The 72089-nt window shown below is 40.3% G+C and overlaps 2 protein-coding genes and 1 pseudogene across 2 annotated transcripts; all 3 read left to right on the top strand.

The window, feature by feature from the left end:
- Window positions 1-36772: 36772 nt before the first annotated feature.
- On the top strand, window positions 36773-37504 carry LOC147442223 (pentatricopeptide repeat-containing protein At4g18520, chloroplastic pseudogene; annotated as a pseudogene).
- Window positions 37505-37518: 14 nt separating this feature from the next.
- LOC147442221 (putative pentatricopeptide repeat-containing protein At3g28640) lies at window positions 37519-39389 on the top strand. Its single transcript, XM_086528467.1, has one exon. The coding sequence runs from the start codon at window positions 37519-37521 to the stop codon at window positions 37819-37821; it is 303 nt and encodes a 100-aa protein (XP_086384593.1). The 3' UTR covers window positions 37822-39389.
- LOC147442222 (pentatricopeptide repeat-containing protein At5g56310-like) lies at window positions 37841-38562 on the top strand. Its single transcript, XM_086529345.1, has 2 exons — window positions 37841-37943; window positions 38015-38562. Exons 1-2 carry the CDS (start codon window positions 37841-37843, stop codon window positions 38560-38562), a joined length of 651 nt encoding a protein of 216 aa, XP_086385471.1.
- Window positions 39390-72089: the final 32700 nt, after the last annotated feature.

The raw sequence follows: 72089 nt of genomic DNA, 5'->3' as shown, positions 1-72089 counted from the left end.
CAAAATGACTACATTGAGATGCTTTCTTGCATTGGTTGCCATATTAGAATTGGTGTTGCACCAAATGGATGTCAAGACAACGTTCTTGCATGGTGATTTAGATGTGGAAATTTACATGCAGCAGCCAGAAGGGTTTGTTGAGAAAGGCAAGGAAGATTGGGTATGCCAGTTGTTAAAGAGTCTTTATGGCTTAAAACAATCATCGAGGGCATGGTACCATAAATTCCACAAGTTTATGCTTTCTCAAGGCTACAAACGTAGTGAGTTCGATCACTATCTATATACAAAGAAGGCTAAGGATGGCAGTTGGCTCATCCTTATTTTGTATGTGGATGACATGTTGATTGCTGGCAAGCACTTGGAAGAAATTTCAGCTTTGAAGTCAAAGATGGCAAAATCGTTTGACATGAAAGACATGGGTGAGGCAAGTCATATACTTGGTATGCGCATTGAGAGAGACAGATCAAAGAAGTTGATTTGGTTATCTCAAACAGAGTATATTGACAAGGTTTTGCAACGTTTCAATATGGAGAAGGGAAAGGCACTGAGTGTTCCATTGCCACCATATGTGAAACTTAGCAAACAAGATTGTCCTGTGTCTGAGGAAGAACAGGCTGAAATGGATAAGATTCCATTATGCGTCTGCAGTGGGTAGTTTGATGTATACAATGATTGCTACTCGCCCAGACATTGCATTTGCAGTGGGAGTAGTAAGTTGATACATGTCAAACCCAGGCAAGAAACATTGGGAGGCAGTGAAAGGAATATTGAGATACCTGAAAGCTACAAAGAGTATGCGTATATGCTATGGGAGTCAGGAGCTAAGTGTAAAGGGTTTTACAGACTCAGATTATGCAGGTGACTTAGACAACCGAAGGTCTACGTCAGGGTATGTCTTTACATTGGCTGGTGGAGCAGTATCATGGCGTTCTAGATTACAAGATTGTGTTACTCAGTCTACTACAGAGGCTGAATATGTTGCAGCATCAGAGGCATGCAAAGAATCAATTTGGCTTAATCGACTAGTAACAGACTTGGGAATCAAAGAAGAGATGCCTGTGTTATATTGTGATAGTCAAAGTGCTATACAATTGGCTCGCAATCCAGCTTATCACTCAAAGACAAAGCATGTGGATGTGAAGTATCATTTCATCAGGGAAATGCTCGAGGATAAGCAACTTCAGCTTGTCAAAGTTCACACCACAGAAAATCCTGCTGATCTACTTACAAAAGGACTTCCCTCAAAGAGCTTTGCGCATTTTCGCAAGCAGTTAGGTGTAGGGTAGTACATCACTTCTCTACATCTCTTGTATATTAGCTTGTATAGTAGCTTCTCTCACACTTAAAGTACCACATTGGACTTTAAGTGGGAGGTTGTTGGGGTATAAAGCCCAATGTGGTCGCCCAGGTAAGTGGGCGGGCTGCCAGGTATGTACACATATTCTTTTGTTAAAACCTAATAAGAACTCACTATGCTCTACACATTACAGTAGAGCGAGTTCACCATATCGTCGTGCTCTTCTTCTTGCACTCTCTCTCGCGTCGCACTTCCGCTCGTACTCCTTCAAGGCTTGACCACCGCCAACTTGGCCCTGCACACTCTTATCATCAAGCTCCAAACTCCTAGCATCTCGGCCACAATCTGCCACTTTCTCAAGCAAACCCACCACAAGAAAAGGCTCTACCATCTCCTCAAGCTGCACTTGGCACTTGGTATCTGCCATCTTTTCCACACACAGGCTCTCCTCAACACATGGCTTGCCCTCAGTGGCAAGCGCATCCACCATTGGCACTAGCATCCTGCAAATAGGCACTTCCACACAAGCAAAACTGGCCATCGGCCTTACCTCCTCAGGTTGCACACTTCGTACCATTGGCACCATCCTTGACCTATCCAAAGAACATCCTGCTGCTGCCACAATCGGGACACACTCTACCGGCTTAAGCAAGCCAAGCTCCACTTTCCTTTTCACTTTGCGGCTCTTAACCCTGGCCACTTGAAGTGCTTCAGAATAGCACTTAAGCTCTTGGTCATCCACTTTTTCTCGAACCACCGGATGCAAACAAGCCAAAAACTTTTCCAGCTTGAAGCAATCGCCATTGATCACATTGGTGACAGCCACCAACTGTTTTCAGCAAGCTTGAAACTCTGCCACAAAAACCTCAAAATTGGCATTTACATCCTGGCGCAGGCCTTTGATTTGCGCATCCACTTCATCCACCGATAACACCTTACGAAACCACAGCAGAAACTGCTCTCAAAAACCTGTCCAAACCTGTTTGTCTGCTGCCTGCAGACCATCAAACCAAAGCTTTGCTTTTCCTCGTAGCACCAAGGGCACCGTACGCACCTTGTCTTCATCACCTGTCATCTGCAATGACAGCAAGAATAATCCATAATCTGCCAGCCAGTCATCCGCATCCTCGCTTCCACTGAAGATCGGGCCACTGCTTTGCCACATCTTTACTTCAAATCACATCACTGGGGAGCTATCAGCGCGCTCCTCCATGGGGGCACCAAAAGATGGAGAGGGAGAATGGGGGATACACCCAGCACGCTAACACGGTTGCCTCCTATAGCCCAAGGCACACACTACACCGCAATCCACTTGGCGAGCACCTTCAACTCGCACTTTTCACCAGACTCTACGCGCACACGCGCTCACACGGACGCACACTAACTCACACAACCTGCACACTCCAATGCACTAGCCTCTGCGCTCTCCCACACATGTAAAACACCACTCTCTCTCTCTCTCTCTCTCTCTCTCTACAACACTTCGTCGGGGCGGCACACCCTTGCCGACATGCCCGCACACACACACACGAGAGCAAAAGAGAAGGGGGGAAGGGGAGCGAGACGAAGCAAAAAATCCACTGTAATGGGGGCTTTCTCTTTCATAGGCACACCAAAAAAACTGTAGAATCTTCATCGCCGCAACCGACATGGACCAAAACACACGAAAGGGCGAGCTCCGCTCAAGCCCAGCATGAAGGTTTCCATGGCCACTGCTCTTCGTGAGCTCTCCATGACTCCAAACGAACAAGCAACTCTTCGCCTTTAAACGAGCAAACACCCAAAAAAAACCCCCCTCAAAAACTAACTCCCCTTCTTTCTTAAATCCCAAGGGGCAACGACGCCGCCGTCGTTGCTCCCTTTCCTTATTGCTTTTTTTCTTTGTTTCAAACTTGCCAAAAAGAGTGGCTTTTCAGCCAGCGCACTTTTTGTTTTGGGTGTGCACCTTATACCTTTGCCATTCCCTTCTTAGCCTTAAAGCTTAACCTTTGGCTTTTCCCTTCTTCCCCCAGGAACTCCCACCATTCAACTTTTGCATTTTCAGAAAACACTTCCCCAAGTACTCGCTGCGCATGTTGTCGGTGCTCGCACGTACACACTTTTCGTCAGCTTGTTGGACCATTCTAAATTGGAGTTCCGGCTTGCTCTTACCACACCCCATGAACTCCACTTCATTCAGATTGCCTCACGGCCTCAAACGGCGTGTCCCAAACATGGAAAAAAGCATCCGACCATCCACGTTCGCTACGAACTACCGACCTCGGCCAAACATACCTCCATGCTCCGGACTCCGACTCAAGTGTCGTCGACTCCGACTAGCTCTACATAGTGCACACTAACCCCAAGAACCTTGGCGAGGCCGAAAAACTGCCAAATGGTACATACTCCCTTGCGGGCAAGTGGGCTCACACCCGGCCCCCGAAAAATCTTCAACTGACCTTAACTTGCTAACCAGAGCTCCGATTCACAATCCAAGAAGACCGGCATGCCCCATAACTCAAGCTCTACACGTGTATGCACTTACACCGACCCGGGCCACTTGTCCCCATCTGCGATGCCCGTCGGGGATCTGCTACACACCCTTTCTTTAAACTGCAATATCTAGAACCCCGGGGCTCCGTTTGACGAGCTGTTTGGACCGACTTCTAGAGCACATTGAGCACTACCTTTCAGGACATTGTTTTGGCATTTCGGACATCTCGACCTGTCATCCCATCTAGACCACTCAGCTGCACCTTTGGCCTAAAAAGCTGCTTTAAGCATACATTTCCGCTATCCTCTCGCTGCTATGGCTTTAGACACCTGCCCCAGCACCACTACGTGCACCTGTATGCATCCATAGCCTTGCACGAGCCCATATGTGGCATCAACATGTTTTGGGTGCACCAACGCCATCTCCTTCTTTTTCTTTCCCTTCACACTCATCAAACCTTATTGGGTGGGCGACCACCCTTTTGCTTTGGGTTGGGTGGCCATTAAACCTATCCCCTTGGTTGGTCGGCTCCCCTTTGGGGTCATTTGATTTGCACTTGGGGCCCTTGGGCAACACATTTGGTCTACATATGGGGCATAGCAGTGCTTAGCATAACATCCAATATTTTCAATGAAAATATTATCTTGAATTTTATTGCTCATATCAACTTCTTAGTGCCATACGCCTTCAAAATGCAAGTATAGGTGATTGCATTCGCCGGAAGGCATCCCTTCGCACTGGGTGAAAATAGCCCAGAGCTCCTTGCCGCAGCCATGTTGGGCATTCCCCGCAATCATTGCATTCCAAGAGACGACATTTCGAACACGAAGCTCTTCAAAAACCTTATGTGCTTCTATACGGGCACCACATATAACATATTTAACTTCCAAAGCATGTGTGTCTCCATTAGCCATCTGGCATACAACTCAACTAAAGCACAACAACGTTTTCTGGCTTTCCCTACTTGAAGTTCAAATATTCCCAAATGGCACACCGATTGAGCCAACCAGACTGGTACGGAACTGGCCCCCGATGAAATTTAATCTAGAAATATCTTGGTAATCATAACTCCGATCACTAATCTAAAAAGATTGAGCACTTCAGGCCCATGCATTCAATTCATCTCAAACCTCTCAACTTCAGTTGCCCAATCTAGTACGTATTTGCCATCAAATTAAACTTCAAACTACCATAACTTCTTCACTCCCATCTGTAGTCACTTCAAGAATACTTCTTTTTAGCATCATCAAGGAATGTGTTGGCCCTTTAAAGTCGCATCTAGCATACATTAATTGTATAAATAGCTTGTTACGAGACCGTGAACACTAATCATTAATCAGGTAAGCTTCAATTAAGCTTGATGTGCATCTTCCTAGTATGTTTCTTAGCATGGTATTGGAGTTGCACGACACCGTGTAAGCGGCCCTATGCATGCATACTCGGTCAATGCATGAAGAAAAAAGTAATACGATGAGAGGGGCGGTTTGCTTCAAGTCATTTGATGGCGAGGTTCACTTGTTTGGTTGTTAATTAATGAGAGTTACTATGTATTAAAGGTCATAGCTCAATAGCTCATTGACATATTGTTTAGAAGTTATGTCCTATTGCTGGTTGGATTTGTTGTTGAGGTTTAGGCCGCCATATCATTGTAGTGGGTGTTGACTTGGAAGAGTATTGTGGTCGCTGCAAAACATCTCGGTGGATTGTGGCTCTCAACAACTCTTGTTGTTTTGGAATCCACTACTTTTTTGTCGATTGCGCTCATAACGTGGGCTTTGATATCCATGTTTTTGTGTATTTAACTGTTTGTGGCCTCGTAATTTGAGTAGACCGCCTGACACTCTAAGTTACAGTAGTTATGGAGAAGAAGTATTGTTGCTTTTTTGGAGATAATCCTTGAGTCAAACTTTGGGAATCCACATAATTTTCCCATGAATATGGGGGGTTCTTTTAGGTACCCAAATCTACTACATGTAAAGGGTGGTTTGGATTGTCATGGCTTGACTTGAGGGCTTTGATATCCACATTTGCTTTTTCTTTTTGTGTTAAAATGGTTGGGAAATTTTTGAGATTGATTTGGTATAGGTGGTTGTGCTTCCAAAAACAAGTGATGGGTCATCCATGACTTGTACTAAAGGGAACACACTATTGGTGGTAGTTGCAACTTCAAGGCTATCAATAGACCTTGTGACTAACTTTTTTGTAGTATCAATGGTACTTGTTGTTGTGTCTCTGTCATGGTGAAACTATTGGTCGATTCCTTGGTCTTATTGCTGGCATTCTCAAAAAGACATATGCTACATGATTATCAAACTGTAAAATATACTTGGTTGTTGGACCAATGTATATATGCTTGGTATTTGTGTTTCCATGGTATACCATGTATTAGCTTACTATCAGGGGAATGCAGTGGAAGTACAAAGAAATTATGGAGACATGTGTATCCATTGATATGTATCATGGGCTCCATGTACCCTGTAGCAGTAATAACAATCTCATTAAATCCTAAAACTTTTATTTTCAATGGTTGTAGGACCAGCTTTGGCATTTTTTTGTACAAATCCCAAATGATTGTATTTAAATGTGCATCAAAGACCGTTAGGGTCTAAATATGTAACATTTTGGCTCCTAATTTTGCAAAATTATGGGTTCACATTTTTTTCATCTTCCTCAATGCTTGTCATATGATGAATCCCACAATCTTATGTGTCTCTACATGTCCTTTTCTCTATTTTCTCTTTGTTGCACACACTTCTAGATTCTTGTTGTGATTGTTGAATCTTAAGATCTTTCTTCTCTTCTCTATTTCTAGTTGCATGTGCCCTTTGAAGTATCTCTTGAATCAATGGCAAGTGACATTTTTTTAGCTCGCACCCACTAATCCATTTTGGAATTTCCTATCCATCCAATGTAGAAAGCTTAATGACCCCACTTGATGATATAGAATGAATCATGAATGGTCACATTCTTCAGGTCGTCAATTTTTTTGTTTTCTTCTAATGTGAAGTATTTCAGAGATGGTATACGTCTATCAAAGATAAAGATGATGCAAAGTATTCTTTGCAGTATTTGAAGGGTTAATTAGATCATTTCATTGAGCCCTTTAAGCTATCATTGTGTGTAACAGGAGTGATGTAGCTCATTAGGAAGAGGATGAGGTCTAGGAGGGCCTCTTTATTTGCCATGAGATTATGGAGGTGATTAAAATTTTGACAAATAGGTGCATGCCATGTGTGCAAGAATGATCGGTGTGTAAGAGAGGTGTAAGAATGGTCATAGGATGCACTTTCCCTTCCCAAAAAAGGGTGGAGGGACAAATTTATGATTTTGACTAGATCTATAATCTACATGCTGAGCTCTTTCCGTAGATATGTTACTTGATATAGTTTTGCCCACTAGATTTTAAATTTCATTTTGGGGGGGGAAATTTGAATTCAAATAAGCTAGTCATTTTTCCAGTTTGAATTCAAAAGCTCTCCTTCGATTGCTTTCTTAATACTAGAGCTTTGACTTCCTTAAACTGCCAAATAAAGAGGCCCTCCTAGAGCCCATTCTCTTCCTAATGTCCTTATAAACCATTTTTGTAAATTGAACAATATATTAATATAACAATGGGTATATATAGGGCTATGGATTTCTCCCTTGAGTCCCGAAGGGTTTTTTCATCCACATTTAGGGACCCTTGTTTGAGCCGGATTGTTGAGCTAATATATGAAGCTACTCTAGATATAGCCATAGGTCCCCTCTATATATATACCATCATATGTGCGTATTCAATACACTTTTGGGGTTTCACTCCTTGCGTATCGTCTCTATATTCTTCTCTTTCTCTATCTCCTCAATAGTTCAGGCTCTTCTCTTGGCTTTGCTAGATCTATTCCTTTAGCATCCTCAAGTCCATCATAAGATTTTCTTGGTCCATCCTTCTCCCTATTTGTCTATTCAATAATGATTTTACGATACTGAATAATGTATTTCTTGCAATGAGATGATACACTTATTTCGTTCTTTTTGGACATTTTCCTATTTTTTCTTTCACTCTATAGTTTTGTTGTCCACACCTCTTTCAATGTCCATTCTAGTTCACTATATTTCTTATTTTTCTTAACCTTTGTTCATCGAGGCTTGATGGCAGCGTCCACTTTCTTTGATGCATCCTTGGGAGATTTTGGCGTTTTTTCTTTCTTTTGTTTCAATTTGTTTGGCTGAGAAGGTGTTGAGGGTTTTCCGGTTACCGTTTCTTTTATGCGATATTATGGGCTCCCACTAATATCAAGTAAGAGTGTTTTCCATCAATGTATGGAATTCAGTTATTTCTTATTTTCCTTTTTGTACGCTTGTTCTTGTAACATTGTTGACTCATGGGTTTTTGGTTTGGAAAATCAAAAAACTTTTCAACTTTCACTTTGGAATCACTTTTAGGACCTTCTGATTTTTCATCATGTGCAATAAGTTTTAAGTATTCTTGAGTGTCCAAGATATCATAGTAACATTCATTACTTGGTCCCTATTTTTCTTTGAAGCTCTAGAGGATGAAACAACACTCTCTTGATCATATGATTCCATGACTCTTGATGGATAAGGATCACTTGGATGATAGTGTCCTTGTTTTTCCTCTTTGTAATATGTATGCACTGGTACTAAAGAACTCTCTTCTTGGTACCAATCTGGATACATATACCTCACTGCTGTATGATCTTCTCTGGGTAGTGGTGGTGATTGATGTCCTAACATTGTTCTTGGCCTCTCTACTCCTAGTTGTGGGTTTACTAGTCCTAAGGTCTACCTCGATGGTGGTGGTCCAAGTCTATTTGGTTGATATTGAGGATCTACTGGCACAACTTGCTGGTACTGAGGGTTAGGTTTATAAATTTTTCTTGAGATTGTCCTCGTCGATTGTAACAACATTCCTTCAATGATATGGTTCTTCTACTTATTCTCAATAGTACACCATTTCTTCTTAGGATATTGCTGTGGCAACATAGTGCACTACTAGGTCGGATGGTCTTCTCCACAAGTTAAGCATCGCCTCAAAGGTGGCATTGTCTAGTTTTGAATTCCCAACTTCTATCCCATTTGCCTCACAAATTCCTCTACAAGTTTCTTAGTACCCATGGGTGTCTGGTTTTGTGGTGGAGTTTTTGTTATACTTGATCCATTACCTACATATAGATAATCTATTGAAATCACATTTGTATCTTACGATACTTCTTCATAAATTTGATAGATTTCCACTAAGTAGAGGATTCTTTTATGACCTCTTCTAGTGTCATACAAATTTTCAAGTGCAAATACTTCTTAAGGTGCTCATTCTTGTGCCCCTCTATGAACAACACTACTTGGTGATCCTCTTGAGGTTTCTCACATGGTGGACATCCCTCAATATATTTCTAGAATTGCAAGGAGGCTTCTCAAAAAAATTCACCATCTTTCTAGTTGAAGGAATGAATCTGAGACATAGTATTGTGTTTGATTCCTCTCATGGAAAACTCTTCTACAAAGTCTTGTAGAAATGCTTCAATATTTCCATAGTCTTCCTTTTTGAAGGTTGGGATTAAGTAAGGGTTGTACCTTCTAGTGTTAACACAAAGCCTTCAAATTGGATGCGGAAATTTTTGATGTATTCAGTTCTCAATACCTATTTGAATGATGATGAATGTGCGGGTATGACTTGATCCATTGTACTTTGAAGCCATACATTTTGTAACTTGGGATAGACGCATGGGCCTTGGCTCAACGATATATCTCACCGTTCCTGGCACTCCTACAAAAGCTTCCTCATATGGAGATACTGAAATTCTTGGTGTATCTCTCCATCCTTCTCTCATGGTCACATCTGGCCTTACCCGTTCAATATGGTGTGGCATGGATGACCCTTTAAAGGTCCTATAGACACCTCTACTAGGCTCTAGTTTTGACAAGTGTCTCCTTATTTTCCAAAGATCTAGAACTTTAGTTTTCCCGATCGTGTCCTATGAGTACTCTCTATATGGGGTGGAGTTTCAGTGACTCTACCTATAAATCTTACCTCTTTTTCAATCGGCATTTTGTGGGCCTGATATAAGTAGATGACAAAAAATTGTTCTCCCTAACACGAAAGATTTTCCATGTTTGCCATATATACATACTTATACTCATGCTCCTTGCTATCTACCAAAATAGGTCTTTTCTAGTTTCAAATTGGTAGACATACATGTACATCTGCTAGATGTCGCAGGTAACTTCTATCAGGCTCACGTCTTCCTTGATGTAATAGTTTTCTTCCTCTTTGGTCATTAACTTGTACAATCTCACCGTAGGATTATCTACAAGCACTCTTTCTAGATCTTTAATGGCTATGAATCTAGCTCTTTGGTCATTCTCCAGTGGAGGTCTCTCGATTCCTTCATAGAGTTTATCATGGGGTTTGGTCACATGGTATCTACAAGATCACAACTATCATTCCTAAGATAGGCAACACCTCTCTTGTCAATACATCAATCTCCATTGTCGACAGCCTTAGCTTGCTCTTGAAACTCAGGGTTTCCCAAGTCTTTGTGAACATAGCACTTATGATGTATGACTACATAGATTCTTGCTCCCTTACCATTAGCGTTATGGTAGTATAATTGTATGGTTGGTGGAATAATTGGTTCTCATGATGTTCTCACTCCATTTCCCTCGCTATGATAGATCATTTCCAATGATTTTTTTGCCATAAGGATAGTGAAGACTGGTTCAAAACAAGTGTCAGAGACGACCTCTTCTTCTTACATGGTTGATAAGTGGTTCTAGATGAACTTGATTGACACGTTCCTTATAGTAGACACTCCACTCACTTGATCTCTTGGAATTCTAAAACTCGACCATTACCAAGCTCTTACCCTCAAGAACATGAATAATTTAGGAGCTTCAAACCTGACGTGTTACCTAGAATTCTTTGGATCCCTTGGAATTCTTTCAGTACTTCAAATCTTCTTGTGCACCAATCTCCTTGCCTATACAAAACTCAATAAAACTTTGAGCATTGAAGAAGTTATGACAAGGTGGCAACTGATGTATACACAACTTTAGCCAATTACAAGACTTTATTAAGAATTTTAGTAATCGCAAGACCCACTAATGCTCTACAGATATTATTTTAGTGGGTCGAACTAAAGTTTTCCAAAAAACCTTGCTCCTTACACTCTGTGGGAGAAAATCATGATTTTCTCTTGCCTCATGATTTTCTCTGGCCTAGAGTCCTTTTGAGACATTTCTCACTTTTAACTCTCTCAAAGATATACCACACACTCCTAACAACCCAATCTTGTAACAATCCTAAGGTTTAGACTCTTTGGATGGTCCTAGGGGTAACCTAAACCCCCCTATTGGCCCCGGTGGGACTCACTCTATATATAAAACGAGACGCCACCTGCGCGAGCGGACAACTTTGATAAAAACCCCTATATATGACTCATACTAAGGAATATCACCCCCCTTATCTATGCTTATACGACAGGGTGAAAGCATGGTTTGGTGGTACAAAAAAAGGACCTATTTTACTTCTACCAATGAAAAAGTGGGGACTGATAAAATTTTTGTAGTTTAGGTCAAAACTTTTGGACCTTATGTTTTTAGATTCTTCTTTTGAATATCTATCCACTGATATATAGTCTAATAGGTAGTTTTTCATGTGACATGTAGAAATTGTAACTCAAAGATTTGTCAAAGGTGTTGTCAAGGACATTCCTTTTTGTACCACCAAAGCGTGCTTTTAGCTGACAATCAATGCATAAAATTATCATACCCCTATCTTACATATAAAATTTAGGTCTCAGATGATCTAACTGAGTAAAAGTAGTCAAAGAGCGTGTAGCATAGTGAATGGCAACGTACTGAGGAGCCACTTATGTTGATAATTATACCCTCAATGTGTCTTAGTTTGACTTTCAAACTATGTACCCACTCAGCTTGCACTCTAGCTACTCGTCCAATTCTGCCCCATCTAAATTACTCAAAAAACATGGTCTTAAAGTTGTGCTAGGTTCTTTGTGTAAATTTGCATCTATACAAACTCTTTATATCTTTCATCCCTAAACAAATGTACTATAATCACAAAACAATCAATTGATACAAAGCACGGTTAGTTCTTGCATAGATCTTTGTAGCTATTGACTCAAAAGTTCAAGGGTAGACTCTTTTGGGAAGCCATGATTTCGAAACACAAAAACTTCCTCTAATTTTTCCCTTTTCTCACTCCCCCCCCCCCAAAACAATAAATATGATACCCCCACCCTTATTTTTAAGATTGCGAGATAAATTATTGGGGTCCTGCCCCTAACTTATACGCTTATGTAACTTGTGAAAAAAAACCCTCCCATGCACTTACGTGGTGCGGTAAGTTTTCCATGGTGAATCCCCTGGGCTATTGGCCTACTCCGCAAATGAAAATTTGCTTAATTTATGCATATGGACTTAATTCCAGATTTGACTCTATGGGTGTGATCCTTACCTTGAGTGTTCCTCTTGTGCAAATGTTGACTCAAAATGATTGTTATAGCTAAAATTTAGGGAAAAATCAAAATTGCCTCATATTCTGACATTCATGTGCATTTTCATCACACTGAATGTGATTCTTACCCTTAGATAATGTCATTGTATAATACCTAGCCAAAAATTTCATGACTAGAAAAATTTGAAGAAACAATCACGATTTTTCCTTGCATCCCTACTGCTCACAGCACTTTTCCTTCCAAACTTTGGTTGATTCCAGAGTTTTCTACCCCTCCTCAAGTGTACATTTGTCAACTTTCACACTGATTGAACAATTGATATGACCACAAGCACAGCTTAAACAATTTTTCTGGTTTAAAGGACAATTTTTGGCTCTATACTCACTTTTGATACCCAAATTCACTTTGGACTTGATGGATGGCCTTCTTGAGTCAAAATGATGGCATGACCTCAGCCTTGTAGACTTCTAAGCTCTAGAACTGTAAAAAGAGAGAAAATCACAATTTCTTCTAGGAATTATCCCAGAATAGTGTTTTGTCTATATCTGTGGTCTTTGTAACCCTCTTGAGTTAAGGTGATGGCCTTATCTCAGCGTTGTAGACTTCTAAGCTCTGAAACTAGAAAAAGAGAACAAATTACAATTTTTTCTAGGAATTATCCTAGAATGCACATTTAGCCTTTTTTCAGAACTATGGTCTTTATAGTGATAGCCGTTTTTCGGCTCTCTGTAATTGCCATAGTGAGTTATCTCACCCTATCAAATCAGTCAAACACTGTGGTTACCCTCACCCTTTCACTGTATATAGGTGCGCGTGAGTTAGGGGACTTTTCCCATATCTCCTTACTGAAATAAAAAATCCTCAATTAGCTAGTCATTGGGCTAGTTGAGCCAAAAATATAAAAAATATAAGTATATTATGGCCCATGCGTATGTAAATATTTCTTTGTATATAGGGCCTAAATAAAGGATTTTTTCATAATTATTTTGGTATTTATTTAAATATTTCTACCTAGGCGTGTGTTATTTATGCTCTGTACATTGCCTCACCATTACCACAATTTTTCTTACCATTTTTCATACTCTTTATTCCATATAGAAATATTTTCATGTAAGCTTCTCTTATATTTGGTGTAACTCCACCCCAACAAAAATCCAAAAAAAGTAATTTTATTTATGTGTATATTTTTTCACTATTGTGATTTTTCCCTTCCTACATCTATTTTGTTTTTTTTCTAAAAAATTAGAACACCAAAAATATTTATCTTTTTATGGTAGCCTCATAATGAGAGAGATTTCTTTTGACCCCTTTATATTTTTTCCACTTATATTATTTATATTTGACATGTACATATTTTTTAGACCCCTCAATATTTGATTTTCTTAGTTGTACTATTCACTTATATCATGATCTCAACAATATCTTCAATTATAGACCTACCAAATAAGGTCAAGGGTAGGTGGCATGCATACATGCACTATGGAGGGCTCACTCTTGGAGGTATTCAAAAGAATCATCCAAAGAAGGACCCCACAAGGACCTTGTGTAGTGGAAAAAAACGGTCGGTTTTGCTAAATTTTTAAAATTCACTTGCTCTCCGAATTTGAAAAGGTGATACAAACAAAAGTTGTAGCTCGTGGGCTGAACTTTTGCCTCAAACTTTTTCATATTTTTTTGAGCTACGAGCTGTGAGATATGATTTTATTAGTGGAACCCAGTTTTCCCATGCTATGCAGCCACACTCTCTCTTCCACTTTATCATTTTCCTCTTTCACACACACTTCTCCACTCATCATCCCCACCTCTCTCACCACTCCTCTCTGCACCCTACTCACCTTCTCCTCAACCTTGAAAAATAAGAGAAACCATGGTGGACTCATACCTCCCACACACAATTCCATTCCAAAATTGACCACCTAGTCTCATTTTTCCTCCTCCAAATTACCCATATCTATAAAAAAACCACAAAATTTATCCTCTTCTCTTAAAAGACAGCATCATGGTGGTTGATTACTCAGCTTCAATTACCTTGTCTCTCAAGGAAGGTCAAGAGTGGAGAAAAAATGTACCGTCAAAGCTAGTGGACCGTCAACAAGCGTCAAAAATTGGCCCTACTCAAGACACTTGGAGCATCAACCTTGTAAGAAATCCACCTTTTGTTACCTCTTAAGAGTTTTTCTTCCTTATTTGTATCCTACATGGATACTCCCATTGTAAATATCCAATTCCATTTGTAAATTAATACTAACTCTACTAACACTAACCCACTATGAAAAGTCCTATCACCTCCATTTCTCTCCTCTCTCTTTCCCCACCAACTTCGTGATAATTCCAAGCAAAAGAAATTAGATAAATTGCTGAAAATCTAACCCAACCATGGTTAGAGGAGTAACCCTAGCCTTCAAAATTGCTATAAAAGGAGGGTGTAGCTAGCACAAAAAGGGGGAGCCATAAGCAAAGAGCACTATGCTATAGCTTGAGAAGCCAAGCTCAACCTCTCTAGAAGGAGCTCTTGAGTGGAAGCTCATTGTCTTATGCACGTGCATGTGTTGTAATAGGGGATTAGCAAGGGAACTCTATGCCATTGTAAGAGAGAGAGTGTTCATTCAATTGAGAGTAGGAAATCTATCATTTCTCCTACTAGTGTAAGCCCAACATTTGCTGAATCAAGGAGGGTGGATTTAGACTAAGCTTGGATATTTTGTCTCCCTTCCAACATGAAGTAATGGACAACAATGATGCGTAAGTGTTTTGGTGTTTTTTGTTAAGTTCTTGATAGCTTGTCTCTGGTGTGTCATCAATCTAGCCATAAATCCCACATACTGTAAGAGGGCGACAGGGTGGAGAGGACTCCCTTGGCCTTAAGACAGTGATTGGGGTGGCTTTTCTTGTGATGTGTTGTGGTGAAATTTACGCAAGCTATGTTGAACAAATACTAATCTCACTTTGATTTGTCATGACAGATTTGTAAGAAGGTATTAATGCAACAAGCACCCCCTCCCCCTTTCTCTCTCTTTCTTAAATATATAGTAGTGTTTGCTTGATCATTGCCTATACATTTCAAAGCAACCCGAGCACTATCTCTCTCTCTCTCCCTCTATCGTGTTTTAGTGTGTGAGAGTGTTCCATTGGTGTTAGGGTTAGTGTAAATTCCTTGCTTGTTTGTGGGTTGCTCTAACGATTCTCCTCTTTTGCGTCCTAGTTCGCTCTTAAACTAGGTGGTGCCCCTTGTGTAGTTGGGATTTGGCTGTGGGTTTGTTGTTTTGGTTTGTGTTGTGTTGTGCCCCAGCTCCATTGAGCAGAACGGGAGCCTTGAAGGGTGTCTAGAGGTTGCTCTTCTTGTCGCCCGCCTCGGACCGCCTCAATAGCTCTCTTTTAGTCACTACTACCATCCTATATCTTGCTTTATCTTTGTAGGTTGGAGTCAAAAAGTGGTTAGTGCAGTTGACACCCTCCTCACTGGCTTTTCTAGATTAACTTGCAACAAAACTTCATTCATGTGCTTAAGCAAGCAGCTTAAACACATTGGTCAAATGTCAAGCACAAATTTGTCTCCATTCCTCATCTATGGGAGAAAATTTCAATTTTCTCTCATAGATTCTAATGACTAACTTTTTGAGAATTTTGACAGTGGTTGTGCATTCATACTCTCTTGTACATACACCTAAATTACCTACTTTCATAGGTGCATCTTCCTCCCTTGAGCATTCACTACTTTAACAAAAGATATTTTTAGTGAAATGCAGATCCAGAATGACGGGAGAGCTTGTTAAACTTGTCTACCTACCCTACTCCTAAAACAAAAGAAATCAACTAAAAATAGGTTCAAAATGCTCTATAAACAATTCCCTAGATATACTTTTTTTTAAAATCCATTTTCTTACGTTTTTCTCACCTAGTGTAAGCTTTACCACTCTATCAATCAATGAAGTCTTGCACATTAAGCTCTAGTATCTAAAACACTTATCCTAACTGACCAACACTTTTGCAGTAAAAAACTCCCCACAATTACACACAAAAAAGACCACAAAAACCCTGATCTTCTTTTTTGACCTATCTTATTTATTAATCTAATTAAGGGAACTTTGTTGGACTCGATTGTGTTCACACTAGTCTACGTACTCATTCCATGACGACGACGCCAATGTCTTGGGATCATAATGGTCAACACCTATCACATCTCAAAAAAGAATAAAACTAGGACTAAAATGTCAATCATAGGAAGCAAGTGACTTTATTATGGCATGGAGTCATGCCAAGAGGTTTTTAATCTGCCATTTGAATAGATTACACTCTATTGTGATATTCAATGTGCGTTCTATCTACTAGAATCTTGGATTCTGTCCTCTAATACTTTCACACATCCACTAGAAAATCAACTTCTATTGACTCCAAAATTAATAGACAACTTCCTAAGATAGTATAGAATAGAACTGGTTATAAGATTTGTAATTTGACCTTCGAGGAAAAATGCATTTTTTTCCAATAAGCTAGATGCAGGTTATCATCTCATGTTTCAAACTTTCCTACTAGGCCGTCCTAAGTGTTGAGAATCTCGTATAATTGACAAAATCACAATACAAAACGCAAATAGTTAGATATTATTGAGGAGATAGAGAAAGAGAAGAATAGAGAGACGATATGTAGAGAGTGGAACCCCAAGTGTGTAGAATACACACACATGATGGTATATACATAGAGTAGCTTCACATATAATTTTAATAGACTCCCTCAAACAAGGTCCCTAAATGTGGATGAAAAAACCCTTGGGCCTCTAGGGAAAAACTCACATTCCTATATATATCCACCATCATATTAATACATTGCTCAATTTACAAAAAAGGTTTATAAAGCGCTACATCATTCTTGTTACATATAATGATAGCCTAAAAGGTTCAATGAAATGATTTGACTAGCTCTTCAAATACTTTAAATAATGCTTTGGATTGTCTTTAGCTTCGATAAATGTATACCATCTCTAAAATACTTCAATTTGTCTTCAAAGTATGCTTTGTATCATCTTAAGCTTTGATGAACGTATACCGTCTCTAAGAAACTGTTTTGAAATACTTCACTTTGCCTGTGAGTTGTGTATAATTTGTCAATATCACAAAATCAAAGAGCACAAGATAGAAATCATATCAGCGTTAGAGAAATACACGAACATAATTTCCTTAGAGATAATCAATAGCACCTCAAAATTGATTCACACAAAATATATTAAATCAAAATAAAACCCAATGCATGTATATATTAAACAATCTTCCTAATATGTAATACATGTAATATGTGCATATATATATACAAACACGGTACACAAATTTGACCATGTGGATCTTTTATTTGTATGAATTCTGTATAATGTAATATAAAATAGCAAATAATAAATCATCATGAAACAATAATCATACAAATCATGACGAATAATCATGGAACAGCACAATGGAATAATAGTCATTTTAGTCATACTAAATGATAACAAATCATCATGGAATAACATTACAGCATCATGGAGCACATCCACGAAAAAATAAATATCTCAAACAGGTTCACGACTTGGATCTTTATCCGGGTTGCCATGGTGCTTGGGAGGTTTTCCGTCCCACGCCGAGTTGTGTGAAAATATAAGCATGGTAGTGCTCGATTGAGATGGGAACGAGGCGGACGTGGAGCGAGGGATGGGTGAGGTGAGGTGACGAGTTCCCCACACCCCTCTTGTGAGGTTGGATGTAATACCCCCCTCAGGGAGTGCCAAGGCTGCCTTCCGCCGACGGGCTTGGCTACTTTCGGGCCGTTTTCGGGTCTCACGGGGCTCGTCGTGCTTGGGGTGGCCGACGGGGCTTGGTAGGCAATGAGTGATAGTGGACCATGTCCGGGGCCAGGGTATCGACAACGGTGAGCTCTTGTTTGGGCCACAATGTGATCAAGAAATGCGGCCAACGTTTTCCCTGTCGTGAGCTACGTGCAACTTGTATCGATACGGAAGGTCCCAAACCCGTGTGCATAAGTAAACCAAAAGCTATTTTTTTTAAAATCATTTTTTTTGTAATACAATGATATTTCAAATAAATAGAAATTTATCATTAATTGACACTTACAAAAAAAACAAGTTATATAAAAATATATTTTTTTGCTTAAATTGCAATGTAAATAATTAGGTTGATGTATCTTGATTTTTGATTTATTTACATTAATTATTTTAAATTAAAAATGACATGGCTATTGAGGTGGACATGCATGAATGACATGGTCATCCATGTGGCAAGCTGATGTGGATGATTGATGACATGGAATGCATAGGTGGAAAGATGAGGTGGCGGATGGGATCCCCTCATCTGCCATGTCATATGATGATGTGTCAAAATGGTGACATGTAATGATTAGGTGATAAAAAAGATGACTGCTAAGTTGGCGAGATGGCAATGTGGCATGCTTAGGGGCTCATGAGGTGACGAGTGATGTGGCAAGCCATGCAAGCATTACTTACATGTGGCATGTGAGGTGGTGGATGACATGGCACTTAAGGTGAAGTGGCATGCAAGATGGCAGTGGAGGGTGGTGGATGAGTTGGCAATTAGAGTGACATGGCAAGCCAGGTATTAAGGTCAAAGTGTTGGCTATGGTGATGTGGAAGGTGAGCTGGGGTGATGACATGGACCTTTGGTTACGTGGCGGCCTCCTTGCATGAGGTTGGAAGAGTAGGAACAAACCATGGTTGGTTGACAAGTGTCAAAATTTCTAGATGGTATTTTACCAAACCTAAGGAGGCACACTTCAAGTGAATTGTGCAAGTGAAAAAAATTAAAACAATGGAAAAGTGTCTTTCCCTTACTCAAATTGACTCAATTTTTTTTCTTTGAGGACCTTACACTAAGAGTTATGACATATATGAAAATAAAAATGAGTGGCAATGTACATTATTTATTAAATTAAAAAAAAAACTATATCAAGGTCCTCTAAGCAGTCTTTGTTATTTTGTAAGGTAGATCTTTCAAAAATGAACCGTTGAAGTTTAAATTTTTTTACATGATCACATTCCTTGGGTCATAATCTATAAAATGACCTTTGGATCTTGCAATATAAGTTCTACATCATTACATATATGGTGGAAAAAATTTAGGTTATCATAAATAGAAATTCTAACAAAGGACTAGGGGGGACACAACCCTAGGCAAGGCTTGCTAGGCATGCAACGTTCAAGGGTTTTCTAGTGTCCTATAAAAGGAGAATGGTTGGATGGAGAATGGCATGCAATAGCCCCTAGAATTTCAATAATTCTTCTTTATGGAGTTGACATGAGGGGCAGCAGTATCTCGAAGTCTACTTGGAAGGATTTGGATAATGTCTCAAAGAGATTTCTTATAAAATTTCTCCAAGTTGACATAGACACTATATATGCTCCACCTTCTTGAATGGGGATCTCATCCAATTGAGGTTATGGGCATGCAAAGGGTTGTGGAGTACATGATAAAGATGTGTCAAAGACCCTCACATGGACCTCATACAGTGTATAGGAAGTAAGCAAGAAAGTTCAAAGGCACATAAAAGCAAGATCTTTAGCATGTGCTAGATGCAATATATAAATAAGTGGTTTGGGAGATGGGATGCATTACATGCTACATGATGCCAAAGAAAATCCTAAGTGAATTAAGATTTTCTACAATGCGAATGTATTACGGCTTGTGAGTAGGGTAATCTGGTGGGTCACAATTTACACTTTACACATTACATTACACTACACATATTTCTCCAACAATAAAATCATGTTCTTTGCCAAAAGAGGAGACCATAATCACTCTTATATGCTTGAGCACATCCCCTTGTCATTGATATGCACTATTGCACCCATTCCATTGAGCTCCCACTCCCTTGATGCCAGACATGATGTTGGAGCAATGGAGAAGAGTTCCATTGACTATGGACATTATGTTCACTACAAGTTTGGGAGTCTAAGTACCACACAATATTAGAGTTCTCATCTTTTTCTCACATTTGGACTAGGATTCCCTCACATTTTAAGCCATGACTTGGACCAATGTAGTTTCCTCTCCCATCCTCAAGATGGGCTCTGTCATTGCGCATTGAAAACCAGTTATCCGCTGACACATAATGCATCACATGTATCAAACTCTTATTGCAATCCTTGACTTTCTTGTATTGGAATAATACATATTCTCCTCCATCATTGAACTTACAAGTCTCAAGAAGAACGATTGGGAGGTATGAAGAAAAGAGTGTTCTCTCATACAAAACCTCATGGCAACCAACGTCTTTACAAGCTATTACTTTCTAATAAGAAACCAAACTCTATAACAAAAGTGTTATTATACGTAGTGTGGTGAGATGAGTTCTCAAGGCTTGCAAAGGGGACATTGCTTTGAGTTTCCACCAACAATGTGTGTGATACTCCCAATGGATGCAATGAAGCACATGTGTGACCCACACACACGGACTAAGCCGCATGCATTAACTATTGCATTCTCCAGGGGTTGTTGCAAAAGATAATGTGTTGCATCCCTTACATGTGTTAATATGAAATTTTTTAGGCTTGTGCAATACAAGGTGACAAACACATTGTCAGAGTGTGTGGCTCTCCTAGGGAGACCGGGTAGGTGTTAAGCCTTTGGCTATGGATGGACGAGAGCTTAAGGCTAGAAACTGAGAGATTAGGGTGTAGATAGTGGTATCAAGTGCCAATAATAGAGTATAATGATGATTTGAGATTGAATGAAAGAGATAACAGAGATTTAGAACATAGATTTAAAATAATAGAAATAGGAAACGAAGAAGATGACATAGACATTAGGTTTGCAAATTGTACAAAGCTTACAATTGAATATTTCTAATAACCTAAAGTTCCAATTCGATTGCACACTCCATTGTCAGTGTACACCTCAATTGAATCCCCACAATTTAGGGCCTTTACACATCAAACTGCACCCGCTAATGCATGTGCAAGATGAGTGGTGGGGGATCTGCTTAGAATTTGTTAAAGTGGAGTGAGTGTTAATCAAGTCATCTTTTACCCTATAGGTTGAAGCATGAGTGTAGGTCATCTTACCCTATATCTCCCCTCGTTTACCTCAATGTTTTTATAATCTCCCCCACCATTTTGTTAAAGTGTCTCTTATCTAATACATTCCCAAAGCTTTTAGGGAAGAAAAAAAAGAGAGGAAGCATGAGTGTCAGCCAAGTCATCTTACTCTATAGGTTCAAACATTGGCTTTCATTGGTGGAAAGACGTGTTTGATCAGTTGGGTGATCCTTTGAAATTGGGGCAAGGGTCTTGGATATCCCAATTCATAAGTTCATATGTGGTTTGGCCAACCATATGGGGGTTGGGTGTATGTGTTTTGCGATTTTGTGTTCTCTCAAATTAAGTAGAATTCTTCATTAATATGGCATTGTATTGTAGTGTATAGTGCATAGGATCAAATACAAAGATGACAATACGAGGTTAATAGCGTGCTTCGTTACTGACTACGTTGTAGTGTATAGTGTAACATTTAATGACCTAGTAACTTGTGTGTAGAGGAAAATAGCATGAACATAGTGAGCATTTTATTAGAATAGATTCCTAATGAGAAGAACAAGAGTGCTTGGATGGAGAGAGCAACAAAAAGTATAACACCTAGTTAGATAGCATGAACAATACTTCAAAAGAGAGAGAAATTAAGCTATTGACAACAGTTGAGGACCGGATTTACATGGAGCCGGTCCCCCCTCCAAAAGGCTTTGTATTATGGTTTCTCCCATCAAGAGAGACATTTTACAATACAATTCTTTGTGTTCCTTCAATACTAGCTAGTGCAATGAAGATGGAAACTTCAAGCACTAAGAAAAACACTTATCAAACACAACATCAATTCCCTCACGATCTCAGACCCAAGACCTCACACACCTTCGAAGATGGTGAGAGCTAGCGGGGTATGAGAGTAGATTGAGAGGGAGAAGGAGTAGTCTTACGAGAAAGATGTACATCTCCTCACATAATCACTCATATTAGCATAGCTTAGCTTAGTAATTAGCATGGTAGAGGAGATGAGCATGCATTGAAGCTTGGCTCTTGGTTGGATTTGCATCACAAAACCAAGAGTTGTTGATGTAGGCCTCCCTTCTCACAAGCTTGGAGTAGGTGATAAGCTTTCCATTAAAGCTTGAGAAGGAGAGAGAGAGAGTCTTCTTACTCCACACATGGACTAGTGTGAGTGTGTATGCAATAATGCCTTGAGAAAATCAGTCCCCCCCTCTCTCTTGGTCGACCCCTCTTGCTATTTGCTCATCCTGACACCCCATTGGTCCATGCCAGGCTTAGCCAATGAAAGTTCAAGAGCATGAGTGATAGCCTTCTGACATGTGTCCCCCTTTCCCCTTTGTGAGAGTTTTAGGTAATTAATTAATGCAACTAAACTCTCATTGGACCCCTTTGTCTCCTGGCCAATAGGAATCAGGCAAGCCATTAGGATGTTGAATGCTCATTGGACCCCTTGGGAGACTGTCCAATAGTCTTCTAGGGAGCTTAATTCTTATTGGTTCTTTTATCAAGTGTTTTTAAATTAATTAAACTAGATTTACTCTAGCCTAATTCTCATTGGTCCACCTCCATGGCCATCCAATAGGATTTGAGTACACCTTGTGGGCATCTGGGCTACGGAGCTGACATGTGTCCCTCATTCCCTTTGTGTGCAGGAGCTTGTGAGTGTGTGTGTGTGTGTGTGTTTTTCTCTCTCATCCCCTACTTCCAGGGCTCGCCCCCTCCTAAGTAGGACTCTTTGAAGACTTTTTGAGCACACACAAAGCATCCAATTTTCCTAGTGTTTGACCTTTGGACACAACCTTTCAATTTTGGAACCTTAGCATTTTGGAAGTCTTAATGGGCTGAACCTTAGGGTCTTTTAAGCCCATGGTTGCACATTGCTCTTTTGTAGATGGCCCCCCCTTTGGATCCCTATTGCGACTGGTTTGACAACTTAACCAATATTCTAGCTTTTTCTCCCCTGGCACTTCCCCATACTAAATTATCAGTTTAACATGAGAAAATCGTTTAGGAGAATTAGATATTAGTTATTAGAAATTTAAGCCCTTGGCAAAAGTGATGGCCTTAAATGTGAGAGCCAAAACTATAAGTGCCTTGCACAGATGTACTGGTAGGGAGTGATATTCCCTATTTCGCCAGTTCCCCAAACTTGTGTGCCACTGTCCGCGATGCCAAGTCATTGGGCAGTACCTTGGCACAAGGGAGAAGCCTTGCTTCATGTAAAATTGTCAAAGAACTTTGCTTTGCACAAAAGCATTAGTTTCCAATGTAGATGTATAAACATGGAAAAATAAACAATACAGAACATGGTCTAACCTGATCCAGTTGTCTGGAGATGTCAAAGGAAAAGCTCACTCAAATGTAGATCATAACTAGCTCTGTTGCGTGAGAGAAAGTCAGCGTATGTATCATATACAGGCCTTCAATATCATGCAGGCATATGGAGAAACTCCCCAAGGGCATGTGCTCATAGCATACCCCAAACATGAAAAATCTCAATGCAAGACTCTTGAATTGAAGCCTTGCTCACAGATGGCTCATAGCCATATTTGGCTCTCAAACAAATGGCTCATAGCCATATATGTTGTCTCATAGATGGCTCATAGCCATATCTGTTGTGCGAGGGGGAATGGTCGTATACACAATGAGTGTAAGTTGTCGTATACACAACTCACCCTCTTGATCTATATATGCCCATCGTTCACGAAATAAAATAACTTGCAAGCTCATTGGCTAATCCCTCCCAAATCCGTATGCTCAGAGCATATGCCAAACGAGAGAAGCCGCAATTGAAGATCCCTAAATTGAAGCCTTGCTTCACCAAAATCTGTTAGTTCTAATAGCCAACTGATGTTGTCGAGCAATTTCAATTGGAATGAACTAATACTGTGTGGCAAGCATCCTCTGGAAGTTGCTAGAAATAGTGACAAGGAGTCGGCCATGCCGAGCAACTTGCCCCCTGCATCAAGTCGAGCAACAGGATGTGCCAATCTCATTGAGAGTCCAAAAACACTGCAAATTGGCTATGCATTGCATCAAAATGAACTGTTGGCGAGTTGTGTTTCAAGTCAAGGTGGTATAGACTCAAGCCATGCGTGAGTCTAATCACTATGCCAAGAATGTATGCTGGTAGCATCATACTAAACGCATACATTCAACAAATACTTATCATTTGAAAAGTAAATACAAGCCGTGCTTGTGGGCAATCTTCAAATTTTTAATGCAGCATGGTACGCATTAAACAAATGATGCAAATGATAAAGGTGCTGCAGATGCAAAAAAGTCGTGCAAATTTGTAGCTGAATGATCAAGCACACTCGCCAAACCATGCCAAGAAATGGAAGTGACTAACTTGAACAAGAGCATTGTTGTAAAAACATTCAAACCTTGCTTGATAAATTCTACCTATCTCTTGGGCGACAACCATTGCACAAGTCAAAATTCACAAAACCAAACAAAGTGCAGATGATTGCATAAAAAATTCAAAAACTAATGCCGAAACATAAACGGAAGTACCTTAAAAGTTAGCGGATGCACCTTGAAGCCTCTCCAAGCTGCCAACCTATGACCTTGTCGTGCAGGGTGCTTGATCCCTCCTGTGGGATCCTTAAATTCTCGAGTCTGGCGTCACCAAATCTATGAGTTCGGCCGCTTGTTTTTGTTGCTGACCCTGTCGAAACTCTCTGATTTTGAAAAATACAGAGATGCTGTAGGAAAAGCTTAGATGTGGAGACCTTGTTGGATACATTCCGTGCATGCAAGTTGCATGTGGCATGCTTGGTCTTAGAACCCAAATTGAGCCCCACTACTGTGCCCTGTGGGCCCAAGCCCTTAGTTGGGTAGGGAAAAAGAAGAAAAGAAAAAGAATACATATATTTTTGCTACAGCAGCGATGGCCGTCTGCACTGATGACGAAGGGAGATGTCTCCATCGCTGTGCTGCTCCAAAACCAAGCGTGGCTTCAACGAGATTTCTCCTTAGCCCCATGGCCGACTTTCCCGTAGGTTGACCTCGCCACTGGCTTGTGTGCAAGCGGTCGCTCCTGCAGTCTTCTTTCGGCTCTGTAGGGATGGTTTCCCACAATTTCCCACGGCCATGCCTTGCATGACACAAGCTCGCCCAGAGAGAAAGAGATAGAGAGAGAGAAAGAGAGAGCATGCATGCAAATTGAAACAAAATCTATAAATTCTCCTTTCCTCCATAGCTCCTTCCTTCCCCGCTCTGATACCAATGTAAAGCATGGGTGACTAGACCCTGGAATCCACCTCCCAACCTCCCACTATTAAAGGCAGGCTCCTAGCCTTTTGCCCTAGCCAGATTCCCTTGTCCACACTGCCTAGTCTGGCCCCTGGCCCAGTCCGTGACTCCCTGGCCTTACCCTTGTCATGACAGCCTCTTAATACCTTGTCTTCATGTGGCTCGAGCTGCAGCATCTCTTCTTGGTCCTCAATCTCCTGTGGGTCTTCAATAGTTGGTTCTTGTGGTGGCTCTCCATTTGTAAGACTTTAGTAGGCTCACATGGAAAGCATTGTGTATGAGCCAATGGTTAGGCAACTTGAGTTGATAGGCCATATCATTGATTGGCCTAAGAATATGGAAGGGACCATAGTACCTTTTTACTAACTTAGCATAGTACTTTTGGTGTCCCGTAGGATTCTTGCCCGTCGTGTGCCTTAATCGAGCCTTGGGAAATTTAAGTAAGACCCAATCATTTTCTTTAAAGGCTTGGGCTCTTTTGTGCTTGTCAGTAGCAGCCTTTTGCCTTTGTTGTGAGATAGAGATAGCATCCTTAATCTTTTGGAAAGATTCTTATAGGTCTCGGCTATACTCATTTGCAGCGAAGATCTTCCCATGTACCTTCAATAGCGGGGGACTTTTTTATCTTCCCTCAATTACCTCGAAAGGTGCTTCTCCCGTGGAAGTATGTACAGTGTTATTGTAGGCATACTCCACTAAGGGTAAGTACTTCTCCCATTGGGACCTTTGATCTACTTCTGTTACATAGGATTAGTAGATCAAGAATTGTTAGGTTAGCTATTTCACTTTGGCCATCCGTTTGTGGGTGATAGGCCGAAGATAAATTTAGCCTTGTCCCTAAATTCTCAAAGAGACCCTTCTAGAAATTACTGGTCATTCTAGGATCTCTATCTGACACTATGGACATTGGCAAGCCATGGTACTTGAAGATTTGTGAAATGAAGAGGGTTTCCATTTGATGGGCTTTGATAGTCTTTTTGACAGGTATAAAATGAGCTTGTTTACTGAACATGTCTATTATCGTCCATATTCTCGTATTCCCATGGATAGACTTAGGCAATACAAAGATAAAATCCATGGATATGCTCTCCCATGGTGAATTGGGGATTGGCAAAGGCTGAAGCAATCCAGGTTGCTTCCCTCTATCAAACTTCGTCTTTTGGCATACCACACATTTAGAAACATACTCTTGTATGTTTGCTTTCATGGTAGGACAATAGAAATATGTTTCAATCCCATTTAGGGTAGACTAAATCCCTCTATGCCCTGCATAAGGAGGAGCATGAGATTCATACATTACTTTCTAACGTAGTGAATAAGTAACACATGGTCTATTGCCATAGAGAAGATAACCATCTTGTAAAGTAAATGGCTCCTCTTTCTTCCCTAATGCAAGGGCTGAAATCACATCTCTAAAATTGGGATCAATAGTATACTCATCTATCATAGAAGATAGATCATTGTGAGTTGCTATGGAAACCGCATTCACTCTCGGTCATCTTGAGAGTGCATCGGCTACTTGATTATGCTTGCCCAGTAATGTGAGCAATATGAAAATGAAATTGCAAAAGAAAATTTGCCCACCTCATTTGTTTGTCGGAGAGTTTGGTTTGCGTCATGAAGTACTTAAGACTTTGGTGATCCGTTCGTAGAATGAAAGGAGTCCCCAATAAATAGTGCTTCCATGAGTCTAAGGCATGTAGAAGTGCGAGGAGTTCCTTTTTATATATGTCTAGAGCTTTCTCAATAGGATCGAGCCTTCGACATTCACAGGCTATGGCGTGCCCTTCTTGGAGCAAAACAACTCCAAGGCAATCACCACAAGCGTCACATTGGACCTCAAATGGCTTCGAGAGATCCAGTAGTGTAAGCATAGGTTGAGAGATAATCATTTCTTTAAGATTTTTGAAAGCATTGTTCTCCTTGGCAGACCATGTATACCTAACTTTTTTCTTTGTTAGGTCATGTAATGGTCCTGCTATTAGTGAGAACTTTTCGATGAAGTGTCTATGGTATGCACACATACCTATATAGCTTCTTAGTTCATGAAGATTCCTTGGTTTAGGCCATCCTTTTATTACCTCTAACTTTGATGGATCCATTTAGATGCCATCTTGAGAGATAATGTGACCTAAATACTGAATCTCTTGCAAGAAAAATTCACTTTTCTTTCGATTAACATAAAGTTTATTCTCTCTTAAAATATTACATGGAGGTGTTGTTTGTGTTCGTCTAATGAATTAGAGTAGATGATGATATCATCAAAGAACACTCCATTAAAGGTTTGATGAGGCTTGAATAGCTTCTCCATCAAGCGGTTGAATGTGGCTAGTGCATTGGTCAAGCCAAAAGGCATGACAATATATTTGTAAAGACCAAACGTAGTGTGAAATGCAATCTTTACAATGTCTTGATCAACTATCCTTATTTGATGATTGCCACTTTTTAGGTCAATCCTACTGAAGTGGGTGGACCCTTGTAGCTTATCCTATAGGTCTTCTACCCGTGGAATGGGAAACCTTTTCTTAATAGTGATCCTATTTAGTGCTCTATGGTCGACACACATACGATATGTGCCGTCTTTCTTTTGCACTAATAGCACATGTGAGCAAAATGGAGATGAGCTAGGCCTAACCATGCCCTTCTCAACTAACTCATGCACTTGCCGCATAATCTCCTCTTGTTGAGCTTGAGAAACTCTATAAGGAGGTTTATTAGGTGGTGAACTTCCTGGAAGAAGTTCAATTGCATGGTCACATTGCCTCGTTTAGGAGGTAGCTCACAAGGGATGTCGTCAATAAAGACATCTTGAAACCCCTTGAGAAAATTGGATAACTCTAATTCTTTGTGATTGTTTATACTTTCTTTTGTTAAAGCATTAGGTTCATTTTGAGAATCTTTAACAAAAATCATGTACACAGAAATAGAGCTCTTTATTGACTTGTTAAAAGATTATGTATGTACAATGGGTATGGTGTTACCCATTTGCTTAGCATCTATGTACATATCCTTTTCCCTGAACCTAAAGTAGATTCTCCTTTTAGGGAATTTAACATTGGCAGCCATGCGATCAAACCATGATGCCCCTAGGATTACATCCTCATGCTTGAGAGGAGAGATAAAGAAGTACTCTTTGTCCACATAGCTTTGGACATGGAGCCTCAATTTCCTGATTAAGGGAGTGACTGAAGCTTCTTGCCCCTTGAAAGCACCATCTACGGGTAGGACATCTCCCATCTCACAGGCTTGTATGCCTAGCTTGGTGGCCAACTCTGTGGATATGAAATTGTGAGTAGAACCAGGGTCAAAGAGAATAAAAGCATCATGTTATCTTACCTTTCCCCAAGCATGGCAAAGAGGAGATCGATCCTTCTTGGTGAGTTTCCTCCTCTTGGATCTCGACCAAGGTAGCTCTAGGAGGCTCATGGCGGGTGTTCTTTTGGGGACAAGCGCGGTACACGTGCCCTTGCTTGCCGCACTTGAGACAACGGTTATCCTTGCGATAAAATTCAAGCTCTTCAGGAGAGAGTTTATTTTTGCCTTTGTAAACTCCCTTCTCGTTAGCTTTGTTGGAATTTCCCTTAGGAGACTTTTGGACATCGTCCTTCCCCTTAGGCTCATTGGAACCCTTGTTTTCTGTGGGCTTAGAATTTCTTTTAGCCCCTGTTTGGAAATTGATTCAAGAAGCCACCATAGTATGGTGTATAACCGTCGATATGTTGTGTGGCCTTTGGGAGTTGACGTACTTCACCATTTCTTCACTTAAGCCCGGATAAAATTTTTGCTTTTGCTCTCCAAAATCCAACTTTTAAGAGCTTCCCATGTTCGTGGAGCTTCACCGTTGGCCCGTAGGCTAGACCACCATTGCTTGGCGGAATTTTGAAAGTGCATAGATACATTGCGTAGCTTAGAGGACTCCATGAAGCCCTCATCTCCAAACGCGGCATCGAATTGTTGGAATAAAGGCCAAGACTTTGTCCGTAGCACCAAAGGTGCCATCATAGGTAAGGAAAGAGATGCTCTTCCCTCCCTCTTTGAACTTCTTGGGCTTGGACGACCTCTTCCATGCGGCATAGGATTTCCTATGGACTCTTCTTTTTGATGGTTCAAAAGTTGCACCATCACTTTCTTCAGAAGATGAAGAATTTGAGGAAGATGGAGAAGAGGGTGACCTCTTTCTTGCCTTGATCTTCTTTGTCTACACCATCACTTTCATAAGAGGAAGAGGATGAAGAAGATGGAGAAGAGTGTCTCCTCTTCTCTCCTTTTTCTTCTCTTGCTTTTGTCATCCCTCTTTGAATTATGGTGTGGAGAAGTGTGCGATGGTCTTCCCCGCTTTGGAGGTGATGGAGAGCATTTAGCCCACGGTCTTCGTGGAGCCATCTCCGCCAATGTGGCAGGAGACTCACTTCTTTCTCGTTCCTTCGGTGAGAGCTCTTGAGTTCTCCTTTGAGAAGGAGATGCGTCGTCAAGAAGCAAATTTTTGAGCCCTTCGTATGGAACCTCTTCTTCTTCCCGAATCGAAGAGAGGTCTCTTTTGGAAGTCTCACAAGGAGGCTTTCTAGGTGCTCTCTTGTCATGGTGGGGAGTTTGGAGAATCCCATGAGCACAAAGCTGCTGTTGCACTTTACTTTGGAGGGATGGATTGCCCATGGCTTGTTGAAGCCTAGAAACAAGATAGTTAACAAGCATAGGGGAATCATTAGTAGCCTGCTCATTAGCAAAATAAAAGTTATCAACATTAATTTGACTCTCCTTACTATTGTCAGCCATTCTAACAACTTTTAGGTATAAACTTTTTAGGTGTACTTTGGCACTTCAAGCCCTAGTTGCTACTCCTCTTTACCCCTTTAGAAAAATCACTCAAGCTACTGTACCCGTGGCTTGAATACCATTAATTGCAAGGAATAGAAGAGAGGGTCGTTCAACACCAGAACAGCATCGGCTCCTGTCAAGCTTTTAATATCTCAATAGTGGTTAATCCGTAGGCAAGCCCCGTAGGACTCCACTATTAAGACCATAGCTCTCGACGGTGATGCCCCGTTATCTGCACGAAGGCAGGCACACTGCAAGGCTGAAAAATCCTTATTCTACTTACTCAAATGCAATTAATAGTACCAACCATTTATAGCTAGCTTGAGGACCTCCCTTCTTGAGCAAGAAAAGAGAAACCTTGTGCTGTGATACCAATGTATCATTTAATGGCCTAGTAACTTGTGTGTAGCGGAAAATAGCATGAACATAGTGAGCATTTCATTAGAATAGATTCCTAATGAGAATAACAAGAGTGCTTGGGTGGAGAGAGCAACAAAAATTAAACACCTAGTTAGATAGCATTAACAATACTTCAAAAGAGAGAGAAATTAAGCTATTGACAACAGTTGAGGACCGGATTTACATGAAGCCGGTCCCCCCTCCAAATGACTTTGTATTATGGTTTCTCCCATCAAGAGAGACATTTCACAATACAATTCCGTGTGTTCCTTCAATACTAGCTAGTGCAATGAAGATGGAAACTTCAAGCTCTAAGAAAAACACTTATCAAACACAACATCAATTCCCTCACGATCTCAGACCCAAGACCTCACACACCTTCGAAGACATGGTGAGAGCTAGCGGGGTATGAGAGTAGATTGAGAGGAAGAAGGAGTAGTCTTACGAGAAAGATGTACATCTCCTCGCAAAATCACTCATATTAGCATAGCTTAGCTTAGTAATTAGCATGGTAGAGGAGATGAGCATGCATTGAAGCTTGGCTCTTGGTTGGATTTGCATCACAAAGCCAAGAGTTGTTGATGTAGGCCTCCCTTCGCACAAGCTTGGAGTAGGTGATAAGCTTTCCATTAAAGCTTGAGAAGGAGAGAGAGAGAGAGTCTTCTTACTCCACACATGGACAAGTGTGAGTGTGTACGCAATAATGCCTTGAGAAAATCAGCCCCCTCTCTCTCTTGGTCGACCCCTCTTGCTATTTGTTGATCTTGACGTCCCATTGGTCCATGCCAAGCTTAGCCAATGAGATTTCAAGAGCATAAGTGATATCATTCTGACATGTGTCCCCCTTTCCCCTTTTGTGAGAGCTTTAGGTAATTAATCAATGCAACTAAACTCTCATTGGACCCATTTGTCTCCTGGCCAATAAAAATCAGGCAAGCCATTGGGCTGCTGAATGCTCATTGGACCCCTTGGGAGACTGTCCAATAGTCTTCTAGGGAGCTTAATTCTTATTGGTTCTTTTATTAAGTGTTTTTAAATTAATTAAACTAGATTTACTCTAGCCTAATTCTCATTGGTCCACCTCCATGGCCATCCAATAGGATTTGAGTACACCTTGTGGGCATCTAGGCTAGGGAGCTGACATGTGTCCCTCATTCCCTTTGTGTGCAGGAGCTTGTGAGTGAGTGTGTGTGTGTGTGTGTGTGTGTGTTTCTCTCTCATACCCTACTTCCAGGGCTCGCCCCCTCCTAAGTAGGACTCTTTGAAGTCTTTTTGAGCACACACAAAGCATCCAATTTTCCTAATGTTTGACTTTTGGACACAACCTTTAAATTTTGGAACCTTAGCATTTTGGAAGTCTTAATGGGCTGAACCTTAGGGTCTTTTAAGCCCATTGTTGCACATTGCTCTTTTGTAGATGGCCCCCCCTTTGGATCCGTATTTTTCCTCCTTGGGATCCCTACTGTGGTCTGCCAGCTTAACCAATATTCTAGCTTTTTCTCCCCTGGCAGTTCCCATATTAAATGATCAGTTTAACATGAGAAAATCATTTAGGAGAATTAGATATTAGTTATTATGACATATAGTGCTTAGGATCAGATACAAAGGTGACAATACGAGATATTTACATCTAGTTGAAACTTCTTTGCCACATGAATTTTCAACATATTCAGCAATCAACACGTTGCAACTGATGGAATTTTGGAGAGGATGCGCATCAAGACCATTTTGTATGATGTTGGGCATATTGAACAATTGACACATTCCGGCATACAATATTTCAGACAGAGTGGTCATCAAGGACTTGCCCAGTTCGTATTGCATGTATCAAAAATAGTTCGTAGACAGAGTGATCATCAAGGACTTTCCCAGTTCGTATTGCATATATCAAAAATAGTTTAGAGCTTCCTCGCTAGCCCTTGCTGAGCATATTCTACTATAAAAGCACTCTGAGAGACATCGTTCGCTAGAAACCCTCACTTCACATTCAATTAAAATAGCCGCAATTTCCATGCCAAAGCGATCTCGTTTCCTTTAGGAATTCTCTCACACATGTCAAAGTCTTGCGTAAGGCTACATGTCTTCAAGGAAGAGATGATTGTATAGAGAGACCAAAGCACTGCCTACATGTTTTTTCAACAACCCCTGACTAGCAACCACATCGTGAATTCTCTCACGCACTTGAAGATGTTGTGTAAGGCCACAAGCCATCGAGGTGCAAGCATAGGTGGTTGCAATTGGAGAAAGACATTCCCTTCACATCTAGTAAAACGGGGTAAAAACAGTCGAAATCTTTGTTGCCATGGCCAGGTTGTAAGGGAAGCGGACTGCGTCCCTAAGAGACATAGCTATGGAGAATGAGAGCGCAGACAAGAGATGAGAGGAGAAAAATAAGATAACACTCTAATCTGTACAAAATGTAAGAGAGTTCCAATTAAAGTTTGATGAGCCTTATAAAGGCGTGTACAAGAGTGCATACACGGTGTCCAGTTCACAATGTCCGCCCAAGTCCGCCCAAGTTAGGCTGACCCCAACAATCGCCCCCTTCAGCCAAACTTGGCATAATCATCCTCGTGACGCCCCCTAGATCTAGACTCTCACTCTCATGACACAAAGAGTTTTACGTGTACTCCCAACCACGAGTTTTTAGTATACTCGTAAACCGTGAGTTTTAGGTTTCTCACAACCAAGGGTTTTAGGTGTACCCATAACCTGACGCTACCAAGAGAGCCTCCCCTTTCTCGTAGGTGGAGGTAGGCGTAGCCGCCAAACACGGAGTTTTTGGTTTACTCCCAAACCCTAGAATTTTTGGGTAACTCTAGCTAACCTTGGGTTTAGGTTTACCCAATAACCTCATGAGAGCGTGGTTTTACAAGACGGGGCTACGCATCAGGAAGGTCTTACCGCCAGCATCAATTTACTTGCCGGGGCAGTGTCTAATCCCTTTATAACAATGTCTACTCACATAGACGGATGACGTTTTGCTACACACAGAGGCGGATACAAATTGTCGCTCAAGTGATATTCAAACATACTTGTCGGGATTATCAAGTTAAATAGGTGTGGGACAATTGCAGGACTCGACCAAAGATCGTTTGACATACATAACATGTGCACTTTCACCATCAAATGAAAGTGTGGACGACTGTGTGAACAACCACTCAAGATTTTAGCAAATAAAACAACAAATGCCACCTAATTTTAGATGATAAAAATGGGAGAAGGAAAACGTAGGTCTGCTGAAATCATAGCTGATGAACTCAAGGGCCCACACACGTGGTCTTCGGGACCTTATCCCATGCTGGCGTAGACTGCCACACTACCGACCCTGCCAGCACATGGCGAGCTCGAAGGTTGCCCCCTCGTCGACTGTGGCTGCCCGAGTTGCAGGCTTCTAGATCGGATGTGTGTGTGTGTGCGCCAAGCACTGTAGATGTTGAGCGCTACACTCAACAGTTTGTACACTCCTTCTATTCTCCTCGACACCAAGAGAAGCTTCACATGACTTTAGTCTCCTACCCTCCCTTTCATGTCGTCCTCTACTTGACGTCAGATGCAAGCTCTCCAGCTCTAGAGATGCCTCGCACGCGAGCCTCTTCCAAATTCTGGGCCTTCCTCATGATTGCACTCTTCACGAAATCAAGACTGCCTTTAGACTAAAGGTAAAACCTTGTCTTGCTTTGATCCCTTACTCAAAAAACTTCAGCAGCAGTGAAGTGGGCATTCGACTAACCTCTAGTTGAGCCGCTTTGGAGTAGGTGCTGCAATGGCTCTTTGCTGGCTCTCAACCGCCATCAATTCTGCTTGAAGCCCTGCAAAATTTGTTGAAGTGCTACTCTTGCACTATCCCAGCTCAATGAGTTCCTCAATAGTCTGTTGCAAACGAGGGCATCCTACTGGACCCTCCTGCGGCTAGTTCTCTTCTCGTTGGCCTTTGGCCGCTCAAGCATCAGCTGAGGCTATTCCATTGGCTGCCTCTGCACCAAGCTTTGCACTGTCCAATCACTTGCTTCTCAACTCCTTCACAAGCCTCTTCTTGACCTCCTCAGCTACAGAATGCTCCCAAGACTGTCCGAAAGCTCTGAAACCAGTTGTAAGGGAAGCGGACTGCGTCCCTAAGAGACATAGCTATGGAGAATGAGAGCGTAGACAAGAGATGAGAGGAGAAAAAGAAGATAACACTCTAATATGTACAAAATGTAAGAGAGTTCCAATTAAAGTTTGATGAGCCTTATAAAGGCGTGTACAAGAGTGCATACACGGTGTCCAATTCACAATGTCCGCCCAAGTTAGGCTGACCCCAACACAGGTTGACCATATCCTACAATCGACTCGCTCCAAGAGATGACATCCTAGAGAGGATGCCCATCAAAACCTTCTTGTGTTTTTGTGACAACACCATATTTGGCATGCATATCAATCAAAGAGGGCACTACATTTGGCATACATATCAACCAAGGTACTTGCAAGGATGATATTTTTCTCTAATAGCTTCCAATTGGCAATTGCATGGTGAATTCTCTCACGCATGTCAAAGTCTTGCGTAGGCTAGCCATGGGTGAGCTAGTTTTGCTTGGGCAGCCAGTTTTGCAGAACGCCACTGCCTTGACCTCCTCTACAGTCAGACGCAGGCGGCATCCATTTCCTACAACAAAGATGGCTGCCAGGTTTTAGCGCTTCCAATTGGTCGCAAGCAAGGATGGGCGAGCCTTGTCTATAAAAGACACGCCCAAAGTAGAGGGATCTACGGAGGGTTTAATCCACTGTTGATCCTATCTCCATAAGATTAAAAAATAGGCTCCCCACTGTGGATCCCTCTGCTTTGGGCGTGTCTTTTATAGACGAGGGAGGGTGGGACTTAGTAGTCCACCCAAGTAGGATGTGCGCTTGGGCACCGCCTTGTGTGAATGGAAAAGGCACTGGGCGCAAGTTCTCATTGACCCATTTCTTTCCTCAGCACTAGGGTAAAGGGGCCAATAAAAATCCGGCCCCCTTTAATGGGACCCTGGACTCCCCAAGTTTAAAATTGTAAAGGTCCAATGTAGGGACACAAGTGGCCTTGTGGTGAGGTGGTTAGCTCAACTCAACTTAAAATCATTGCCGTTGGATCTAGGTTCAAGCCTTGTTGGTTGCCATGTCCCATAATAACCCCCTCGTGTGGCTTTCCACTCATGTCCATTTTTGTTACACAAAAAATCTTCGACGACGTTGTGCGTCGCTGTAGAAGCATCGTTCGTGGGCGAGATTTTTACTGTAGGTAGGCGTTGTTGAGCTCTTCCAATTGTGCTCATCCAACCTGAAAATGGTGGAGTATGCTGGCTGCAATTTGCGAAGCCCCTTAGGTGGCCTTAAGTTGGGGGTTTTACCCTAGCTAGCACCCGTGCTTGACACGGCTTCAGAAACATCCGGACGTGCTCGAAAAAACAGAAAAGCAACCAATAAGACTTCGCAACATCAGAATGGGCGTCCGGAGCTACTTCACACTGGAAGTTGAAGGGCGCACGATAGCAGTCCAGTCACATGTAGGGCCCTTGTGATGGACGGGCTGTGAAGCCACCCTTATACGTTTTAGCAGACTACGTTTTGATCTTCCACTATTTCTCAAGCAGGAATGGTGCCTGTGGAGAGACAACTTGCCAATGATACGAGAACTTTTTCATCCACCAGGCCTTGGCTGCTTTCTTTTCCAATGCATTGCTCTACTCCCAGCCTGCACCGCGTGAGGACCTGTCTTCGACCCAAGACAGATTCGTATGGCTGTCTATCCACAGGGCTGTGGCTTGGGTGTGGCTTGCTGGTGCGATCATCCATACCCCTGAAGAATTTCCTGCATGACAATTCCTTCTGACGCTCCAAATACTCCTGTCCTGTGATTTCCGTGGACAACTGCGGATGCGTTTTCGGTCTCCCTATTGTGGACATGCAGTAATAATAAAGATCTTTCAAGAGGCATCAAAATACATCACGAGCTTCAAAAAAGGGGAGTTGTTGAGAAAAACTACGCAGATGTTTTGATTACCATGTATGCGAATTGTGGCGAGTTACAGAAGGCACAAGAATTACCTGGCGTACATAACAGCAGAAGTATTATCGCATGGAATACATTAATAGCAAGCTATATCCGAGAGGGGCAGGGCCTCAATGCTTTGGACCGTTCCAACCAAATTCAGGGGGAGGGGATTTGCCCAAATGGCGGGACCTATGTGTGCATTCTGAAAGCATGTGCTGTTGTTGGAGATATTAACAAGTGTAAACAAATTCACGATGAGATTTCGAGGCAAGGGTTGTTGGAGCATGACGTGGTACTCGGTGGTGTTCTTGTGGACATGTATGCTAAGTGTGGTGCTCTTTTGCATGCCAAGAAGGTCCTAGAGGAGCTCCCTTCTTGTGATGTCGTCTCGTGGAATGCACTGATCACAGGGTATGCTCGAAAGGGGCAAGTTCAAGAGGCTTTAACTTGTTTCAAACAAATGCAGCAGGAGGGCATTCCTCCGAATGCAGCAACGTTTCTGTGCATTCTTATAGCGTGTGCTGTGATCGGAGACCTTGACAAGGGAAAGCAAATCCATGATAAAATTTCAAGGCAGGGGTTGCTGGAGCAAGATATAGCACTAGGGGGTGCTCTTGTGGACATGTATGTCAAATGTGGTGCTCTTCCTAAGGCACAAAGTGTCCTACAGAAGCTGCCATCTCGCAATGTCATTTCTTGGACAGCTTTAATTTCAGGATATGCACAACAGGGAATGCTCTAGACTGTTACAAACAAATGAAGCTTGAAGGCATTCTTCCAAATGCAGTGACCTATGTGTGCATCTTGAAAGCATGTGCTGTAATCAGAAACATCAAGAAGGGAAAACAAATTCATGATGAGATTTCAAAGCAGGGTTTGCTGGAGAAAAATTTAGTGCTTGGTGGCGCTCTTGTGGAGATGTATGTTAAGTGTGGTTCCCTTCCTCAAGCACAAAAAGTTATGAAAAAGCTTCCACGTCGGGATGTTGTCTCTTGGAGTGCGCTGATTTCAGGTTATGCCCAAAAGGGCCAAGGGCAGCAGGCTTTCAAAATGCTTTGAGCAAATGCAATGTGAAGGTATGCAACCAAATGAAGTGACGTATCTGAGCCTCTTGAAAGCCTGTGCTGTGCTTGGAGCCATTCAGAAGGGAAAGAAAATTCACAAGGATATTTCGAGGCAGGGTTTGCTTGAGCGTAGTATAGTGCTAGGTGGTGCTCTTGTGAACATGTATGTCAAGTGCAGTGACTTGCAGGGGCGCAAAGTGTTGTACAGAATCTCCCTTCTTGCAACGTTGTCTCCTGGAACACCTTGATTGCAGGATATGCGCGAGAAGGTCACAGTGAGCAGGCACTGGGATGCTTTGTGCAAATGCAGTGTGAGGGAATCCTTCCAGACATGGTGACATTTTCTTGCCTGTTGAATATGTGCAATCATCTTGGCTTAGTGGAAAACGGCCAAGAACTTTTTGACCTTATGGGAACTGCATATGGTTTGAAGCCTGATGTAGTATGTTTTGCCTGCATGGTAGATCTTCTTGGACGTGCGGGGCACCTAGTGAAGGCAGTAGAAGTGATTCAGGGAATGCCTTTTTCTGCTACCTCTGCAATTCGGCTCTCTCTCTTGGGCGCAGGTGTGGAATGGGCAGACGTCAATGTGGGAACTTGGGTGTTTGAACAGTTGGTGGATCTAGATGAGTGTGCAGAAGCAGCTTATGTATTAGTGGCAAATATATATGCAGTAGCTGGCATGGCAGAGAAGGCAAAAGAGATCCAAGCCGGAATGAAAGCAGTGAGGATCTAGTTTGCAAGTTGATATGTAAAATATGATTCATGAGGTTTGTGCTCGTGATATACAGCATGCGCCAAGCCAAGAGGTTGTCTTGAAGCCAGGTTGGTCAAAATTTTTGCAGGAAAGGTATTATTCAGACTCAGACGAGGTGTTCTGGGACATGTCTAGTTCTTTTAAAAGACTCTGTTACTTTGTCGTATCTCTGAGAAGTGGTTGGCTTCATATCTTAAATGCAATACTGGTTCCATCAGTAAAGGTAATGGAATGTTTGCTGATCCTCGGAGATTCACTAGTAATGAAAAGGGGATGTCACGTGCGTGTACTATTAACTGGCATGACTATTTAGAAACATAGGAAAGCCGAAACATCTGTTGTTAGGCATACTGCAAAGATAGCAAAGGGGAATATTGTTGTTAGTGATGTTAACTGACATGACCATTAAGGACTCTCCTTATGCAATGGTAACTTTCGACCGTGTGTAGTAGCTTTGCTTATTATCTTTATGGTTCCTGATCATGCTCCACAGCAGGTATCTTTCATTGTTTTGACACTGTTTTGAGCTCACACAATTTGAGTGTGTGTTGTAAAGGGGAGGACTGAATTCTTATCTGATGCAGGAACAAAAAGAACACTTCTGCAAAATGTTGCATTACATGGTGTATTACACGTGTTTTGCTACTTGATTTCAGAATGATTTATAGAAAATTGCGCTGCAATTTGCTACAACAGCAGGACCACATATGAAAATTTCATAGTAGAAAAGGTCGTCAATGTAGACAGAATTTGGCTTTCTAAAACAAGCTTTTCTGAAAAAGGGAGGCAGGTAGACATACGTTTGATTCTTGGGGTCAAGCATTGAAATTTTCTTTGGTTTTTAGTTTCTAATCTGGCATTTTCAGATGAGAGCTCCATTTGGGTCTTTTTGTTTTAGAATGCTATTCTTAATGGCACTAATCACCCTTGTCCATGTGGGGCTCCTAGGTCCCATTAGGAGAAATTTGGACTCACTTTTGGGTCCTATAAGAAGTCTCACGTCGGCTTAGAGAGAGTGAAAATATTTTAGGTGATACTTTTTTAAACTAATAAAAAGCCAAAGCGACATTGTTTGTTAGGTAGTCATTGTCTTTCTTTTTATATTTTTCATTCTTTTATTAGGAATCCAACTAACCATATGATCAATGTTTGAAACGTCAACTTACAAGCGTTCCCTCCAAAAAACTTAATTTCACTCATCAGTCCCGAGCTCTCAACTCTAAACATGGGACTATAATGATTTCAAACGTGAACTTACAAGCCTTCCCTCTCAAAACTTCAGATATTTCATCAGTTTCAAGAGTGTTTATCAACTCTAAGCATGGAGAACGTTTCTTCTTGCGATGAAACCACCAATTTAAACTTGCAATCCTCAACCTCTTCATCTTCAAGACTTACAAAGAAAGAACACACATCATCTTGACGTTGATACATTGCAAGACTACGCATCATTGCAAAAACGTAGGAGGGAGTCTTTCTTATCTTGAGGAAAGAAAGAACTTAGAAGGATGAACAAAGAACATCATTTAAATTTGTGGATGAATGGACCTATTTACCCAAAGGATCCTACCATAGATGTCCCTTTGCTAATATCACTAACCTTTTACATTTTAGAGGCAATGGCAAGGAAGGGTTATTGAACTACACTCATCATTTGGAAATGCCAGGATGATTGAATGCAGAAAAGAAAAGAGACTTTCTAGCGGTGGAGAGCATACACCTGAAGAAACTGAACGACATATGCACTCAGAACGTTTTATCAAATAGAGAGGCAAGCCAAAGCCTTGATAAGAAGATCACAAGTTTGCGTAAGAAAGACATTATGTTTGGGCATCGGAAAAGAAAACGAGATCTATGCAATATATAGAATATAAACATTGGTAGTGGCGTGTCGAAAAAACGATATGAGCTTTAAAATAACTCAAAGTTTGTTTCTACTTTTGTATCCTATATATGCTTTACACTTTTTATTTATTTATCATGACGCATAGTGCTATCATTGCAGATCTTTGCTATATCCAAACTCGAACATAGTAGGTTCCAATGTCGAAGTACATTTCATTTGTCTAGTTCCAAAACAAGTAATTGAAGAGATATAACTCAGAAAAGAATTAATAAATGAAAAGGGAGGCTCTTTACTTCCATGAAGGAGAATCAGCTATAACCAATGGAAGTGCAAGCAATACTTGATGAGAGTAGAATCTCACATATGGGCTACAAGGCACTCTTAAAAGCATTAGTTTAAAAAGTCTCAAAATAAATTACAAAGAGAATCATTGCTGCCAAAGCTTTCGAATGCTACATTCATAAGAGAAGCAAGAGTCAAATGTTTCCTTTAACACTAGTTCTATAATCGGACACTCAAATGTCCTGAAACACTAAAGTGTCCTGTTTTTTTAGTAGCTTGTTATAATTATTTGGTGAATCTAGAAAAAAATTTCATATGTTACGTTCATATCTAAGGTCAGCTATGAGGTGAAGAACATAGCCAAATTTTACTTACCAAATTAAGATTATAATGATAAGTTTTAAGATGAAAAAATCATAGAAATTTAGTGCAGTTTTAACAAAATTTTTATAAATTGATATAACCTCATCAAAATAAGATTTTGCATAGATTTCAAGGTGTATGGATAGGGAAAAAATCATTTTAGCAAGAAATTGAGCTTCATAACCTAGTTATGGGACTAAATTTTTGTTATAATCAAAAGATCAAAAGTCTCGGTCATTTCTGAGATTTGGTCCGGAAGATAGCCATTTTGAGACTTCGCTATACGTTTTGCTGCATAACCTACACTATTAAGGGTTGATAGCGTGAGGTTTTCATTGAGCTGGGGTATTCTCAAATGTGGAGATACCTTAGGTGAGGTAGCTGGAGCATCCCTTACGAGGCCTCGCCATAGGACATGTATAGAGTGGTATAGGTGCTTTTGACGCTAAGTTGGCGGTCTATGGTCAATTTGACAGTTTATGCACCTTAGTTGATCTTCATATAGTGTGGTTTTGAGAGGCATTGCCCTCTTATATGCTTTGTGAGTGACATATTTGGGCATTTTGTCTCGTACTTTGGTTGACATAGTCCCAAATACAAAGCAGACTCTGAAATTTTTTCAGAATCTTTTGGTAGTTTTGTCACCATGAATACTAGCAAAGACTATGACATTTATGACATAAAGAAGTTTGATGGCACTAATTTTCAGCTTTGGAAGAACCAAATGCATTATGTGCTTGTCCAAAAGAAGCAAAAGTTGCCTATTGCCTATGGGCCAGAACTGAAGATATGCACATGACTCGGTTTCAGTGGGAGGAGCTTGATGAGCTATGCGGGTCTACGATTAGACTGCACCTTGGTGAATCGGTATACATTTTAGTGGTAGAATGCAAGACTGCTCATGCTTTATGGCAGAAATTATGCGACACTTATGAAAAGGGTACGGCTAGCAATAAGGTTTTCCTGATGCCGAAACTTCAACCTTTGTATGAAGGAGTCAGCTAGCTTTGCCAGCCATATCAATGATTTTGATTCTCTTTTTTCCCATATTTGTGTGCACAATGCATGACCATTGATGATAAGATGAAAGCTACCTTTTTACTTTATTCGTTGCCACCCTCTTGGAATATCTTTTGTACAGCTATTAGTAACTCTGCTCCTAATGGTATGCTAAAGTACGATGATGTTACTAGTGCACTTTTGTCAAAAGAGATGCGTTGGAAGACCATGACTAGCTCGCATTATGACGCAGATCATTATGTGAAAAGGGATGATAAGAAACGTAAGGGCCATTTTTTGCAACGTGAGGTTAAGAAAGAGGGCAACAGAGATGCATCAAAGGGTAGATCAAAGTCTCGTGGTCGCCGCAATGTTCAATGCCATTATTGTGATAAGTTTGGTCACATAAAGAAGGATTGCTATGCTTGGAAGCGTGACAAAGAGAAGGGCAAAGATTATGATGATAAAGAGGAGAAACCAAAGAGTTCGGTTAAGATTGAAGAAATGAACATAGTTCAGGATGACAATGATGTGCAAGACATTAATATGTTGATTGAAAATAATAATATCTTTTATGATGCATAGGAAACTCTATCTTTGCAGAGTTTTATGCCAGCTGAACTCCTTGTTATTGGTGAAGCATCCCATACATGGATTCTTGACTCGGGTGCTTCGTTGCATGTCACACCTCATATGCATTGGTTTACTACATACGAGGAAACCAGTGGCTCTGTTACACTTGGTGACAGTTACTCTTGTGACATTTTTGGCGTAGGTGATATTGCCATTGTTATGGAAAATGGGGTGAAGTTTATCATCCATAATGTGCGTCATGTTCCAGCCATGACACACAGTCTAATTTCGGTTGGACGTCTTGATGACTTGGGTTACAAAGTCACTTTTCATCAGCAACCCTGGCGTGTTGAGAAGGGTCATCTTATTATAGCCCATGGTTCTAAAGTTGGTTCACTTTATCCTCTTTATGTATCTGATAAAAACAGTGTTCTTTCTATAACCGAGCTGCCAACCGTTACTATGTGGTATAGCTAGTTAGAACATATGTCAAAGAAAGGAATGGAGACACTCTCTCCTTTGGGCTACTTACCGTCTTTGTCATTTTTTGATTTTTTCTCTTGTGAGCACTATCAATATGGAAAGCAAACACAGACATATTGTACACATTCTTTTGACAAAGAAAGAAAATCCTTAGAGCTTGTACACAGTGATTTATGTGGGCCTATGCCTTCTAAATCCCATGGTGGTGCATCCTATTATGTTACATTCATTGACGATGCAACACTGCATGTTTGGGTCTACGCCATGAAGTCTAAAGATGAGACCTTTTCTTGCTTCAAGAAGTTTTTATTTAGTGTTAAAACTTAGTCTGAACATAAGTTGAAAGCTTTGCGCTCAGACAATGGTGGAGAATATGTCTCCAAAGAGTTTACCGACTTTGATCAAGTAGGGAAATTAAGCGTGAGTTTACAACTCCTTATACCTTTGCACAAAATGGTGTTGCGAAACAAATGAATACGACCATGGATTATGTCTATGCTATCACAGGAAAATTTACCGCAAGCGTTTTGGGCTGAAGCATTATACATAGTGGTGCACTTGATCAATAGATCTCCACATGCTTCATTACAGTTTCGTGTACCTTTGAAGTTATGGTCAGGACATAAATTGTCTTATGAAAAACTCCACACATTTGGCTGTGAAGCTTATGCACATGTACCCAAGGAGTTGCGTGTTAAGCTAGATCCTAAGTTTAGGAAATGCATCTTCATTGGCTATGGTGTAGATGGTCAATTTGGCTATCGTTCTATGGGATTCGAAAAGTCGATCTCAATGATCCGTAGCAGTGATGTTGTCTTTAATGAGACTAAGATGCATATACAACCAGTGAAAGAGGTTGAATTTTGGAAAGTGACATTTTTTAATATATCACCTCCTGTCTAAATAGCTCCCGAGCCAATTACTATACAGGCTAGTACGAGTTTTGATCAACTGTGGAGATCTCAAAGAGTCTCACATCCGTACGAATGTTTTGTTCCAGGCATGGATTTTGTTTTACTAACAGATAGTGGTGAGCCTTCTTGTTACAAAGAGGCTATGCTAGCCAATGACAAGGTTCGGTGGGAACATGCTATGAAGAAGGAGATGTCCAACATTGCAAAGAATAAAACATGGAAACTTGTTCCATTGCCAAAAGGTAGGAAAGCATTGCCTTGTAAATGGGTTTACAAGAAGGAGATTGACAATTACAAAGCTCGTTTAGTGGCCAAAGGTTTCAATCAAGAATATGGTGTCAATTTCCAAGAAATCTTTTCTCCAACGGTGAAGATGACCACACTAAGAATGTTGCCTGCTTTGGTTGCCACTGATGGGAGCTTGATCAAATGGATGTCATTACAACTTTCTTACATGGTGATCTCAAGGAAGAGATCTATGCAGCAATCTGAAGGGTTTTTGCTAAAGGACAAGGAACATTTGGTGTGTAAGCTTCTGAAAAGTCTCTATGGCTTGAAGCAATCATCCAAGCAATGGTATCAAAAGTTTGATGCATATATGCATTCCCTAGGCTATAAGCGCAGTAATGAGGATCCATGTCTTTACGTGAAAATACAATCCAATGGACAACTTATTATGCTTATCCTTTATGTAGATGACATGCTTATTGCTGGTCATTCCAAGAAGGACATTAATGTCTTGAAAACCAAGCTAAGTCAATTTGACATGAAAGATTTCGGTGAAGTCAATCACATTTTGGGTATGCACATTACTCGTGACCGTAAGAAGAGGTTGTTGTACCTTTCTCAAAAAGAGTATGTCCACAAGGTCCTTGATTGTTTCAGCATGAAAAAGGGGAAGGCATTGAGCACTCCATTGCCTGCATATTTAAAACTTAGCAAGAATGACTATCTCAAATCTACTGAGGAAAAAGCTGCAATGGCTAAGGTTTCTTATGCTTCAGTTTGTGGTAGTCTCATGTATGCCATGGTGGCTACAAGACCTGACATTGCACATGCAGTGGGAGTTGACAACAAATTTGTATCTAACCCTGGTTTAAAGCATTGGGATCATTGTCAAGTCAATTCTCAGATACTGCTTGAGTGGCACTGCAGATAGATAGTTATGCTATGGTCGTAGAGAGTCATCCATTCAGGGATTTGTAGACAGTGATTATGCAGGTTGTGTTGACAGTCATAAATCAGCAAAACCACATTTGTTGGTTCTTCTATTTGTTGAAGATCTGTTCTTCAAGATTGTACGTCCATTTCTACCACAAAGGCATTGTATATTGCATTGAGTGAAGCATGCAAAGAAGCTATTTGGCTTGTTCGCCTAGTGAAAGATCTTGGATTGAAGCAAGGTACACCAGTTCTTCATTATGACAATCAGAGTGCTATTGCCTTGGCTAACAATCCAGTGTTTCATTAGAGACCGAAACACATTGATGTGCATTATCACTTCACTCGTGAATGCTGGCAAACAAGAGCCTTGATTTAGTGAAGATTCCTACATCAGAGAACACAGTGGATGCACTCACTAAAAGTCTCTCCAACCATCGGTTTTAGTGATGCACTCATTAGGTAAAGAGTGCTTCTCTTTCATTCTTGTAGTCTCCCACATTGGCCATCAAGTGGGAGAATGTTATTTTTAATGGCCATGTGGACGACCGTCCATCACTAACTACTACTAACCCTAAGTGTACAACTATACACTTGTGTGAGACACTAACACTAAGTACAATGTGTATTGTGCCTTAGTGCATAAGATAGAGAAGAAAGAAAGGCGGCACACGGTATGTGTTGGCTCTCCCTCTTCAACATATGTGTGGCTATGGTGGTGTGTGTGTGTGTGTGAGTGTGTGCGTGTGTATTCCTCTTCCGCTGTGCTCCCAACTCCTCCCCTTCAGTATGGAGCATCACCCAAGGTCCATATTTGCTTGATTCTGACCTGTGTGTTGAGGTCATTACAAGTCACCTAATGGGTGTCAAAACCAGGAAAATAGGAGGCCTGGAGAATCCCCCATGGCCATTGTTCTCCTGATTCTGACCCATACCTTAATGTCATTACAAGTCACATTGTGTCCATGTATTTGTAGCTCAGAGGTTTAGAACCAAGAGAATAGAGAGCTTGGAGAATCCCCCAAGGTCCGTGTTTACCTTGCTGTGATCCATGGCCAACAAACATTTGTTACAAGTATGCCTTTACTTAGGCTATGTCCAGACGAGGATTGGTTAACAAAAATAATAAATAACTAAGCCCACTATGCCCAAACATAGCATTAAATGAATAACCATACCCTTGCACAGTCACGCAAGGAGGAGTTATTCTTTCATTGAACTTCCTAACTATACATTGAACCTCACAACTATGCCTAGAGAATCTCCCTATTTGTCTTATATGAAACCATGCAAGGCCATTTGTAACTATGCCAATTTTGGCATAGTAGCATTAATAACTTACTGATTACTATCCATCATGTGACCACAACATTACTCTACTACTCAAAACCCAAACCTTATACTGACCACAACATTACTCTACTACTCAAAACCCAAACCTTATAACCCTAATGACTACTTTCCCTTGAAGTGTTGTTCCCTGGTTCCCTAACCCCATGATCCAGAGTCTCTAGTGTGCACAAAGATGAAACACACAGGAGAGAGAGAGAGAGAGAGAGAGAGAGAGAGAGAGAGAGAGAGAGAGAGAGAGAGAGAGAGAGAGAGAGAGAACCTGTGGAGGCAATATCCAATGGCATCGAGGTGGATGGCAACACGATACGTAACAAACTCAAAGCTTTGGAGGTCTCTGAGAGCAAGATGGAGAGAAGTGGCTGAGAGAAAGATTGCAAAAAGTGAAGGCAAGGGCAATAATACTACTATTTGGAAATAGAGATGGTGACTACAATGGGTATCGGTTTTGCTATGTGGTATGTTTTGAGTTCAGTATAGGTCACTCTGTTGGGGTCAGAACCAAGAAAATAGAGACCCAATGAAATTTTCCAAGGTCCCGATTTGCATGGTTTTGACCCATGTCTTTGCAGTATTGGGGGTCAGAAGCAAGCAAATAGGAGCCTAGGGAAATTTTTTAGGGCTACAATTTGCTTCGTTCTGACCCACATCTTTGCAGCAATGGAAGTCAGAACCAAGTGGATAGGGAACCTAAATTTTTTTCTAAGGATCCGATTTGCTTGGTTTTGACCCATGTCTTTGCAATAATGAGGGTCAGAACCAAGCGATTAGGGACCCTGAAATTTTTTTGAGGCCCTAATTCGCTTGGTTTTGACCCATGTCTTTCAGGCAATGAGGGTAAAAACCAAATAAATAGGGACCCTAGGAAATTTTCCAAGGCCTCAATTACCTAAGTTTTGACCCATATCCACTAAGCAATATAATCGCTATCATTTAATCATGTTAGGCATGCGATCTTGCTTTTGTGTGCAGATATTTAGGAAAAAACATACATAGTGGATCCGCTAGTCTTGTTTATGCATGAGAACAACGGAGTTTTCTTTTTGGCTTTGTTGAACTGGTTCAATAGAGTAAACTGGGATTTGGTGCACTTTTTGGTCACTGCGTTGTCGTGTTGTGGCACGTATATAGTAAGAACAAATGCTAGGAGATTTATTTTGTGATTTTTTAGATACATAAGTGTAATTTTCATAATTTACATATGCATATCTAAGTATAATATTAAGAATTCTATCCCATCCTATTATTTATCTCAAGGGTAACATATTCTTACATTACCGCTACTAAAGTATTATGGGAAAAAGCATCAATATATGCACCTCTTTGACTTAGGAAAGAAAAACATTGGTTCTTTCTTTCTTTATCTCATTATCACCTCACACTCTAGCTAGATCCTATAGATAGTGTGATTTGCAATATATATATATATATATTCTATGTATTTTTTATATATTTCTTTTTAATAGCTACTAGGAAGGAATCAAATCCTAGTGGGATACTAGCTGGCATGATTCTCAAATATACTCCTATTTTAATACATTATTTCAAGGATTATTATAAAAATTTGTCAAGAAGAAATGTCATACTTTCATATTGCATGAGATATCCATTGGAATCAAATAAAAGTCTATGCTAAGGAGACCACAAGAAGACTTTCCTACCAAAACGATACCCTATTTTGGTGATTTCTTCACACATGGTTCCAATTAGAATTGAAAAAAGTATATAAATATGGGTTGTAGCTTATGAGATGGATTTTCTACCTCTATTTTTATTTCTTCTTTTAAGGCCACGGTTGAGGAGATATTATCAAAATGGTGGACCCTAGTCTACCCACATCATGCAAGGACAGCCCATTTCAAACTTTGCAAGTTCTTGTTCCCACTGGCTCTTCTCTTTCTTGTGTAACCCTTGAGGGTTCCCTTCACCTATAAAAGGGAACTGATAGCTAGTGGGATTTTCAATATATATATTCTATGTATTTTTCAAATTTTTTTTATATTTCTTTTTGATAGCTACTAGGAAGGAATCAAATCCTAGTGGGAAACTAGCTTGTATGATTTTCAAAGATACTCCTATTTTAATGCATTAATGCATGGATGCTTACAAAATTTTGTCAAGAAAAAATGACATGCTTTCATATTGCATGAGGTGTTTATTGGAATCCAATGGAAGTCTATGCTAAGGGGACCACAACAAGACTTTTGTTGCTAAAAAGGTACCCTATTTTGATGATTTTTTTACACATGGTTCCATTCCAAATTGGAAAAAGTACATAAAATATGGGTTGTAGATTATGAATTTTTATGTTTTTATTTGGAGACACGAGTGAGAAGATATGATCAAAATGGTGGATCCTAGTGTGCCCACATCATGCAGGGACAACCCATTTCAAACTTTGCCAATCCCTATTCACATTGGCTCTTCTCTTTCTTGTGTAACCATTGGGGGTTCCCTTCATATATAGAAGGTGACCTCTTCTGTCTTGAAAACCATTTATTAGGGAGTGAGAGGATTAATGTCTTAATGTACTTAGACATAAACATAAGCCTAAGCCTATACTTGCTTCTTGAGGAAGACTAGACAATTTTGTAAGAAATCTTTGGAAGGTTACCTCTAATCAAAGAAGGACTTGAACTTGGTGAATAGATCAAGGCTTGAAATTTTCCCTCTGCTTATCTCTCCATAAAATTGGCAAATAAATCTTGAAGGTTTATCAAACAAGGTGTGTTTTGATTTGTGATTTTGTTAGTTTCTTGATGTTTTCCTTTCATGTCTAGCCCAACCCTTACCTCTATCTCTTTTTCCAACTCTTTTCTCCAGCCTAGCTATCATCCACTTCTAATTATACACACACCGTTATTTCTATCTCTACATCTACTTCTATCTCTATCTCTATCTATATCTCCATCTCTTGTGTCCTAATTATTGAAGGCATGCAAGATACAACACTCCATCAAAGATATGATCAACCTTATTGGAGGGCTATGCTAATGCACAATGTGAGTATCTATATCTTTATACTCTCACAAGGTGAGTAGCCATATTTGTATACTCTCACAAATTCTCATAGCAAGAATCCCAGTGCTTTCTTGACAAGACCGCAAACTTCTTGATAGATTTTTGGTGAACCCGATCCGAATCTATCAGGGTGAGAGTTTGTGGGTAGCATGGGTGATCATGCAGAGCAACATGGTATGCATTTTGACTGAGAAACAATGCAAATGTTTTTAGCATTTGCCTCATTCATGAAAGATCAACATGCTTCTGAAAGATGAGAGGCCTCAACAAACAAAGCTATTCAAATCGTTCTCAACAAAATGGATTAGCTTGATGGGAAATGTGTGACAAAGTTCCTTCACGGATATGTGAAGGAAATGGAACTCCATCAAGTACCAGAAGGTGAGATGATTCAAAGATTTGAGTTGGTTGTGACTCTTGAGATTAGGAAGCATGTAAGATCAATTAGAGAAGGGCATGGGGCAAGCTCGAAAACATTAAAATTGGGTTTAAAGGAAGATTATTTCATGGAAGATTCAGAGCAAATGACAAAAAGAACTTTTTTGGAATGATAGCAAAGCTAAAGCAGGGATTCTCTCCAACAGATTTTCTCAAGGAATTTGAGTGACACTATTCTCAACTAACAAGGACAGAAAAGGCCACACTAGAATCAGAGAAGACAGATTTTCCTACAAGCAGCAGGAAAATGACTTCAACAAAACTTGGAGCTTCTACTTGAAGACAAAGATGCTCAGCAAGAACTAACTACTAATTGGAATGATATTGAAGATGCTATCTCACTACTTGCAATGCGACAAAGAAGAAGAGACAGAATAGTAGTCAATACTTGTACCCCGACCTCCCTTACTCCTGAAAAGATGGTAAAACCTTCTACTTTAGCTCCAAAGTTGATGAACCTTAGCTAGATGAGATTGTGAAAGGCATGAATTAAAGCTAAAACTTTCAAAGCTTGAAGAAAAGGAACAACCATTAGCACAACTTTCAAGGCAAAGACAACAAGCCAAACAAGGGTCTGTTCACATATGTATATGGTGTGATAGAACTTAACGTGTAAGAAGGGATTGTGATAATTATAATGATGCTTTAAGAAAAGATGTTGTGTTCTTTAAGGATGGTAAGATACACTCAAGGGAGACAGATCTACCCTTGAGAACTAGCTTTAGGAAGGGAAATGAAAAATTAGTAAAGGATATGGCTTCTAACCATTTGTAGTTAAGGCTGCTACTTATGGAGCAAAGATCAAGCATTCCAAGGGCTTTATGAGTAACGATGATGGTAAGGTGTGGCCCAATGTTGTGGAACTTTGTAGGAAAGAAAAGATTACAAAGGAGACCCTACATGAGGTAGGCGATTGCATACGCCTAGAAACAAGATGGAATGATCCAATGGACTCATTGTCAGTGCATGCCTACATTACAAAATGCCAACAAAATGAGGCTATCGTGGAAGAGAAGCGCATATGTGAGAATGCTGATGAAGGACCATCAAAAAGAGATTCTAGAAGTGAGAGAAGAAGTGACTCAATGCCTTCCCACATATCCTTGACACAAGGAGCATCTCCATCTGAAGTAGTCATGGAGGAGTCTACAATAGGAAAGAAGAAAGAGCCAACAAAAGGTAAGCCAAAAGGCCCAGCTTATAAACTACAATTTGATATTGAGTTTGCTACAGATTTAAAGAAAGTCTTGGAGGACAGGATTTTTAATAGCAAGATTGAATTTACTCTGGGAGGTCCTTGGCATTGCAAAACATGGATTCCATGAGCAGATTATTGAAATCATAAAGTGAAAGAGGCAAAATCTTGTTGAGGTCGCTCGTCCGCAGGCTGAAGGCAAAACCTTGAAGACACAAGGGATGTAGTTGTTGTGAGATAAGGAAGATGATGAAGGTGTGGTAGGATGCTACCAATCCGCTGGAAGAGTGAATCAAGTGCATTTTTCAAATGATGATGAAGAAGTTGAAGCCAGTCCTAGGAGCCACTATTCACGAAGTCATTAGGCAAGGGCTACTACATAAACTTTGGTCAAGGTAGGTGATCTTGAAGAACCATTTGTTGACTTAATTGGCATGGTTCTGCAATAAATATAATGTCAAAAAGTCTTTACAACAAATGTAAATGGCCAATGGACAGAGAACATGGTTGGATGGTCAAAGTGGCACACAGTTCATCAAGTGAATTGTATGTAGCATGTCCAATTGTAAAGGTGACAATAGGTGATATAAATGTTGAACAAAACATTTTAATACAAGACACATATTCATATCATCTTATCATTGGGTAGCCCTACATTAATTAGGGGAGTTCGAATAGAAACAAAGGTAATATATGATGGTTCAGCTTATGCCAAGATATGAAGCAAAGATGGTAAACGTGTTGTTGAATCTCTCATAGCTTGTCTAAACCATGAAAGAAATTGTGATAACCTCAAATATCATCCTCTACCAAAGGTAAGAAGAGTTTTATGATCATAAGAAAATGATGGGTTTTGGCCAAGTACCATTGTAATGTGGGATTGCAGTGGTACAAAAAGCAAAAGGGTCTTGCCTAATCCAAAAGTAGGTGAAACGTTTTCAACGGGCTCCTTTGTAACAAGGAATGGATCAATAAATTTTACAAAACTTGAAGATTTGAAGAGATGTGAGAGGCAATATGTACATAATATACAAATAGGCATGAAAGAGAGTGGGTTGCTAGAGCCTACTAAAAATGTGTTCGGTTTGTGTAGTACAATTTTTGTTGTAGATACTATGGGTGAGTTTGATGCTATAATTGAGTCTAGTTTCCATCTTGAAAATAAAGTTGTGGAAGTATGCTTTGTGGAAACTAGAGCCTACTAAAAATGTGTTCGGTTTGTGTAGTGCAATTTTTTTTGTAGATACTATGGGTGAGCTTGATGCTATAATTGAGTCTAGTTTCCATCTTGAAAATAAAGTTGTGGAAGTATGCTTTGTGGAAATGTAACAAGTCATAGAAGCCCTCAAAGAAAACCAATGTTTCAAGCAAGCAGTTGGCCCAGAAGTCCATGTTGAAACTAAATAAAAGAGTGTAGCAAGAAGGTGAAACTAGTAGCTTCTCCCTTGCCACCCAACAATAGGGAAAATATTGAGGAGTCTTATTTGCAACCAAGTTTGAGGAATCTTGAAAAGATTGGACACACCTTCACAAAGGATTGTTTTCAAGAGTTGTAGATTGGTTGCGAGGAGTTTCTAACACAAGAGGAGAAGGTGCTTTAAAGAAATGCTTTCAAATCATGGTAAGGCTTTTTCATTGGATCCACATGAGATAGGATGTGTTGATCCTGCTATTATAGCTCTTATGGTAAGTTTAACAATATTTCATGTGCCTTGGAATCTGCAGCCTATTCCAATTCCAATTCCAAGGCTCATTTGCCAAAGTTAGTAGAGCTATTGAATGAAAAGATCAAAATGGGGATTTTGGAGCCTTCTTGTGCTCCATACGCAAATAGATGGTTCACAGTTCCAAAGAAGAATGGTGCTCTACGCTTCATTCAAGATATGCAACCAATGAACAAGGTGACAATTAGAAATGTAGGTACATGTCCGATTGTGGATGAGTTTGTAGAGGGGTTTGCAGGGATGAAAATCTACTCAATGGGGGACCTCCTCTTAGGGTATACTCAATTTCAACTTGCAATTGAAAGTAAATACTTGACAACCATGAGGACACCTTTAGGTTTGGTAAGAATGTGTACCTTTCCGCAAGGAGAAACCAACTTGGTTGCACATATGATGAATGGGATGAATAAGGTCTTACGTGACTTTATTTTGCAAATCACAATGCCTTTTGTTGATGATTTTCCTATCAAAGGGTGTGAAGAAAGTGAGAAAGATGAAGCTTTGGATCTCATGGGGTGTTGCACGTTTGTGGAAAATCACATAAATGATTGTGATAAAATCTAGGTTCGAGGAAGTGAATCTTACTTTGTCGGGAAAAAAGTCTATGTTTGGTGTCAAAAAAGTGCTCATTGTGGGACACATGTGCGGGCCATATGGTAGGAAACCTTGTGATAAAATCTAGGTTCGAGGAAGTGAATCTTACTTTGTCAGGAAAAAAGTCTATGTTCGGTGTCAACAAAGTGGTCATTGTGGGACACATAAGTGGGCCATATGGTAGGAAACCTTGTCCAACAAAGGTAGATGACATCCAAAGAATGAAAGGAACATGCACTAGCATCACTGAGGTTAGAAGGTTTCTGAGAGCATGTGTCTCTTATGTTATTTGGATTCCACATTATGCACATGTAGCTGATCCTCTTTATCAATTTCTTAGAAAGAATCAAAAGTTTAAATGGACAGATGAACATGTAAAAGCCATGAAAAAGCTAAAGAAGTTCCTCCAATCAGCACCAACTTTGAGAAAGGTAGACTATGAGGGTAAAATGCCAGTAATTGTGATAGTAGACACCAGTCCTAAATAAATTGGATGGTCAATAGGGCAAGATGATGAAGAAGATACATGTATGTGATGTAATTTGGATCAAAGGTGCTAAGTGCTCACTAAAGAAACTATCCACATATAAAGAGTACGTTATGGGGTATGGTTATGGACTTGAAAAATGGAAAAGAGTACCTAATTGGTGCATGTGTGGTTGTAAAAATAGATTGTCTCCCACTTATTGGGATGATTACAAGCTGATCAATGCTAGACATTGCTATGTTGCGATGTATTGCCTACATTATGTCCTTAACTTCCGAGTTTAAGCACATTGCAAGTAAATACAATACAGTGGTAGATATGCTATCAAGGGCAAGGTATGAAGATGCGTCACACATGATTGATAAGTAAGATGAAGTGGGCACAAAGTTCCATTATATCTCTCATGTCAATGGTAACAATGTCTACATGTCTAATCCACTTGAATTTTCTTGAAAGAGCTTTATGAAGGTGATTGGCTTCTTATTGGGAGATACTTGAGTACTCTAACAAAACAGGATGATTGGTTTGATCAAGAATTCAAGAGATTACACAGGAAAGCATGTGGATACTATTTGAGGGATGGTTACTTGTGGAAGCATCCTAAACAAAAGGGTGCTACACCACAAAGGGTTATATGTAAAAAAGAGACTCAAGTAAATCTCATGCAAGAGTTTCATGAGAGTCTACGGGCTGGACAAAGGAGTGTGTGGGCAACCTTCTCCAAGTTAAAAGAACAATATTGGTGGAAGGGTATGTATAAATATGTATCTCAATTTGTAGAGTCGTGTGTAGCTTGTCAATTGTACTCAAATGTCCGACATCATGATGGGTTGCACCCTATATATCTGCTAACCATGAACTATAAATGGGATCTGGATCTAGTCACAATGCCTTTAGGATTGTGGCAGATGAGATACTTAGTTCTTGCATGAGAGAACCTAACTAACCAGGTTGAAGGGCGAGCATTAAGAGAAAAAACCGCAGAAGCTGTATGCAAAGTCCTTCTTGATAGGTGATTTGCTGTTATGGTTGTGTGGGAAGATCACTACAGACAGAGGTGAACTAGATGCTGAAGAAGCAAGGAGTTCTTTTCCATATTAGGAACCCGATTAGGAATCAAGATTTCCCTTACTACATCTTACAACCCTAAAGGCAATGAAAATAGTGAAAGAGGGCATACTCCTATCATCAAAGCTTGAGAAGGAAGAGTTGGTAAGTGGCCAAAATTATTGCCATATGCTTTATGGACTGATTGTACAATACATATCTCAGTAAGTGGGTATATGCTTGTACAATTGATGTATGGTCAAAATCTAGTGTTTCCAATTGAAGATACAATTCTCACATGGAATATACTACCTTGGCAAGAGGGGCTTAGCAGGAGAGATCTCCTTGCATTGCGTTTATGACAACTAGAGAGAAGACCTACAGACATTGAGGCTGCAAAAGAGCAACTGAAAAATGCAAGGTTTTAAAAAAAGGACTACTTTGATAAGCAACATCGACTTAGGAGAAAACCAATTAACAAAGGTGACTGCATTTTAGTGTATAATAGTAGCCTTGATAATCAGCACACAGTCATGCGTAAGTTCTCAAAAAGATGGTTTGGACTGTATGTTATAAAGCAAGAAAAAAACGCATTGGTTCTTTCTTTTCTTTATCTCATTATCACTAGATTCAAATATTGAGCTCAGCGGAGGAGTAAATCCAAAAAACTAGAAACACACCCTCCAAATTCTAGTCAATCATTAAAGAATAGGAGGAGGATTCTATCACTATCCCCTGGGTCGGAAACAGAAGCAAGCCTGTTAAGTAAATATCTAAGACACAAACACAAAGATCAAGGGAAGAAGCTCAGAGGGTGCGAGAAGCCTTTAAAGAAGATGGCTGTAAAAAAGAAGAAATTCAAAGAAGCAGGCTTAGATACTCATGACAAAAATAACTTAGAGCTGGACAAAAAGATTGAGAAAAGAAAAATTGAACACATGGAGAAGCTAAAGAAATATTAAGGTAGGAAATGTTGGAATTAGGGTTTCAAGAAATCACACACAGCTTGGAGAAGACAAAGGAAGCTCAAGGCATGCAACAGAGAGTCTATTACTTACTGTGCAATCTGATGGGTGTATATAAAATACAGAGGGGAAAAAACCTCCTAGTGAGGGAAAAAATGTACCGGTGGTCCTAAGTGTGTTCACACACATCACTACCACATGTATATGGTAACAAATAATTAGGGTTGCAAGAAAACACTTATAGCTTGGAGAAGATGATGGAAGCTCAAGGCACACAATAGATAATATATTACTTAGTGTGTAATGGAAAGATAAGGTAGTCGTAGAGTGATGGGCGTATATACAATGCATGGGGGGAAAAACCTCCTAATGAGGGAAAAAATACCCGGTAGTCCAAAGTGTGTTCACACACATCACTACCACATGTATATGGTAACAAATCCCCCCTGGGAGTGATGAGATGAATGAGAATTTGCACATAGAATATAAGGAAGTGTCATGCCATCAGGACATGACAGTTCAAAAAGGAGAGTAAGCCCAAATCTTTGTGGAAAGCTTTGAACTTCTCACAAGACAATGCATTTGTGAAAAGGTATGCAAGGTTGTCCTGCATTGGCACACAAGCCAAGCTAATATCTCATGTTGAGAGTCTCTCCTTGACATAGTGGTAATTCACCTCAATGTGCTTAGTGCAAGCATGAAAACCAGGTTCCTCGCAACTGCCAATGCGCTCTGACTGTTAGTGTAGATAGTGTTGGCAGTGTCCTGTTTAACACCCAAATTAGCCATAAGGCATCTGAGCAATACACACTCAACTATAGCTGTGAAGACTGTCCTGCACTCAACCTCACAACTAGAAGTGGCCACAATAGGTTTCTTCTTGCTCAACCATGAGATACATGAACTGTGGAGCATGAAATAAGAACCACTTGTGGACACTCGCGTGTCAAAATAAGCAGCCCAATCTGAGTTCAAAAAAGCATGTAAGTATGGCAGTAATGATCCCCCCTTGGGATAAAATAATCCAAGATGTAAAGTGCCACTCAAGTAGAGAAAAATCATCTTGACAACTTGCCAATGCATACGCCATGGGCTATGCATGAATTAGCTGACCTGTGAGATTGCAAACTGCATATACGGCCTTGTGTTGCATGCATAAATAAGGTAGCCAATAACAGTTTGGTAAAGAGTGACATTGGCAGGATCACTGACATCATGAAAACTCAATTTTAAACTTGTTTCCATGGGAGTGGCAATAGGTTTGCAATACTCAAGTCCAAACTTACATAGAAATGTCTCTATGTAATTTGTCTGACACAAGGAAATTTCACCATAACATTGCTTAAATTGTATGACCAAGATGATGCAAAAGCCCCAAATTTTTCATCTTTAAAGTAGCATTTCAATATTCCTTAGATTTAGAAATATGTTTCTGTAGGGAGGCGTTGTAGCACGAGCTAGTTGCAACCCACAAAATTGTCAAATCGTGGATCGACAACCCGACTAGGGCATGGAAGCACGAGCCTACGATGTATAGACATAGAGGATTCAAGGGATCCTTCTACTCATCATAGAGAGAAGCCATGGAAAGGGCTTCCTCTAATCAACCACACATTCCTACTTGCTAATCACTTGCACACAATCATGTGATTGAAATTAGCTTCTCACATCAATCACTCTATTCACAACTCTTAATCACACAACTACCCAAGCATGCAATTAACATACCTAATCCACATTAGTGTGTCCATTCCGGTACAGCCCCTCAATGCGACTACATATGCACACACTAACCGCACACCTTGTAGAGAGAGATGAAGAGAAGGAAGGCATAGCCCTCGCACACCATGGCCAATGGTGTGGATAGAATAGATTAACTCAAAAAAGGGATTATGAGATCTACCATCACACTAATACAATCTCACTCCACATAACCAAACAAAGAAGACTAATAAGAAAGAAAGTGTAATTGATTATTAGAAATCAAGAGCTATATGGGCATGGAAAGCCCATGAGCCTCATGACCATCCACTCTACAAAAAGAAGAACTCACCCAATAATGACTTCTCATTAAACATAGGGATCTTTTATAGCTTTGGGCCTCAAACCCTTCAACTATGGGATAAAGTTGAACTCTTTAGCCTAGACTTATACAACTCTAGAACTCCTAAATGAGCCCAAGGCCCTATACAATGAAAAGGAAATATTGTGCACTATAGCACATCCACAACTTGGTGTATAATTGGTGTAGCTTGTGTTAGCCGCTGCTAACATTCCCCCCTTCCTAATTTGGCACACGTCCTTGTGTGCCGGTGAAGCAAGGCATGGTGACATGGTAGAAAGTAAGTCCATGGAAGAAATGTTGAGCTGCAAAACATAAGAACAAGTAATGAGCATCAAAGGTCACCAAGAATGAATGAAACATGAAACACAAATGAACAATCATGCAAAGTGATTTTTTGCTTCTAAAAGATGGGTCAATCATAGTCAAAAACTAGACAACATAAAGCAAAAAAACACCTAAACTATTGTGAAGATTAAACCACTTGAAATTTCAGTTTAATGCATGAAACACAAGCAATCAATTATGACCCTAGGCTAATGCAAGTTCATAAACCTACTAGCCTAAAAACTATGTGAACAATCTTAATAAATCATTCAAGTCTATCATGTCTACGGGCTATAAAAAAGCTCCTAGTCTATTATTAGTACATTGTCAAAGCTTTTTGAAGCTCATGGAAGTTTGTTTGTTTTTTTTCATTCATTGAAAAAATTAAAGCACAATCACAAGGCTACCACCCCAAGGCAAGTCTAGGTGCGACTCTCGGGTCCTTGAACCCTCAAGAAGGTGTTCCAAAAGCCTACTAGCCTACCAAGGCGACGACTAGCCCCTATTAGCCCAGGGCATCAGTTTAGGGCCTTGACCAAGCGAGCCAAGGTGATTCCCCTTGCCTACCAGGTGCCAATAAGGCGCTAGGCCTCACATAGACACAACATAACATATAAATTTTCTTTTCATGTGTCTAGTAGCATTTTTGCTACTTTTTCTTAACACTTTTTTGCTTCATTGATTCATTTTTTTAGCACTTTATTGCTTCCAACATGAGATGCATATGACAACACTACAAGAGGTCGCACAGAAGTCGGCGCAGGTACCGATGAAATAGCGCTAAATTTTAAACTAAAAAGCGTTGAAATAAGGTTCGAAAGAGACGCCTGTATCGTAGCATCGGTATAACTATTGGTATGGCAGGCGTCGGAATAGGCCTATAAACAAGCGTCAAAATAATCAACGAAATAAGCACCCGTATTAATATATTAAATTCCGAAGCCTATTGCGTGACCCCTACCGACGGTCATACCGTAACCTGTACCGACGATCAAAACTTGCAAAAAAAATTTGGGCAGAGAGGGTTGGGAACTAATGCTGCATGTACTTCAGCAAAAGAAAACAACCCTCTCTACCCAAAGGAAGAGTGCACAAGCAACCGCACTCCACCTACAAGCTGGCACTAAAGAGAGAGTGTATGGTAATTAGCAAAATTGTAAGAATAACATAACTTGTTAACATGATTTAAACATGAGTCAAAAACCGTAAAACCATAAACATAACTTGTGTGCCATACCATAACCATTACCATTACCATAACTTGCTTGTTATACCATAACCATAACCATAACCATAACCATAACCATAACCATAACCATAACCATCACATGAACCAAAACCATAACCATAACCTTGCACAACCATAACCATAGAAAAACCATAACCATAGCACGATTGATATACCATCATAGAAAAACCATAACCATCACCTGAACCAAAATCATAACCATAACCTTGCACAAACTAACCATAACCATAAACATAAGTTGACTGTCAAACCTTAACCATACCATAAACATAAACATAAGTACTACAAAATTGTACATATGCAAGAGGTCACTGAGTGAGAATCCCTCATGGTAATGCCTCCCAATCGACGTCCTCTCCCTCCTCCTACAGAGCTAGATCAAAAGGGCCACAAGTCCATGCTTGTACCCATACTTCTTCTCTTGGCGTGTTGGAAGGCGCTTCATGGAAACTTCCTGCAAAATTATGGTTTAATCATTAGATAAATCTTCAAATAACATATATACTATCAATTATTTAAAGCATACGTATAATACTTACAAACTCATGTCAAAGCGTATCGTAGCCTCCACTCCCAAGATGCGACGCTCCAACAGACTCCAAACGTGCTCTGGCTGCATCTCTCTTCTGTTGAAATCTATTGGGATTGTCTTGTGTCTCTCATGCAATCCCAATCCACTCCTTTGCGTCCAACCATGCTGGCTTGGGATTGCCGTCATTGAACCTGTCTCCGGCCTTTGACCGATGGTGTGACATTGTGGACCTTGCCACGCTCAAAATCTAGGCATTCGAGACCTGGTCGTACCCCTCTGCCGGCCTGTACTCTCTCTGAATGGCATCGACAATGTAATTCTTTCTCTCAAGGTCGATATATTTCCAAATCTCCATCACAGTATGACCAAAGTGAATCATACAGAGCTATCAAATCCTCTATCGCATTTCCGTTCCCACCCTATCTGCCACAACAGCCCCATCCCTGCTCCTGTACACCTTGCTAGGATCATGCTTGTGTGATCCCCAAGGTGTACGTGGTGTGCCCATTGGTGAACTATCTACTAAAGAGAGTGGTGGGCACTCTCTTGGTGGTGTGGACGTATCGGTAGAACCGCCACCATAGCAACCACCACCTCCAAAACGACGGCGATGTTGTCTTGAGGATGAACCACCCATCGGTGTAGAGGGAACACGAGTCCTAGGTGTAGGGGGCACACTAGACTGAGGTGTGGGGCCGCTCGGTGTAGAGACCACATTAGTCCCGAGCGTAGGGTCAGTCGTAGTAGGTCTAGAGGTACCTGCACCTGCACCCCAAAGGTGCTATGCCATGGCGATCTGCTCAGGTGTGAACTGAGAAAAAAACAAGCCCATCTGCTTGGGTGACATGCCGGCCGAAGTGTCTGGAAAACTAAAACTAGGAGAGTAGGGCTCATTGTCATCGGCAATGGCCAATCATACACAAACAACACCCACAAAATATGCTAGTTTATGTAAGAAATGCTTGATCAATACAAACAACAAATCAACGAAAATGCTACATAAATGACCACAACTTGTTCACAATGCTGTGGAAGTACGAATGCATCCCGTGCATCTGTCCACAACCACCTAGAGTTCACTTGAATCAATCCACTCTTGTCTTTGCGCACAATTGCATTAGGGCCACTAGTAATAACTTTGAACCACTTGACATCAAAGATAAACATATCAAACTTTCTAAAGCTAATCTTCAAGATGTCTTGGATGTAGCCAAAGTATTCAAGCTGGCCAGTCTTTGTATTCTCATCCCTAGCACTACTCCTACTTTCTTGGATGAAGCTTGCTGTAACACCACTGTCGAAAGTAACCCTTTGTTCGTCGATCCATTGCACTCTGAAGTGCTTCCCATGTGACCACAAAGCTCCATATTTGTGATACTGTAGCCACAAAATTGAAACAGACTAAAAGTTATTAAAGCAAACTAATTTTCATGTACAACTTGAAAAGGAAGTTGTGAAATGTACATGCCAATCGCAACCCCTTGACATCTCCTCTTCCTCTTCAGTAATCAACACTCCACTCTTCTTTGCCTCTGAGAGTGTCGCATCTAACCATGGCCTAGTTATAAAGTCAGGTAATTTTTGAAGATGGTCTGGAAAAGGAAGGTTTCTAGTTTCACGGTTGCGCTTGAATTGAAGACGATTTGTCAAACGTTGTTGCTTTTCCCCTTCGTACCTCTCTAGACACTTTTGCATGACGTCTGAGTTGAGAAGGCAAAATCTCATAACCTTTTCTCGCATTGTGATGTCCATCTTCCTAACGATGCCTTGTCCCTGCGGCTCGTCCCCTGTCACCTTGACGTTGACCTCAGTAGTCCACATTCGGGGCATCTCTGGATCAATTGAGACCAAAAATTCACTAATGAGGACAAGAGACTCTTGTACAAGCCATCCTTTGGCCATGCTACCCTGGGGGCGAGCCCTTTGACAAACAAACCCCTTTAAAGTCTTCATAAATCTCTCCAAGAAGAACATCCACCTACTATGGACCACCCCAGCAACTACAACTTCATTGACCACATGCACAAGTACATGCATTTGGATGGTAAGAATGTTTGTTGGAAAGTACTTCTCCACCATGTACACTGCTTCAATAGCATTTAAGCATGCTGCATCAATGATGTCTTCTCTTATCTCTTTTGAACTGATCCAGCGTACCAACTCACTGATTCTGTAGATTGTTCTTCTAATGTCATCTGTCAAACAACCCTTTATGGAAATTGGTAAGATGAACTGTAAAACTTTATGCCAATCGTGGGACTTAAGACCACTGGGATTGTCATCTCTTGTAAAATCCGTTTTCAAACATCGCATGAACCCCGTGGGAGTCTTGAATGAAGATATAGTCTTCTTCACTTGTTTCTCTTCTGCACGACTCAGAACCCATGGACCTTTTGGTATGGACCACTTTCCATTGGGTTTAAGTCGAGGCCACATCTCTTGCGTTCGACCCAGAGCGTGCAAGTCATCTCTTTGGGCCTTGCTCTCCCTTTTTTCAGTGATGGTCTTCCGGATGATCTCCCCCACATTCTTGAAGATGTGCATTGGGTTGAGAAAATGATTAATCAGTAGGTCACTCCAGTACAAGAGATCATGGAAAATAGAAAGTCTTTTCATTCCAGGTGGCATCCAATCTCCCCTCTCCAGCCACTGTTTTTCCAATCGCTCGCTTTCAGTGGATGCATATCATGTTTGCATATGTTTGGTCCGCGTAGCTCATGTCCTTCAGGAAAAAATCTACCATGCTCCTCATAAACTGTCTTGCTCAAATGCTTAGAGCGGCGGAATCCAAGTCGAGGACCACATTTTGGACATGCATGATTGCCTGAGTAACTCAAGCGTGAAACATCACATATTAATGTTTAAAAGCTTTGGCATAGCTATGAATCACATGCGTGTGAGGGTTTCAAAGGCACTCACCTGAGCACTCATCGAACCTTGGCCAATCGTGCATGGTCCACATGAGAATTCCTTGCACATGTACATTTCGTCGTTCGATTGGTTGGGATATATCAACCAGATTGGTTCCTATTCACAAGATTTGGAGCTCTTCTATAAGTGGTGCCAGATAGACGTCCATGTTCTTTGCTTTGTACTTTCCTGGGACGATCAATGACAACAATAGATGGCCCTTCTTGATAGCGGGCCATGGTGGAAGATTATAATTAACCAGACAAATAGGCCACATGCTCCATGACGAACTCTGTAATCCGAATGGGTTTACTCCGTCCATTGCCAGACCAAAGGGATACATCAAGGCTTGTTCTTAAATGTAGGCCAACTTTCCTCTATGTGATTCCATGCATGAGAGTCAGTAGGTACCCGCATAACATCATCTGTCGATCTAGTATTTAAGTGCCATGTCATCAAAGTGGCTATGGACTTGCACCTGAACATGGTGCATACTCATTGCAAAAAAGTATACAATCATTAGGACATGCATGTATTTTCTGATAATCCAAGCCCAAACTAGTAAGAAGCTTTTTTGCGGCTGGACGGATAGGGGGGATGTGATTCCCTTTTGGCAAGATTTGCTCATTCAACAACCTGACGCTACATGAACAAGTCAACCCTTTGATCACTTTATATGAACCGTAATTTGCACTTTACCATGCTTAGGATAAATATGTTTACCTAAAAATCTCTGTGACTGAGGCGTCAGACCAAACCATAGATAGACTGCAAATTAAGCATTGCCAATGCGGTATGGAGAACTTAGTGTTTTGCACCAGTCTAGAGCGGCATGCGTTCAAGACTTTGCATCATCTCACCCTCCTCATCGTTGCTATCATGCCGTCGATATGAACGGGATGGCTGAGGTTGGTCCATAGTACTGCGTTCAATGTTGTTGCCTTCTATGTTGGAATCCATGTCAAAGAACGCGTCCAGTATCTGCTCCATCTCTACTTCTTGAAATGCCGCTTCAGGCATTGGTTGGGAGGACTCAGTCGATGGTTGCTCGTTTGAAAATTGTCTTCTCTGAGATGAAGTTGGAGCAATATCTACTTGCAGCCCTTTGACCTTCAATCTCTAGACCATGAGATCGATAACGCAGGTCTTGTACTTGCTCTATCGAAAAGAGACCGTGATTGCATATGTGTTGGTCGTAGATTTTTCATTTTTGAAAATTTGATGCTTCCAATGCGCACAAGGACACACCATCCTATTGTCCATACTTTATCTACCAATGATGCAACAAATAATTAAAGCACTCTAGTTGTTATAACTACAAGCTTTAACAACTTCACATTCTCTAGCCAGGCCTGATCCCCGCACACCTCGATCTAGAGGTGCACAGAGATTAGGACCACAAGGTAATAATCTCATCTTTATTGTTCAATGACTACATATTAAAGTTCTTGAAGTATGTGTGCACTTTTGAAGTCCCCGATTGCATTTTTTCAACTATTTTCTGCTAGCTCTAACAACCTCACATTCTCTAGCCAGGCCCGATCCCCACACACCTTGGTCTAGAGGTGCACGGAGATTAGGACCACAGGGTAATAATCTCATCTTTATTGGTCAATGACTATATATTAAGGTTCTTTCAGTTTGTGTGCACTTTTGAAGTCCGATTGCGCTTTTCTACTATTAATTTGATGCTAGCTCTAACCTAACCGATAATCTAACCTAACCTATAACATAACCCTAACCTAACTTAATGTAACCTAACTTATAACCTAAACCTAACCTAACCAAAGTCCATTTGCGTTTTTAGAAGTACACGAGTCATATCTTCGAAGTTTGATTGCGTTTTTTCTACTATTAATTTGACGATAGCTCTAACCTAACCTATAATCGTTATGGCTAACCTATAATCTAACCTAACATAAAACTTATACCTAACTTAACTTAATGTATATAACCTAACTTATAACATCTACCTAACCTATAACCTAACCTAATCGAAGTCCGTTTGCATTTTTAAAAGTACACGAATCATCTTCAAAGTCTGATTGCATTTTTACTACTATTAATTTGACGCTAGCTCTAATCTTACCTATAATCATTATGCCTAACCTATAATATAATCTAACCTAAAGTAAAACCTATACCTAACTTAACTTAATGTATATAACCTAACTTATAACATCTACCTAACTTATAACCTAACCTAACTGAAGTCCGTTTGCGTTTTTAGAAGTATACGAGTCACTTCGAAGTCCGATTGCATTTTTAGAAGTACATACATCATGTTCATTAAAGCCTGTTTGTATTTTCTCGACTATTATGCCGTCGATAGCTCTAACCTAACCTATAATCTCACCTAACATATAACCTAAACCTAACATAACCTAACCTAACATAAAAATAACACAATGGTGAGATGTTTAGCAAAAAGACAAGCCGTAGATATTGCCCACAATGCATATGTGATGTGGGCAAGCTCTATGGCTTGCCAATTTGGCAAACGGCTCACCATTGTGTTGTTTTTAGAGTTGCAAAGCGATTTTATGGCCTAAAACCCGCTCGCAGACATATAGACAATACCATGGCGAGCCGTTGGCAATATGGCAAGCCATAGAGCTTGCCCACAATGCATACGCCTTGTGGGAAAGCTTTATGGCTTGCCGTATTGTCAAACGAATTTCCATTGTGTTGTTTTTAGGGGCATGAGGTAATTTTAACGCTTGAAAATTGCTCGCAAACATATAGACAACACCATGGCGAGTCATTTGGCAATACGGAAAGCCATACAGGTTGCCCACAATGCATATGCATTGCAAGCAAGATCTATGGGTTGCCATATTGCCAAACGGCTCGCCATGGTGCTATTTTAAGACTTGAAATCCGCTCGCGGATATATAAACAACACAATGGCGAGCCGTTGGCAAAACAAAAAGCCATAGAGCTTGCCCACAATGCATATGTGTTGTGGGTAAGTTTTATGGCTTGTCGTATTGATAAATGGATCGCCATTGTGTTGTTTTTAATATGCGCTGTGGGTAAGCTCTATAGCTTGCCACATTGTTGAACGTAGCTTAATCTAACTTAACCTAATGTAGCTTTACCTAACCTAATGTAACTTAACTTAACATAACATATAAGGTAACCTAACTTAACTTAACGTAGCTTAACCTAACCTAATCTAATATAACTTAACGTGATGTAGCTTAACTTAATCTAACTTAACGTATAAGATAACTTAACGTATAACCTAACATAACAACATAGCTTAACTTAACATAACCTAACCTAATCTAACCTAACTTATAACTTAAACTTAACCTAAAACATAAACCCCATCAACTACATAATTTGAAAAACGACATAATTCAATAAAGAAATTCTTCAAAACAAGATTTTTTCTTAAACTTAAACAAATTTTTTCCATAATTTAAAATGAAATTTCACATAACAAATCCTAATTTCTTTTAAAGCATTGAAAGTTTAAAGCATGAAATTTTCTTTTTTAATATACAAAGTAATTTAGATAAACTTAATATGCATTTAAAGGTTTGAGCACTCACATTAGTCCTATTTGAGCAATGAAAGTTGTCGCCTAAGTCCTAGAACCTGCAAAAACGCACACACAAACACAAAGTCTAACCCTAAACCCTAAATCTACAAGTAAACATGAAAACAATCTTACCTTAGTGTTATGCGCTAACACAGAAGCAAGATTAGCACCTTCGACGGCGTGTATCACAACATATTTGTGAGAGAGGGTGAAGAGGAGAGCTTGAGATCTAGCGCAAGAATTAGGAGAAATGCGCAGAGAAAGCCCGCGATTTTGATTCTTGTAGGTACCGACGGTACAACTATTGGTACAGGCATCGGGTAGTCAATGGAAGGGGCGTCGGAATGCGCATTTGCATTGGCGTCGGAAGACCTACCGGAATAGGCGTCGGAAGTTTGAAAATGAAATTAAAAAAAAAAAAAAAGCTCCCTCCATAAATACACACACATATACCGATGCCCGCCAGTGACGCCGGTAATGTGGCACCGGAATTCAAGTGACCTCTTGTAGTGCAATTGTACTAAAGAGACTAAAGCCTAATCATAGCCCTAGGTCATGTTAAAAAAGAATGGAGTATTAAGACTATCACTAAGAGTTTAGGACTAATGAGAAATGAACCTAGATTAATCTAAGGTCAAGGTCAAATACCTATGATTAACACACATAAAACCTAATTTTTTGATGAGTTAATTTTCACAAAGAAAACTGTTGAAACTTTAGTTTGCCTAGCCTTTGAACATGAAAGAACCATAGCTTAGAAGTAAAATTTCACTTAAGCCAAGCATAGAGAATCAAGAGATGAAAAAGAGCAAAACCATGGAAGAATTACACCTATTCATGCTCTTTTGAGCATTCTTGAGCAAGCATCCTTTGTGTAGAAAAGTCTCTTGATCTTTTTATTTGCAAAAGAAGCTGATTTAAAGACAAGTGTGAACATAAGCTACAAAAGCCTTTTCTTGAAAGCCAAAAGCACACAAAAAACATTAATGAAAACCTAAAGCTAGGGTCTTGCATACCCGAATTTGCCAAAGGGAAAAAACCCAAGGGAAAAAAGTGCCTTTGGTTATGCACATGATGCTCTAAAGGAGCAAATTTATGCATACATAACAACAATGAGAGAGATAATAATGAGCTTCTACATAAGCGAATTTTGCAATTTTTACAACCTCTCATGCTTGATTCAAAATTTTGATTAATTTCTAGCTCAATGAAATATGGAATTTAAAACAAGCTAAGAGATGAAATATTGCAACTTTTGAATGAAACAAAGTGGCTCTCGAAAGCCAAATTTTACAATTAAAAGCTTTCCAAAAAGTTGGCTAGCAACTAGCTCACATGAAATTTCCAATTTAAGAGGAATCTATGAGCTAGAGATGACTTCAACTTGATGAATTGAAAATGAATGGCTCTCAATAGCCAAATTTGTACTTGATAGCTCAAAAAGTTGTCTAAACACTAGCTCAAATGAAAACATTTACAATTTAGACCAAGCTATGAGCTAGCATATATACAATTTTTAGTCCAAAGAAATGGAATGGCTCTAAGTAGCCAAATTTTGCAAATTTTGCAATGATGACCCCTTCTTGGATCATTTTAAATCACACTCTTGTCCACATCCCTTCAAACAACTCAACTCATTAGTGCTCTTAAGCATTTGGATATTCAACACAAGCACTAAAAGATGCACAATTAACCACAACCCCAAAATTTTACTGCTCTCCCATGATCATTAATTCACCGCATCTCAACTTTAGTGCTATGCAAGGAAAAAAATCAAGCACTAAAATGCACAATCACCCAAGCATCAAATCATTAGCAATGGTAGCTCCCGGAGTTCATATGCTTGCCAAAAATAACATCCCTTTTAGTGCAAGGAGAATTTTGCAATAAAGGCAAGCACTAGATCATGCATAAGCCAAATACTCACACAATCATCATCCACACTATCCATACCCACATATTGCTCTCACATAGAAAATATGACATATATAGTATACGAGAGAGAGCTTAAAAAGAATTTTTAGCTCTTGCCAAATTGGTTATGAGTTGATTAACCCCCAAATATATGAAAGTGAGTGAGATAATGCACAAGAGATGTCCCTGACTCATGATAAATGGCAATTGATAGAAAATTATCCTGGCGACCTCTCTTTGGTCAATCATTTCCCAAAATCTATCAACTTCCCTTTAATTGTTATTGCAATGTAAAATTCAAGTCAAGCACTCGGCAAAATTGTAAGCGACAAGGCCTGCAACCATTACGACATTCAAGAAAAAAATCCAAACCATCATGATGCACATTGATCTAATGTAGTAAACATTTTCATTCAAAGCATGTAACAACGAAAATCTGATTCAGGCCAGGTTTTAAGCTAACATCTTGCAAAATCTGATTTATGTTCCGCCTTGCTCTCTTCTTGTCGGCAAATAGTTCAAGTCCATCAAGCTTTTGAGTTCGACGGTGGGAGCTCCCTCTTATTAACAAACCAATTTGTTTTGGCGTATATTATTATTTTTTAAATAAATGGATGCTCCTGGCAGGTCGTGGCCTGGGTGATTGCATATATATATATATATATATATATATATATATATATATATATAGAGAGAGAGAGAGAGAGAGAGAGAGAGAGAGAGAGAGAGAGAGAGAGAGAAAGAGGTAGCATTAGTTTGGGTGCGGGGTGCGTGTGTGGGATTCGAGCGTGATTGTTGCAGAAGACGAATCAGGAGCAGCCTGTGGGTCCCAGCTTATGTGTGTGTGCCTGTGTTCCAGGCTGCAGTTGCAAGACAGCGGGGTGGGCCAAGTCAAGTTGCCACTAAAGCCGGGCACAACATGGCTGCGTGTGTGAGTGGGGTCGACCTCTGTAACGCCAAGATCAACTAGCAATGACTAAGCCGCAAATGCAGCACCTTTTGAGGCTCCAGTGATGTGTGTGAGTGTGTTTTTGTAGTCAGAGGCTGCAGAATGCGAGCCAGTGTGTGTGTGACTGTGTTACGAGCTGGGCTAGTTGCAAAAGAAACAACGCTATGTGTGTGTGTGACATGAGCGCCTTGAAGTAAAATCGTAGAAGGGCTGAGTTTTGTGCTGGGTCCGATTTGGCCTTTTTGAGAAAACTCTTTGTGTGTGTGTGGATGCAACCAGACTTGGCGGTTAGGGGGACGCTCCCACAAAGTTTAATGAGTGTGATTGCGAAGTTCTTGGTAGTTGTGTTCACGCATGGCCAACCTCGACTTATGCAACAAAAGAGAAAACAAAACCTACTGTGGATGTGCGGCACCATGCTAAATCTCTTCAATTTGGTCCGAATGAAGCTTTTTTTAATTTTATTTTTTGCAAAATTGGGTAAACCCTAAGAAATCGATGCAATCTTACCCTATGAGGCATAGCATAGCTCACAACATATTGCACTAATTCTGCCATTTGCAAAATCATTCCCAATTGGCATCATTGCAATCTTAAATTGCTCAATCTAGTAGCCCTCATCATCCAAATTCAATTGAATTTGTCATTATGGTTTGCATGGCTATATATAAGTGAATTTGAGTATAAACACGCACAGAAATGAATGCAAGATTTCCATGTTCATCTTTTAGATCAATCATTAGCATGGTAACACTCAAAATTCTTCACAATTGGACATTAAATGAGCAATTTATCTCAACATTAAATCCAATTTGTGATACCACTATCAACTATTTGGCCATTTCAATCATCATAATTAGTAAAAAATACCAATTATTCATTCAAGCACCGGGTTGCACATGCCATTGAGTAGGCACACACACCCAAATTTAGGCCAAAATTTTATGCAAAAATTACATCAATTCCACATTGGAATGCACAAATTGCAAACTCAATCAAGCATAAATGAATGTATGCATGCTCAATTTCTAAAAAAATACACTATTTTTACCCAATCAAGCAATGCACACACTCAAAAATTAATCACAAATGATCGAATTTTTCTCAATTGGAAGAATTTAAGCTTATACCTAATCACTGCACACACTTTATATGATCATTTCACAATCAAAAATCATTTAGGTGCCCTAATTGACCATCAATCATAGAAATTCAAGTGGTCTTGGATAGGCACACACTCAATCTTTGCCCAATTTTTGGCAATTAGGCTTATCCAATGATTGAATTAACCTAACATACACATCATTTACATGATTGCATACTCATGTATCATCAATTCCATCACTTTATATGCATGCACACACTAAAGATTAGGTGCATACACACTTGAAATTTTTGACAGTTTTTTCCCCCTTTGGTGTGTGCACACACACAATGATTTTTATGCACACACATGAATTCTTGATGAGAGTTAAGCATTATTTTTATACACACAAAGTTCATTAGTCACAATTTGACTATCAATTTCATTCCAAGTGTATCAAATTACGTGCAAAGTGTAGGTCAATTTGTGTTACACACCTAATTCTAGCAAATGATTAGCAAATTGAATCACATTGATCAATAAAAAATTGACGTAACAAGTGAGTGCGCTTACATCATAATTACACTCCAAGCTATTCCTTTGCTCCACACAAAGTTGCATCATTGCACACACAAGTGTGTGCACCATCAAATCGGTTCCAAAATTGACCATTTGTAGGTCAAAATCAAACACTCAAATCATCAAATTAGGCATAAATTGGTACAATTAACTTGATTAGAGTAATGATTCCACCTCTTGCAAGGGGATTTCACATACTTTACACTTCAATTGTTAGTGGTTAGGTTAGCAAGGTGAGTCAAAATTAGTAAGAATTAGCATGGAAAGAAGCGAAGTTAGTAAGGGTTAGCATGAAATTAGTGAAATTGGGGGTTTGGGGTATTCATAACTCAACATTAGAATCAATTTATTGCACAAATATCATCAAATTACACCAAAAATTGAGTTACACACACTCAAAAACCAACAAAATTAGTAGTGAAACTACTCTATTCTACGCATCCTAAACCCACTAGCTTAGGTTACCGATCCCCGACAACGGCGCCAAATGTAGGGATACATTGTAGCACGACCTAATCGCAACCCACAAAATTGTCAAATCGTGGATCAGCAACCCATCTAGGGCATGGAAGCACGAGCCTAGGATATATAGACATAAAGGATTCAAGGGATCCTTCTACTCATCATAGAGAAAAACCATGGAAAGGGCTTCCTCTAATCAACCACACATTTCTACTTGCTAATCACTTGCACACAATCATGTGATTGAAATTAACCTCTCACATCAATCACTCTATTCACAACACTTAATCATACAAATACACAAGCATGCAATTAACATACCTACTCCGCATAGTGTGTCCATTCTGGTACAACCGCTCAATGCGACTACGTATGCACACACACTAACTGCACACCTTGTAGAGAGAGATGAAGAGAAGGAAGGCATAGCCCTCACACACCATGGT

The sequence above is a fragment of the Adiantum capillus-veneris genome, chromosome 14 (genome assembly GCF_014529385.1).
Source record: "Adiantum capillus-veneris isolate H3 chromosome 14, ASM1452938v2, whole genome shotgun sequence".
Lineage (NCBI taxonomy): Eukaryota > Viridiplantae > Streptophyta > Polypodiopsida > Polypodiales > Pteridaceae > Adiantum > Adiantum capillus-veneris.
Note: the sequence above shows the minus strand (reverse complement) of the source record. Positions and strands in the feature narration are given on the sequence as shown.

Excerpts from the sequence above, each read along its gene's own strand:
- LOC147442221 (XM_086528467.1), top strand. The coding sequence starts at position 37,519 with ATGAAGCTTGAAGGCATTCTTCCAAATGCAGTGACCTATGTGTGCATC.
- LOC147442222 (XM_086529345.1), top strand. The coding sequence starts at position 37,841 with ATGCAACCAAATGAAGTGACGTATCTGAGCCTCTTGAAAGCCTGTGCT. Across the intron at positions 37,944-38,014 it reads CAAGGATATTTCGAGGCAGG|GGGCGCAAAGTGTTGTACAG; the intron begins GTTTGCTTGAGC and ends AGTGACTTGCAG.